Consider the following 72089-nt stretch of genomic DNA (forward strand, 5'->3'; position numbering starts at 1 on the left):
TATCCTGTCTCTCTGAGACTCGGGACTTGACTACTCTGTCTCCAAAAGCTTCCTTTACGAAGCTTTCTGTCCTTAGAATGTACTAAGAGTTTTCCTGCCAAATCACGAGTGGCTCCCTCGGAGTGAGTATATTCTGCTTTACCAGTATGACGGCTTACAAATCACTAATTCGTTATCAGTCCGAATGACTATTAAGTTCTGGGTCGAATTGATGGCCCCACCCTTCCTCAGTTCTGATTGGATATCAATTCTACCCCAAGTCGGTCCAGATTAACAGACGAGCCTCAGGCCATCTGTCAAAGCGGGGAGATTTACAATAGCGTTGAGGGTCCTTTGTTCTCAGAACAAAGCTTCTAACATCTATATGCTAGTGTTAACGCCTAACGGGGGGGGGGGTGTTCTTGTACAAACAAAATCGCCGTAACAGTGCAGGGTCGACATACTCATTGCGCTAACCCATTCCTTTGTTCCTGACTTACGTAATCGCGGACAGGCAAACGTCACACAATTATAGAGAAATATGTTTGTAATTAATTGTATGTCTTGTATCAAAATATAAATTGAAAAACTGTTATCATATATATATATATATATATATATATATATATATATATATATATATATATATATATATATATATATATATATATATATCTTAGTTATATATATAAAATAACTCACGAATATTTGGAATGCTTATTTTTTTTTTATCAAGAACATAATCAGGACTGCCGCTGCTCTCGCTTATGCTACCACATATTAATCCTTAAATCCGGATTGCTATCGTTAGGCCAAGTGTTGTTGCTACAATCACAACCAATCAAAAACAGTGGCAATCACTATAGCGTAGTCTTTGAACACTTGTTGTAACCTTGCACATCCTTTTAACTTTATGGTAATGTTTGACTCGATGTTGTTAATATTGTTACTAAAGTTATTTTCTATTCCTATTAAGTGAACAACTATTTGCGTTATTTTACTTATAACTTGAAATAAATCACTTAATATAAAGTTTTGTAGTTGGATATTTTTCTTTAGAAATATATTTTTCTTTCATTTTCGTCATTTTGAATTCAAGCGAGTGAAGCTCAGTTTTTAACAATATATTTATTTACTTGACAACACAACAAAAGTAAATACTAAACCGTCTTGCGTCAAACGAATGGTGTTATGTCCAGCATTCATCTGTTCATGCAGACAGACAAACATAGCGACTTTTCTTACACCGTTCAATGTGCATGTACGTGGTAAGACGCTTGTGGTTTTCAAAGCGCTTGCACGCACTTAAGTTAAATTTGTTTTGTTTTTAGACTTTTGTCCTCATGTCCTATTTACATTATATTTATTGCAAATAAAGATGCGCCGATCAATAGAACACACGAATGTAATGTCCACGTATCAAATTCAGCGTCACGTGCGCAATAATATTAATAATGTACCTGGAGGATCTGGACTTTAAATGCATACTGACTGGATATTCTATATCTAAAACGAAACTAAGAACAATGTGTCAAGAGAAACAAAATCATGCGTAAAATGGGACCTATTCTTTACTAAGAAGTGATGAAACATATAACTAATTTTTGCTATATGTTCTTTGTACTTTATTTCATATTACTTCATTATCGTTTTACAGTGGGTTTTTTTCTGTATCAGATTTATTGTTCCGTGTGTGTCACTCTTTGTTTGTGGTTGCCTATTTCTGGGGGTTACCTAAGAAACAGATTGCTTTAGGTAGAAATGTAGGGTAACCTTATTTTTGCCGCACCTTTGTCCAATATTCGTGTCATACTAGAAATTACATAAATAGGATAATAGAGAGCGGGAGATAGTAGAGTTTGAGAGTACTCGCACAAAACCATCTCGTCACTTGGGTAGATCACATCACGTGAAACCTATGAGAGAACTGGCTTTTCAAAGGCCCCATTCATTGAAAGCTGGCGAAAAAAGGGATCTTATCAAACCTTCAATGAATTTCCCTGCATATGCGTAAGATACGCTTATGAGTGAGTGTGTGAATGGGACAAAGTCGTTGATGCAAACTTTTAGGAAATAAGAGGGTGCGTATTTAGCGATGGTATGTAAGGGAGACGACAATGGATATGAGAGGTAAGAGGTTTCAGTCAGCACCAGCATTAGCAAATGCGGAGCCCGATTTGGATCATTTGGCTGGGGGGGGGGGGCCTGGATTTACGCTGGGCCACCTTGTGAGCATTTGGAAATAAGCTTTTAAACAATTTTTCAATGATATTGAATTTAAAATTGTCTTCCATCGCTTTCAAATTCCTTTCTCTCTATAGTTATTTTTTTTTTAATTACTAACCCTGTGAGCACGTGGTCCGATTGGCCAAATCGGTCCAATCGGCATAAGGCTGGCCCAGGTTTCAGTTTGGTATAGAGAGAAGGAACTGGAGAGAAGGCTGAATGTGTCTGAGATATACGCAGTGGGCTCTGCAGTGGAGAGAAAGAACCGAGCATCATACGCATATAAACACACACTCTACAACATAAGTTCTTTAAGACCAAAGGAAATAGAGTGAAGGCAGAATTTTCGCACATGATCTTGTTCATAACAAATATATACAGTTAAATGTACATGCCTGCATGTAAGTAATAATGTCCAAAGTTGTGTTTGATGCTGATCACTTTCGTTACCTTTATTCTGAAAGAAAATCACATTTAGCACCATGCCTTAAAATGTATTTACATTCCATAGCATACTTGTCTCGATAAAGCATGTAAAATAATCATGCTTAAAGTTGAACACTGAATCAAACACTATTTTAATGAAGCTTTGAGGCTACAATCGTCTCTGAAAGAAATGTCTTGCTGCAGCCCTCAAATGATAAGATGACAACAATCTGTCATGTACCACGTTATATAAAGAAAGTTTGGTAGTAATGTCCCAGAAGACTGTTAGTCTTCTAAAATACTGAAACGAAATTGTTCAGCAGACTAAAAGGAAACGAAAAAACTGAACGAAAAAGACCGAATAAAAAACCCAAAATCAGAGTAGTTACATCACTGTAGTAAAATTATATTATACCATTGTAAAACATTAAAGAAATCTTCTAAGGGAGTCCACAGTTCTAATATACTATAGTGTGATAACATACGAGAAACATGGGTTGACTGAAAAGAACTAGTATGTCTGCGTCGCTTAACGAAATCTTCTAAGGGAGTCCACAATTCTGATATACTATAGTGTGATAACATACGAGAAACATGGGTTGACTGAAAAGAACTAGTATGTCTGCGTCACTTAGCACTGTACCCTCATTCCGGGAAAAGCGTACTTCTTTACTGAAACATCCTGTAAGTCATGTGTTTGTGTCTATATACATTTGCGTTTTATAGATTAGTGAATAGTTTTGATTGAGGTCCCACATATTTCCTGTCTCTGCTGCGATTGATGGAGTTAGTACTTGCGTGGAAATAAAATTGACGTATAAGTGGCACGATTGAACAGTTCATGTCATTTAAGTACCCATGGTATGCCAATATAAAATTAATAAATGCAAAACCAAAGTTATTTTGCATTTTTGAGAAAAGCGTAGGAGAACATAATTTACCATACATCTGGAAATAGTTTGAAATGTTTGCAGTACAGCTGCAGTGATTTTCTGTAGTATATTTCCGTCAATAGGAAAGCTAAAGTCACGAGATTTATTTGTGTACATTGTTTCAAGTGTGGTATTCCATATGTATGGATCCAAATGGCCGACAAAAGGAATCCATATTTAAGATTTTTAAAATGTTGGAGGTCCCTATCACAAAGAGAACATGATAACAGCATTTACCACCACCATATTAATTGCGTTGTGGATACAATATTCTCAATAATCAATGCAGTACCGGCAGAACTTGATTGCAATTTCTTTTAAAATAATAAATGCAATAAATTTTCCGGCATCAGCAACAAGCTGAAATAAACCAGTTGACACATAATAGATGGTGTTGGTTTACAAGTTGCCCTTACTCATCGTTCTTTATTACTGTTTTTAATTCCTCTCGCGAAAATTTTTTGCATGAAATCTTTCTCCAACATTCTTTTAGAATGATTGAAAACAAACACTGGTGCAGTCAAAATAGTTATGATGGGCTGTTAGCGACACCTAGGAGTGCACTAATCGAAACACCCAAAGGCTTTTCTACTAAAATCCACCTCGGAAATATTTCGGAAGGGTGATACAGAGTGCACAGGAAGTCGAGAGAAAAGGCGGAAATAAAATGCTTGCATGTTCAAATAGACAAATAGCACGTTACTAAAATGATCACGATTAATGAGAAACTTAAGAATGTTTGATCCAAGAGATAAAAACTAAATATTTGAATGACTTTTAGATTAATCACATCATATCAAGTCGCTTTGCAAACAATTTGCACGTTAATACGAGAGACTCTTTCTTCATAGTTCGGGTGTTATTTTCCGAACATGGACGGAAATTTTTGAGGTTCTTGTATCCCATGAAATAGGCTTCTCTTTGCCGGTTAATTTTTCTATCACTTCTAATAACAAAATGATCATTTTTAAAGCTCTTTATTTTTATACTTTAATTATGCAAAATAAAACGTAACAGCTCAAAAAATGAACAATTTTACAACTTTTCTGTTCATATTCATTTTATCCTTTGTAGATGACACCAACAATTACTTTCCATTTGACATGCGCAGTACAGGCAACGTACTACTTCGATCCCAACGTTGTTAAATACTCCATAGTTGCTGTAACATTGGCTCTAAATAAAAAATCAGAAGGAAAGACAAATGAGGAAATGCCTAACGAAGGTCAGAATATTTTTGAAACTATATTCTGTATTAAAAACATACTTTTAATTTTGAGGTCGAGATTTGTTTTCAGCCAATCTGAAAATGAACTTATCATGTAAAGGCTATTGTCATTTGATGTGTTCAAAGTTCGTGCTCCTAACCTAGGCTCAAGAAAACAAAAATTATATTCAGATTTCTATTTAGGTATGTGAGATTGTGTTTACAGAATTAAAAATGTTAATGATTCAGGTGAGGTAAAAGGTGAACTTTATTTGGACAAGGTAAAGTCCGAAATAAAACCATACATATCATATAATGAAATAAATTTTAAAAAATATAAAAAAAACAATGAACAAACAATGCAAATTGTTTGTAGCCCCAGAGCATATAAGTTCCTGTCAGTGTTTTTCTGTGTTCTTCCTCCACCAGTTATACCCGCCGCCATGCATAGCCTAAAATTGTCGGTGATAGAGTTTGTAGAAGCACAAGAGTTTGTACAGAGTGGGCATACTACCCAAACATAGCACTTGAGAGAAAAATAGAATCGACGTGACAAATTAAATACGTATACATCTTCAAGGTTTGTTAGCTGGATATAACATGGGGTCGGGAGTGACCTTACCATAGCCGAAAATGTGCGAAATAATTAAGATACTCAACTTCCATATAGACTAATGTTGCACATAAGCGGTCTCACCACGTTTCGTTTCAAACAATAATTTGGCGAATCTGGCTTTGACAGTCCATATTTTCCCCATTTCCAAGGACTTCAATACAAGAGTCGTTCTCAAATGAACGGTTGTTAATGGCTCAAACATAGCAAATATTGTTTTCGTTGATCACCTGATGACCCCACATCACGAAGCTTTACTAATTTCACGCTTGCATGTTTGTTTTTGTTTCATATTTGTAATTTGTATGATACATCAGCATGCTTTAGGAGATGAATATTAGTACCTTAAGCGGTGTAATACAAACCACGACCTAAACACTCAATACAAGACATTATTCGTATATAACACAAAAAAAATACATATTACTAAAAATATACAGATGAATCCCTCTGTTGTCAAATTTGAGAAGTCTATTTTATAAAACTAACCCAAACTGTCATAAAGTCTCTTCGCATTTTTAATTATGCCATCGGCACCTAGAAATTGGCTAATAACTCGAGCTGAGAAATCTCTTTCTATCATAGACTCCCCATAATCAACAAATCTATATTTTAACTGTCTGTCTTTCTTGACGTATATTTATCTGCTTTATTTTGTCTTCTCTGATTATAAATACCTGCCATCTCTCGCTCTTGTAAACTTTATTACCTATATCTTTTAGTGTCTGTCTTTCTGTCTGTCATGTACTGTATAGTATATTGAAAAGCAAAATAAAAGACAAAACATATGTATCTATTATATATATCCGAGATGTCGAACCAGTTAGAAACTGCATCAACGCTTTTAATTTCAAATAATAGGAAATTGGGAAGTATTTCTCAAAGTGAATTATATGAATCAATTGTCGAAATAGTAAGTAGTAATTCTCAGTTGCCGGATGGAGAATCGAGTCCACGAATCCGTTAATCCATACTACGAGGGGAACGGGAACTATTCGCAACCAAGAACCATCAGTACAATAATTCATGCTACCAAATCACTTCAACGACTTCAGATCAGACGATATTGCTACATATTTTCCAGTGGGGACAGTTTCTGGATCGTGTCCTTATCTCTACACCGGTTTCCGCGGGTTATTCCTTATTTATTTATTTATTTTTAGATTCCTTCAACTGTCCAGTGATCTTTCACCTGCCTGTCTGTGTCTTATGCTCAATGACATTACATCTGTCTATCTGTCTGTCTGTCCTTCTGTTAATTGCTCTCCTTTACCTTGATATACAACGCAATATTATTTTTGTCTCTAGCGGGACTATCAACCGCGCGATTTGATGGTGTGTGCTAGTTCAACTCTTTATTGAATTTTTTGGAAAGAGATTACCAATTTAACTTTATGAAGGGTCTAAGCATTGCAAAATTTTCTGAATGATCAGTAGAGTGAATTTTTGGTTTGCTTGACGGTCTTAAATACATCTCACCTAATGTCAATATTATCGTCGCTGAATATTTATTCAAATAATTTTCAAAAGCGAAATTAAAAAACACAAGTTTGAAAATTAGATCCGATCTCACAGGTCAAAGGTTTTGTTAACTTTATTGTATTTCCTGACGAGTTCTAAGGCGCTCGACTTTACCGATCATTGCCATTTACCCTCTCTCAGCTTGAGATCGAGTCATAGGCTTGACCAAAGAGGTTATATGTGAAAGCTTGCCAGAAGCTTTACGGGTGATGGTGGTTATATGAGAAAGCTGCCCAGAAGCTTTACGGGTGATGGTGGTTATATGAGAAAGCTGCCCAGAAGCTTTACGTGTGATGGTGGTTATATGTGAAAGCTTGCCAGAAGCTTTACGTGTGATGGTGGTTATATGAGAAAGCTGCCCAGAAGCTTTACGTGTGATGGTGGTTATATGTGAAAGCTTGCCAGAAGCTTTACGTGTGATGGTGGTTATATGAGAAAGCTGCCCAGAAGCTTTACGGGTGAAGGTGGTTATACGAGAAAACTTGCCAGAAGCTTTACGGGAGATGGTGGTTCCTACCGATGTTTTCCTAGTTTCTTCCGCCACCAGTTCTATCGGAATGCGTATATAGTTAATCAAGTGCTGAAAATGGCGTTAATCCTATAACAGCAGCAGCAGTAACAACAACAATCATTTTTAGTTTCCATAGGTATGTGATGCGATATGGATTTTAATGTTCAGTCACGAGCTTCAAGGTTTAAAGTTGTTGTCGAAAAATAATTTCAAGTGTTTATGACAATACAAAATTTTGATATTATTTGCTGGACTTTCTCACACAATCGAGTTGTTTAGCAGGTTCTATGTCCACGGAGTAAAAAAGGCTGTAAATAGATCCAGTTTCGAACGTTATTCAGCACTCTCTTCTAACATTTATTTTAAGACCATCAATTGGTAATTATTCTTTATGTACGATTTTACAATATCTTTTCATTGTTCCACTGGCACATATTCCCTGTTTGACTGCTTTGTCTGTCTTGTGTTATTTTGTTCTCTCTCTCTCTCTCTCTCTCTCTCTCCACTTCATCTATTTTACAAGAAGATTTGGAAGCAAAGCAGAACATGAGTTCAAGTTATTATAAAGGTTATTTGTATGCCATTATGCCAAGGCTATCTGTCCAAAAGATGCAATTTTACAAATGTACTTTGAACAGAAAAAAATAATTTAAAATTTAACTCCTTAAATATAAGGGATGAATTTCTACATATCTTTATAAGGTAAAAAAATTAAAATTACATGTTAGTTTAAACAATAGCGAAGGGAACCTAAATCTTGCAAAAAGAATATTCAAAACTACATCTTCAAATGACGGAACAAGCATAAGGAATACCGAACAATGTGCTACAAAACAATAAATGGGGACAATAGCATATACATGAATACATGGGACAAAAGATGCTGAAATGATGGCAGTTTTAGATTAATTTTTAATACAATATGTCGAATTGTACATGCATTAAGAAAAACCATTTATTGAGCATATAAATCCGTAAACTGCATTAATGGAATGACGTTATCGATGTAACAGGCAATACTTGTCTATTGTGGTTACTGTTCGGAATGTATGTATGTATGTATGTATGTATGTATGTATGTATGTATGTATGTATAAGCAACGACAATAATACTGGCCAACAAGGGCAATCTTATTAAGCCAGCAGTTCCCATGGCGGGCAAGGGAAAACTCATTATCCAGCATTTCTCATGGAATCTTGGGCAATCCTCACTTGTATCCCAATAATGATTTTTTCAGCCTTCCATAGAACCACGTTGTTGAGAGTTTCTACATAAAAGCTGGCCATTCCGAGCAGTAACCACAATAGACAAGTATTGCCCGTTACATCGATATAATGCCCCACTGTTCTTCAGCGTTATTGGTGCCTTCGCAGGAGCTTTGAGAAACCTAGGATATTTGGCATTTTCACGGAAGACGATGTTCTAGATAAAGGCAATCTCGTGGACTCGAACCATCCGATCTGTGACAGCCTTCTCATGTCTGACACCAAAATTAAATCATAACTACCTATATATGTCGAAATTTAGGATCTCACTTTTGTCATTCTTTAATTTTGAATTTTAATACCTGTATCTACTTTTCCATTAAGTAATGTTTATTGTATGTATCAATGAGTAAAGAAAAGATGATACTCTACCTTTCGGTATTTTAATGAGTTATCTCCTTTACACAATACATACTATTTCGAGAACTTAAAATTCATATTGTAATGCTAGTTTATGACAAATAAATTAAACTTTATATTATTATGCCAAAATTGTCTTAATGATTTTTTAATTGTTTAATCGTTTGAAAATTTTCTAAAGGTTGTTTCTTCCTTTTCCCTTAAGAACTTGAAACAACTTTTAATGTCAGGTATACAACCTGTATACCTTACACGTATCGATATGATTTAAACTGTACACTCATGACCTTCATTGATAAATGCACACTACTCCACACTCCAATTTGTTTCTGTACTAGATGGAATCGTGCCTCTACATATTTCTCGAAAGTAAGGCGTGCAAGCGTTCTCGATTTAATTTTCCTGTGGGGTATTTGGGGGGAGGTTTTTTCTATGGTTTTCTGTATATCATTGTTTTGATTTGTTTTGCTTTTGTTTGGTTTGGTTTGGCTGCTTTGGGGGGGGGGGGGGCTTGGGGTGATTTTTCGCTATTATTACGTTTATAATAAGATATTCTTCCATTTGCGAAACAAACATCTTAAAAGCTGTTTTGTGAATGGTCATAGAGCGACTTTTTGAATTAACTGTATTGGATACGCAAAGAAAGAGACTTCGTTCTCTACCTTATAGAGGGAACGGGTAGACAGGTGTGCGCGCGAGTACTGACTTCATGTATCTGCGAACAATGAAAAGTGTTGAAAGAGTATACTTTGTACCATGTACATCAGTTCCTGCTGCTAAGTTCAGTGTCTACTAAATAAACTTCAATTCCTTTATTTTAGTTAAAAGTATATTTTTTTAAAAGCAATGTCGCCCATACTGATTAGTATGTTCGATCAGTGTTCGAAAAGTGATGAGAAGAACGAAACCAAACTCAAGTGAAGTAATTCATTTTATTCAAAGAAGATGATTTCACTACTAAAGCACAAGTTTGTAAAGCGGTTCAAATCACATTTCCAAATACACTGATGTTGCTTGAATTAACATACAATCTGCAGGAAGGACAAAGAAGAAAAACAAGAAAAAAGGCGTATGAATCACTAAAATTGCATGAACTGAATGATGTTGGAGATTCTGAGCAGACTTTTCTGACAGAAAGAACTACGTCCTAGCAATAGAAATGGCAGTGCCATTTGTAGCAGCTGTGACAGTATGTATGTATGTATGTATGTATGTATATATGTATGTATGTATGCACGTACGTACGTACCTACGTGTGTGTGTGTGTGTACACTTTACCCACATTAGAAGGAAAAACCCATGTTTTCACACTAACATTAGGAGGACCTTTGACATTAGGAGCATATATTCCTATTACTTCCTCCTAATGTATATAAATTAACATGTGACAATATTTAAATATTGGAATTTGTGTTAGTTTTTAAGCTAGATCGTAATACATTTTGATCGTATTGGTTGGGCCAAAATATGAGAATGATATGATAAAAGGTAAAGAAAGTGTGTGAAACAATAATTCCCTGTTATACGACATACCTTCACCTTGGGAGGACCTGATACAAATGTGTACCAGTTGTCATTGCAAAGACTTGTTAAATATATCCCTAAAGCAAAAAGTATGTAATTAATAATTTTCTAAGATTAATGCTAACTGCTTTATAAATGAGAGAATACGAACATGATTTGTGAAGTCCTCTCAACGTTGGTATGTAAACATGTCGCACAATAAGTCCTCCTAATGTTGGTGTGCAAACAAGTTAACTATTGAAAATAAAATATCGCGTGTTATAGCAATGTTTATAGCAATGATACGATCTCTCAACGTTGATGGTTAGTCTGTTCAGCACGTTATATTGACACATAAAACCAGTAGTGTGTTGACCTGCCGTTAAACCCTGCATACATACATACATACATACATACATACATACATACATACATACATACATATGTACGTAAGTACCTACCTACTTTCCTACCTACCTACCTACCTACCTACATACATACGTACGTACGTGCATGTGTGAGTGCGTACATACATGCATGCATACATACATACATACATACATACCACCTGTGGTATCAGTACTCTTGGTCCTTTGATTTCTCACGTCACTCCCATTTCTTGCAGTTTTTCTTAGAACTGTTGACCATGTATTCTCAGACCAACTGGTACATATGCTACACATAGCCCATGATATAAACCTTGTAAATGCAAGACACGAGTCATGGGATTTCTCACTAGCTTGCATTCTTGCATTTAGTATACTGAATAGTCACAACTGATGCTGAAACACCAAAGTAAGAAAGAGAAAAAAATGAAATGCATAATTAACTGCATTAAAAATGTAAGTGACACCCACTATACCAGGGGTGATGCATGACATCAAAGCAAACCTAAAAACTTGCTTACCGCCTACAGCAGAACAACTCGATAACTGCCTGCGTTCATTGCTCGACAAACATTCCCCAGCTACCAAGTACAGAGTATCAATTCAAAAGTGTTCTCCATGGTATAGCAGTGTTTGGGACCAGCTTTGCGCTGCTTAAAGAGACCGCCGTAAAGCTGAGAGGCTTTGGCTTTCCACCAGACTCACTATTCATAAGCAAATCTATGAAGCAGCTAAGAAGAATGTCACAAATATAGTCCATGCAGCAAAATCAGCCCACTACACTACTAAGATCATGGAGAATTCCAACTGCAAAGAGCTCTTCGAGATTACTAACAAGCTAATGTCAAGGAACAAATCTACACCTCCTCCAACTACCTTCATTCCAGTAGACCTTCCGGACATGTTTACAAATTTCTTCCGTGACAAAGTACAAACCATTAGAGATAAGCTTGACACCACAATTTCAATTGACTCGTCGTCACCATACAGTTGGGATACAGAATTTGAGCAGCAACCATTAGCAGCATTTGAACCTGTCTCTATGGATTTTGTACATACAATCCTGATGAAGAGTGCAGCAAAGTCATGTGAACTTGATCCAATTCCAACATCACTGCTGCTTGAGTGCTTACATCCAGTATTGCCTTCACTAACTGATGTTATTAATACCTCTCTCTCATCCGGAGAATTCCCATCATTTTTCAAAACTGCCATTTTAAAGCCTCTGCTGAAGAAACCAACACTAGACCATAACGATTTAAAGAACTACCGCCCAGTTTCTAATCTCCCATTCATATCAAAAATCTTTGAAAAGGTTGTTCTATCCCAGCTTGTATCTCATCTAAATTCAAGCAGTCTTTTTAGGAATGTACAATATGCATATCGCCCTTGCCGCAGTACTGAAACTACTCTTCTAAAAGTAATTAATGACATTCTCTCTGCGTTGGATAGCGGAAAGATTACAGTCCTCACCCTCCTTGATTTGTCTGCAGCATTTGACACAATATACCATGATATATTACTTCACCGTCTCCAGCATGTATTTGGCATTCATGATACAGCCTTATGTGGTTCAAGTCCTACTTGGTCAACAGGACACAAATTGCATCTGCAAATGGAATACACTCCAGCCCAGTTGATCTATGTTCTGGTGTTCCACAGGGGTCTGTTCTTGGACCTGTTCTCTTCATTCTGTACACTCAGTCGCTCTCAAGTGTCATAGATCATCATCCAGTGTCTCACCAATTGTACGCTGATGACACCCAAATATACAAATCTAGCCACCCAATCGAAGTTGATGCTACCATCCAAGGTGTAGAGAGGTGCATTTCTGATGTGAAATCATGGATGATATGTAACAAGCTGCAGATGAATGATGATAAAAGACTTTCTCATTCGCATCCTTTACCTCAAACAATAAATATCAGCAACACCAACATTAAATTCACACAATCAGTATGAAACCTAGGTGTTAATCTGGATAGTACTCTCACACTGCACCAACATGTCATGAACATATAAATGACCGCATATCTTGAGCTGAGACGCATCCGCTCCATTCACAAATATCTTTCAGTTAATGCCACTAAAACACTTGTGTTTTCATTAGTACTTTCAAGACTGGACTATTTTATCTCAATTTTGTCTGGTTCATCTCAATATCTGCTCCAGAAACTTCAAAAACTTCAAAACACAGCTGCTCTGTACCCTACACTGGCTATCCATTCGATCCAGAATCAAACACAAAATTTGTTCTCTGAGCTACGTTTCACTGTCGGACTCTAGTCCAACATACCTATCCGACCTCACTCATGTGTACACACCAGCAAGATACTTATGCTCCTCTTCTGACAATCATATATTCATTATTCCCACAATGAAAACAAAGTCATATGGACAGCGTTCTTTTGCATACCAGGGACCAGCAACGTGGAATGAATTGCCCACTGAACACAGACACAAAGACACAGTGATCCAATTCAAGAATGCTCTCAAAACTCACTTATTTCGACTGCAAGAACAAAGTTAAAGACCTAATAATGTTTCCTACCTTAAATATTCTCAGCATGTTTTTTAATGTTTTCTTATTTCATGGTGTTTGTTTTTGTAATCGTATCATTATATATGTTTTTTATCTTATAGGTGTTTAATGTTGAAAAGCACTTAAGAGCTTCTAAAGATTAGGCGCTATACAAAGTCCTCATTATTATTATTATTATTATTATAAGTAGTGTGCATGGACATGAACTACAACATATTCTAATACAATGTGGGTGTGTAGAGTCACACAGTCATATAATGCAAATCCTAAATCTGCATAGGTACAAAACAATTCACATAATTATGGTCACTATTCTTAACATAATGTATACCACATATAGAATAATCTTTAATACATCTGGAAATAACAAATTCCTCAAAGGATGGAAAGAAAATAGCTTAAATATCCATATGGTTTTGGAAAGTGAAGTGAATGATGTCTAGTCTTGTAGGCAGCAAGGGGAAGTAATTGAAAATAATTGATGCCCCTTGTCTATATCATAGACAGAAAAGACAAATTTTCATCTTTGGGAGGGCTGCATTTAGGATGTAGTAGGGCTTATATTCTTAATGTTAATGTGATCATGAAATGTATTTGAATCAGAAAATTATATTCTAAACAATATTTTTGAGTAAGAAAATGAAAGAAATGAGTTGGTGACCTTTCCAGAAGCTGCATTTTTAATGCAGAGTGTTAAAGGTCAACACCACGACAGTAATGTTATCCCATTCCAATATCGTTACTGTCAGTCACCAACTCAATCCACACACAATTAACAACTTTGGTTCAGAGTACACTTATAAAGTAATTAGCTAAAATGTTTACATACACCATATAAAATGTTTAGTTTTAGTGGCTTGGTGTGAGTGAAGGCTTTCAACTTCAGCATGGCTACATTACATGACTTGTGGTCATTTATAAATAAAAACCTGCAACATCCAAACCAAGCCAGTCTCCCAGCAAAATAACAAATGGTCATTCAATTTGTTCAGAACAAGAATAAATAAGAGCACAAATGGTATACAAATAAAATAAACTCCAAGAAATATCTCGATATTTAAACATTTATTACACAACTCTGAGAATATCAGTGACGTTTTTTGAAGATTTTTAAAAGTCTTGTTGTGCGAGATAGCAGTCTATTGGAAGAGCTGTTAAATTTTTTAAAGAGACATGACCAGTAATTGTTCTCAAGCTTAAAGCCCAGCGACTGAACAATACCATTGCTGAAGGACTTCTGATAAAAGGATAGATGTTGTGATCACGAAGATGATAGCTGATATTTGGCAGTCCTGGACAGACTAAATCAAGTTTTCCAAAAGAAGATGGTCAATTTGAGTATCATAAAGCCAATGGTTAGTTTGACAATCCTTGAACTTTGCCATCTTGCAGTTAATCTTGTCTATTGTAACATACTAGGGAGGCAGAATTATTAAGTACGTATATACCATTACCATGCATGAATCCATCAATGAGATAAGCCAACTAACTGTATGATGCTGTGTTGTTGCTGTCAATCACAGCTGAGATATGGGACTACAACTGTATGAAAACAGTAAGTTAGCTGAAGAATATCAACAGTCTCATTTTTTCAGGTATTATCGATAAAAGCAGGCATATACTGATATGAAGGAATCTATGCACAAAATTTGAAGTCTTGAGAAGAAATCCCCATGTCAATATCACCATTCATAGAGGGGGAGTACTGACAGGAAGATTTTCAAGACAGCTGTCATGGCAGCCATACTAGATTTGTGACTGGCACCATATTTATTTTGTACCAACTAGGTATCACAAACCCCATGATGATATAGCCATCCATTTATGAGAAGCAGACATAACAATTATTTTTATAATGGCCACCTAGGGGGGCCATATTGAGAATAAGCATTGTTGTCATTCTGAACCAACCAGACACTGTAAGAACTCTTCTGATGAAAACCCTGTTTCAAAATGACGTTTCCATTTAAGAGGAGTAGCAATTACAAGATTTTCATGATGGCCACCATGGTTGTCACATAAGACATCAGATCAGCACCATTTAATTTCCGACCCTCATGACATTATTGAAAGCTTTTGTTGAAATCCGCATGCTGCTCTTCATTTTGGAGAAGTAACATTAACAAGAATGTTTGGGATGGATGCTATGGTGGCCACATGGGGCATCAGATGCACACTATTTTCATTTAGGAGCAACTAGGAATCTTCTGGCAAAAGCATACTCAGGAGAAATAGCCGTAACAAAATTTTCAAGATGGCCACTGTGAGGACCAATTTGAAAGTCAACTTGGTGTGTATGTGTGATTTGGATTTTTAACGTAGCTAAAAAAAAAATCAGTCGTATTGTTATGGTGTCTGCAGTGTGGCAGTTTATAGTGATGTCTAGCACTAGGGTATCATGACACAGACATGTAGCATGATGTCCCACCCAGTCACATTATCCTGATACCAGGCTGACCCGTCCTAACACTAACCTCTAAATGCTGAGTGCCAAGCGCAGCTGCGATTTGTACCATGGATCAAACCCATGACCTCCCGCATCCGAGGTGGATGCTAAAACTAATAGGCCACCAGAGTGGTTGTGTCAGCTTGGTACCATTTTCATTTACAAGCATCCAGACATCATAAGAAGTGAAACATGCATGTTCGTAAGACTATTCATTCAGGAGAAGAAATGATAACAATTTCATTTAAGAGCACCTGGACAAAGAGATGAATGTGTGTGTTAAGTTTCATGGCAATTCTCATTGTAGTTTATGAGCAGCAATACTAACAAACTTGTGCAAATGGATAGCTGCATCATGGACATACAACAGACTGTCCAATAAGCTCTTCTAATCTATGACCAGTAGAGCTTAAAAATAATACAATTCAGAATTATTTTGCAAAGAGTAGTTCCATACAAAGTGACAATGCCATCAAAGCTCCATATTAAAGAGACACTCCCCTCAGAATCCCACAAAAGGATATATGCTGCACTGAATGCTGAAGTAAAATGATCTGTAAAGGTTAGTGATGACAACATATGTGTCACTATTTGGATTCACATGACAATAATGTGGAGAATGAGATAATGACTCCAAAGATACAGAGCCAATGCCATCTTCACCATCTTCGCCTTCTTCTTATAATAATAATAATAATAATAACAATAATAATAATAATAATATCCTTTATTTATCCAGGGTGACATAATAAGATAATAGCTAGTTTACAGTATGATCCTGTCATTAAGACGAATAGACAAAAGATAATATCTCTTTAATTAGTAAAAGTCTACAAGGTTAACATCTACTACATAAAAGAAAACAAATATAACTGAATACAAATTATACAAATCAATATACTGTTATCACAAAGACATATAATGCCTACCAATTAAAAATGTTATGCAGTCATAAAATCAACCCTGCTCATTAAATTATCTACTGAGTTAAAAGCTATAACATTAGGTGCTTGTTAAGTATCATGCTGCAAACTATTCAATGAAAATGTACCAGCGTAAGGATAAGGTTTCTTAATACACTCTCAGAACTTTTTGTATAGATAAATTATTGTCTGAGTTAGTTGTGTAGTCCTTAGAAGTTTAAAAAACATTAAGATACTCAGGTGTTAAACTACTTAAGCCCTTGAAAGTAAGTAGAAACAGCCTTTTAAAAATAATACTTAATTGACAACAATCTATGCGTGTTGATTAGTGCTGGTACTCCATGTAAACTGGTAGAATTCTTTGGGGTAAACTGAATATATATATATATATATATATATATATATATATATATATAACTGAAGGCAACTGATTCTAATTTTAAAATGTAGAAATCCAATAAAGGACAATTCATCATCATAAACAGTACATAAAGAATGTAAATTCTATGTCTATGCTGTCACAAATTCAAATTTACAGTTACATAAATTTTATTTTTCAAATTCAACTTATTTATTTCCTCTGGAACACAGATACTTGTCCCTGGTATTAATCACTTATCAATCTATCCATCTAAACATCTATCTAAAGACATAATTTTTATTTACTGGAGGTTATTTCCCTTTAAATTTATCCACTCTGTTTATTTGCATGATCAAGATAACTGCATAAAATTCCTTGGCCAATGCACATGATGCAAATAAGTGGAATTGACTGTATTTAGATGACTGTACTTACTGGATATCAGAAAAATGTTGGAAGCAGAGATCATTTAAAGTAGAACACAAAGGTATCAGCCTACATCTCATCTAAGAATTAGTTACACTTACAAAGGTATTCAATTTTAAACTGCTGCTTAACATAAGCCTTCAAACAATAAAGACAGATTGCACTGTACAATCATGCACTGTGACAAAATGTATAAAATCCAGGAGCTACTAATCAAGGTTACTTTATATCAAGATATTTAAATTACAGGTTTGGACCTTTCACCAGTATTATCATCCTTTTGACCGGTACAATATTATTTATTCTTTTACTACAGTAAGAATTAAGTCAATAATATTACATTCAACTTATGAGTTAAGTTTCACACACACACACACACACACACACACACCTTGGCAAAATCAATACTACTTACCTGCCCAGTGATATCAGTGACATCATTATAATAGCATTGGTGAATTCCCCTTCAGATTTGTCAATTACAATTCCATCCACAACCTTTCCTGTATAAAATGGTACAAAGATTTCACCTGAAATTGAAATGAAGCACACAGTGTAACCTCTGTATAGGAGCAACCTGCAGGATAGAGACATTTTCATTGTAAGGGAGGTGGCAGTAGATGTAAGGCTACAATGGATTTTTTTAAAAAACTGCAGAGAATGGAAAATGAGACCATGGCAGAATAAGAGAATATTGTTTACAGCAAGTGATTGCTACCGGAGGATGCAATGCATATTACAGTGTACATCATTCAACTATTTCCATGCGTGGTAATTGTCCTCCAATTAAAACAATTTTTTCAGATAAATAACAATATGTGCATGCAATTGACAAGGAATATCAAAATTTGAATATATGAATTCATTGTTGACTACACAAACCCATAATGCGTGGCGTACACCTGCCTTAAACAACTGTCTGAACAAAAGAAAAAATAAACATGATGAACTGATAATGATGTGCATGACCAGAGCTACTATCAGACTCAAAATATCCAAAATATAATGAAAAATTAAAGATATAACACATACAATTATCTGCTACAATGCTTTCTATGACCGGCCATTCCAACAACTGATGATGACAAAAGGATACGTCCTAAAGGTCAGTAAGACATTGTGCCTCCCTCAATGAGAAAAATCTGAAGTGCATCATTAAAATATTTCTTAATCTTACTGTATCCACTTACTCATAAGTTTAATAAAACTAAAATAACAAAGACTCTGAACTGCCATTGTATAATGTGCCAGCAGATCTGGGAATACATTGTGTCTTCTACTGATTAATAAACAGGAGACCAAGATCTGCTGGTGCATTATGTGATGGCAGATCTGGTTCTCACCAGTTTGAAGATGGATTTGACTTAGAAGAGTATATGCATTATTTGCCTTAAATGTAAATATCATAAATTTTAAATACCAGTCTATTGATACCTTCCTATAGCCGCTGCTGTCAGGAAGAAAAAGGCCACTAAAAGAAGAGCTATATCTGGTTTGGAGTAGGACACAAGGCGTAAAATTGTAGTTTTCTTTCCACGATGCATGCTGCTGTTGGGATTACATGCATCTCTTGCTGCGGAATTTTCATGACAATCCATTTTGCCCAAGAGAGGCTTACGTTCTTCATGATGATCATCGTTAATGCTTGCAAGTGACTGTCCTTGTGTATGTATTTCTATTTTCTGCATTAATTTATACTGCAGAATTATGAGAATAGCAGAGAAAAGTGTCCAGGAAAACAATAACCAAAACCAGAAACTGTACAGATTTTCTTCTATTTCTGACCACACTAAAAGTTTGATAAATGCATACATCCATATAAAACCAAGCAAAAGAGTCAGACAATTTTTTAAAGACTTTAATCGTGACAAAGTATCTTTCATATTTACCAACAATGCCAACAGTATGCCAATTTGAACACAAAAACGCAGCATTCCTTGCAACCACAAGTCAAACATTGACCTGTCAAAGGCAAACTCCCAAACAGCTATCATAAATATTGGTAAAAGTCCTTGCCACGAGTGAAGAGAATTGCTGTGACAGTAATATCAACAATACTAATTACAGCAACAATTATTGTAGAAGTTAATCTTTTCATTTCGGTGGTTGGACTGGAAAAAATGTGCAGATCTACAAATGTTAAATGCTCAGGCCCTAAGTTCATTCATTTTAATTAACAGATGTTGCCTCTTTGTTGATGCCACGATTAAAATCGTTTACATATCTCGTCAAGGATTTACTGGTGCCTCATCAAAATTTAATGATAACATGTACAATGAGCATGTTTGCCAAACCAGAAAACAAAATTGATCATTTATTTGCATCTACACATGATGTTTCCTTTTATGAAAAAGACATGCATGGAGCTGAGGTGTTTATTCAACTCTATTGATCTATATATAGCTAACAAAATTGGAATCTAAAACTATTTATTAGTCACGGTAAAGTGCCAACCCATTTTCATCTACAAATGTATCAGCCTGTTTACAAAACATGAGACTTTACAATACATGAGACAAAATTTTAACAATTTTACAAGCAAAGAATAAATATATAATATGTACCTAAAGCATAATACAAAATGTGTACAAACACAGCAACACATGCAGCTCAGAAAATATTGTCTGAGAAGACAGAGATAATCCAGATCCTAACTTGAACTGCCTACTTCACAAACACAAACGTCTTCAAGACTCCATTTAAATATTCTACTGAGACTAATACTTAAACGAATAATTTTCAACAGATCTTTAAACAATGAAACATCTTTACATATATTTCTTACATTTTATTAAATAAAATTCATCTGTAAAAAGTTATGCCCAAATTATTTGCCTACATTAATGTCACAATTGCCTATACTGAGGCATTTTTAGTGCACGCCAAAATCAGTTCATATTTGACATAACATATCTATAATGAACAGATTTTATTTCAACTCTCTCATCTTCACTCAGCCTAATTGTTTGTTTGTAATATTTTGTTACATAACCTGTTTTCAATAATAAAGAGTGCTATTATGTATAGTTCTAATGCTACAATAATTTTAAGTAACAATCCACAAACATACATACATGCAAAAAAATACACACATCACAAACCAATTAGCCTCCATAAATAAACACATCAGAATAATGCTGCTGTAAAAAAAATCAATATCACAAAGATTAATCTAAAGATAAACAATAAATTTACATACCTGCCTTTTTGTTATGTAAATATTATGTAATTTAAACAAAAACTACTAAATACAGTATGAACTGTACACAGTTGCATGCATATGCATGTATAAATGAACAAAATACTTACTGTTACTGACCGAGATTTTCTATGGAAAGACTTAATGAAGTTTGCAGTTTTTATATTTTAATGTGTACTGATTTCTGAAAACTTTGTATGTAATGTATGTTAAACTGACACCATAAAAAAACATATCTGCTAATTTTTATTATGATGCGAAACTATAGGGAATGCTCATTGCTCAAAGTCAAATTCAAAAATTTGTTCATCTAGAAATACCAAAAAATAATGGAGTCGATTTCTCATTTATTTTTATACATAATGTGAAGTTTCACATTCCCCCTTTATTTCAGTTTACTGAATAGAACTGAATAAAATCTACTGTGGCCGAATATGAGCAAAAATATGCAATCCTCCTTGACTCTCACTCACCAAAAGGTTACACTATACACTATACAAAATAAAAATATCTCTGGTGCTTTCATCTTCACTAAAAATAAGTTTTCAGTGACCAAAGCAAAGTAACTCAGTCAGTGTGACCAGCATCCTTAATTATGAATCTCCATGACAAAAACACCGCCACACAAATAGAAACCAAAGTAAGAACAAATGCAAATATGTAAAATGTTTTCTCATCAAAGATGTCAGTAAAGGCTGGAATTCGTGCTGCTAGTATGTCCACAATCTTCTTTTTGTGGCTATCATCTGGCAACATGGCGACTTGCCCTGGTCTGCAAAAGAGAAAAATGGCTATAACAACATGAATTTTATCAAGTCTAAAAGCTTGCTGGTAATGTAATCTAAATTGTACATTATTTTAATAAGAAAAATCACAACCTTGATGCATCAGAATCCTGACAAAAATCTGATGTTCCAAAATAGAAATGAAACGTGATATGTTATGCATGCTTGACCGCCCTTGGTTTGGTTTGGCATTTTACAGCATGGCAACATATGTAGTTCATTTTGTGCCATGGTTAAAAGCCAAAAAGTGATTTTCCCAAGAACACATGAGCTGCTATGATGATAAAATTTGAATAGGCATCCTTTCAGTCATAAGTCAAGCATGCTATCCACTAAGCTGATGTGACTCATGTTTCCACAAGTCACTTATGACATGAGGAAAACAGCAGGCCTGTCCTACATCCCCCAAGTACATAGGAGAAAGTCAGGGCTACAACTGCTTTTTCATGAAAAATTGTGAATGGCTGTCCTATATCCCCGAGTACACAAGAGATGGGCAGGGGTGCACTTGCTTTTTTCAGGAAAAATTGTCAATGGCTATCCTATATCCCTGAGTACACAAGAGATGGGCAGGGGTGCACTTGCTTTTTTCAGGAAAAATTGTCAATGGCTATCCTATATCCCTGAGTACTCAAGAAATGGGCAGGGCTGCACTTGCTTTTTTCAGGAAAAATTTTCAATGGCTATCCTATATCCCCGAGTACACAAGAGATGGGCAGGGCTGCACTTGCTTCTTTCATGAAAAATTATGGATGGCTGTCCTATATCCCTGGACCCTGAGTACACAAGAAATAGGCAGGGCTGCAGTTGCTTTTTTCATGAAAAATTGTCAATGGCTGTCCTATATCCCTGAGTACACAAGAGATGGGCAGGGCTGTGCTTGCTTTTTTCATGAAAAATTTGGATGGCTGTCCTATACCCTTGAATACACAAGAGATGGGCAGGGCCGCACTTGCTTTTTCATCATTCCCACGCTTTTCAAAAGATAAATTTTCAGGTCATTTACAGGGGTTTTCCAGGATGAAATTAATTTTTTCAAGGTTCACATATGACCATTACTGAATGGAATTAAAAAACTTTTAAGATTATAAAACATGCATTTTCTAAATCTAAAGATGGTTCTCTTTCAAGACTCTCCAAAACATCCAAGCCAGAAAAGATGATCATGTACAAAACCACAAAATGCATCACATGAAATAAGTCTGATTATATTCCTTTAAATCGGCATGTAAAGTCATTTCAATGTACAAAATAAAAATTCTAACTTTATTTTGCTGACCTGCATTATGCTGTTAAGTGGGAACAACATAATGAACATACATTAGTTTTGTTTCCTTTCAAACCTTTAATTCTAAAGAATTCTATAGCAATATAAATATATATATATATATATATATATATATATATGCATATAATAGAAATTAAACATTTCCTATTACAGTATAAAAAAAAACAATAAACACAAATAATTAGAACCTAGTCTTGTAACAAAGAGAGTTTTACCCTGAATTTATCTGTGCCAATAAAAGCCCAAGCAAGATTTTTCAAACAACCTAATCTCCTTAAGAAGATCTGGTTAAAAATCCATCATTCAAAAAACATTTTCAAAAGGGTTGATTAAAATTTTGACAAAAGACCTTCAAAATTATATACTGTTGTATAAACAAGGACTGAATTTTCTGTAAACTCAACTTGTCTTGTAATTCGTTAAACCAGTCCCCAAACCTGTATTGATACAGGGGCTCGAATAGCTTTTTAATAAATGATACAAGGGACGAGAATTTCTCATTTCAGCTCTGAGATTCAATAATTTGGAATACAAATTTGGATTAAAACAAATAGCAGTCCATTTTCTAATCTGAGTTTCCTCCGAATATTCCCACCCCATTTTTCCTATATGGACATTTTGGATGGGGTTTGAGGTCGTTGCAAGTGCATATAAAAAAAATTTAATTTGCCGCCACTGTGCGGTAGCGACATATGATAGTAGCTTACCAGAAGGCCTAGAAAATTTAAACTTAACGTTTTATCGACTTATACCTGCATAAAATTGATAGAAAAATGATTTATTTTCTCAATAATGGCAAGTATTATAATCTTTGTGTCTTTATTCCGCTGACAGACTAGAACGAATCTACTTCATTGATGAAACCTGATCCTGTACTCGCCATTTGCATTACTAGACACTTCACGAATCTCAGACAACGACATCGGAAGTTCATTAGTCACCAGCAATCTGGCCAGTCTCATTTATCAAGCAGAAAGCACATATCAACATGGTAGTCACGTAATACAACAAAACTCCTAAAGTTGTTCTTGGAATATATAAATACGAGAAACTTTGTTTTTTGTTTTTGTATTTTGATTACAACCAGTATACGACTTTCATTTAATATTTTTTTATTTGTTCTCTACAACATTTGAAAATGTGGGTTGCTATATTTGTGTACTCATGCAACTAGCAATGCAAATCTCGAGTACCAGGTCACATTTCATCAACTCCAATTTTAATACTCAGAATTTCTGAGAAAATAAGTAATTTTCTTAACCATTTCATACATGTATCACTTGATCTAAGAATGTTTAAAGTTTGCTAGGCTATCCTGTAAGTGGCTATGCTTTGCCAACACGATGTTTGCCTCTTGTGATGCTAGAGTAGCTTCCATAGCTTCCACATAAGGAAAGATATGGATATCAAGCTGACTTTGAAAATAAAAGTCTGCTAGCTGAATCCAATCCACTGAGCATTTGGATTGACTCAGCATATATGTTTATTACAAGCACCCAAATGATACATACTGCACCCTCTGAATATTCTGGTAAGAACTCGATAAAATGACCTCTGATATCATTGACATGTAGGTTGCAAGAGTTGTGTAGTCACGTTACTAGGAATGTAAATGGCCAGATCCAGGTCAAATTTAAGCAATCATGTACTTTCGTCTCGTCTGTCAGCGGATTAAAGACATAACGAATGCTATGATCGCAATTTCTGAGAAAATAAATCATATTACTATCAATTTCATGCAGGTATATTTTGATGAAAGGCCATTCAAGTTTGCTGGGCCAGCAAGTAAGCAGCTATCCCATGCCGACACCAAATGGTGTCGGCGACTTCCAACTTTCGATAGGGAATGCACTCTGACACTACACCCCAACATAAATATCCAAATATCAAAAATGGGGTGGTAAGGGTCAGAGGAAACTCAGACTAGGTGCAAGCCACACAAGCTTCTGGAGAAAAATATGGTTATTAACTTTGTCTAGACCAGGTCTGAATCGTCATTTCGTCACACTAGGATCACATGGGCTAGTTACAAATGAAATTAAGAGGTCCCGTCAATAGAAAGCAGGCTGGAGGTGGTCCAAACCTTTAGCAATATGGATGACCACCCGACCCCGATCCCAATACTCATTTGTAACGAGCCCTGCGACTCAGATTACCATTCAGTTCTGAAATTTTCCCACCTCTGAGCAGTGCTAAACAATTGTCTTCTACGGCATCTGCTTTGATGATCTCAGCAAATGTGCTAAATAGAATCTTGCTCCCTGCTGAACTGATACGCAACGCTGTTTTCTTACACCTGATATTTACAGACTACTTCTGCTGCTTAAAACAAAACCAAAACAGCAAGACTATTCATCTAAATTATTAAAAATCTGCCATTCTAAAAGCTAATTATGTTCATGCCTCGTAATATTGAATACCTTAAGAAAAAAAATATTAGTGTATTAATTCTCAAAAATCAGTTTCGAGTACGTAGAACTAATTACATTAACCATAAAAACAGAAGTATTCCAAAACGCTATCAGTGCCTGCAGTCGGAATACTTCCGCAATCTACCATGCCGAATGCTCAGTCACAGATATATTTTGCGCCGTACTAAAATTAGAAGCTACTTTGAGTTAGTGCTGCAAAACGGTTTGTTTGTTTGGTAACTATCTTTGACAGGTAGGCTAGCAAAGGAGATCATATTCGTAACTCGGGCTTCAAAGGAACAATCAGCTTTGTTTACGTATTTATATATGCCTGCAGCAAACATAAGTATCGAGATGGTTTAGGGCTAAAGAGAAGCATGCCAATTGATTATAATGACAGTGAACGTCATCATGCATAAGACCCATATTTTTTGTTCGAACCGCATTTTCAGAAGGGAAGGTCAAAATAGCAATTGACTTCTGGAAATGAACACCATAAAAATGGGGTTATGTATAGTGTTGGTTCATTGGTAAAGCTATGAGTTGTACAATGTGTTACGATCCTATGCTCTTAAACTATGCAACGAAAAGAAGAGAAACCAACAAGTTTAGTAAAATCAACAAATAATTTATTTCTCAAAGTTGTATAGTGAATATTTAAGAGGCACTTACAGCAGTGGGAATTAAATCCCCCAAACTTATAAAATGTTCCAAATGAATTACAATAGTCTCGGATCTCCTGATGCACCGTAACAATGCTATCCAGAATGTGTTTGAATAATCCCAAACTGTTGTTTCAATTCAGAAAGTCAACAAACGCACTCAATTACAGTGAATCATTTTAAAAAAGATACTTCTTTTAGATTTATATTTGAATACAAATGCAAACTCCGATTATATGTTCATACAGAATGATATGAAACAGGAATGAATATTTGTTTATGAAACCTCTATTGATACATATTTCACTTGACCTACGTCACAATTGAATATTCTGAAAAACTAATCATTTCCATGGAAAATTCCACTAACCCTTGCGCTCACATTCTGGTAAATATCTTGTTTACCACTAGTAACAATGACAAAAGTCAGGTATGCAAAAACTATATCCACAACCCTCAATCACAATCATGACGAAAGTTAAATATGCATGACAAAGTAATTAACCAGAATACTTTAATTAAAACCTGACAAGCATACTTTCTGCATAAAATCACTGTTTAGGTTTTATATTTGTATGTAGAATTATTCGCATTTTAATGTAATCTGGCATAATTCGATAAAATACACATGAAAACTGTCCAATCGCAAGCTAATCACTTTTCCTGTAAAAGCTTTTAAACAATTCACACAATAGCTACACTACATTCTATGACTATTATTTGAACAAATAAAACAGAAGCTATTCCAGTTAAGTAGATTTCAGCTTTTTATGCCATTTATTTAAGCGAATCAGATTTCTATTATTATGGAGTGTCTTTGAAAACTTGATATGTAAGGCTGCAAGAGGTACTGGGTTTTACTTCTCCAAGATGTTGTACAAATTCTTCCAAAACATCAACTAATTCTTCATTAATTCTTCGGTTATGTATTGTGATTAAAGGTATTAGGGATTCTTTAAATTGAACTTGTAAACATTTTGTCCAAGAACAATGCACAATAGATTTAGTAATTGTTTAAGTCTCTGTTATACTTTTATTGAATGAAATGTGAATGCCGTGGTAATTGTATAAATGTCTATGCGATTTTCATTCAATCTCGTAGACTAGTTTGCTCTTCTTAGGTAAATTTTTCAGCTAGTTGGAATCAGTGTCATATTTCCGGGGGGGTTTTTACTGTCTTTTTTATATCTTCCGTGATGACTTTTATTAACGTTTGATGCATTCATTTTAGTTACTTTATCACTTCTTTATGTGTCTCAATTTGCTGTTTAACTGTCATGTTTTTGAGAGTATTCTCTTGTAAAACTCCGGTTTTGTGATCAATTGGAATTCGCACGACACTCGTGTTTCAAATGTTTAATCATACTTGTAACATTTTAGATATTGGTTACTTTTGAAAAATGTAATGCTTTCGTGTTCTGCTAACTATGTATTGTGAGTCCATCATTTGCACTAACTGAATAATGTTTCCTGGCGGCTCACCAGTTTGTTGTTTATGTTCAATCCACTCGCTGAACACAGAATGCATAAAATTACGGACAGCAACTACCCTTGCAATAAATAATTTAAATGAATAGTTCCTTTCAAACTAAATCAAAATACAGCATTAAGCACATCTGGAAACTGACATTAAAACAATAAACAGGAATCAATAATTAGTAATGCATGAATTGTCCACTTCTTCAGCTTATTACAAAGTCTACAGCTCTACATTGTGACAGTTTCCTACTCGATCTATGTCGCAATACCTCCCACGTGATATATATGCACAAAACAGCCCCATGTCGCAACAGAACCCACCTGACTTTTATCATCCAATGATAAATTAAAGTAAATTTGTAAACAGGTTCATTATTAAGATTGAAATAAATACATGTAACCGCATTAATGTCTTAAGTTTATCATTTGATTTCGAATTCGTTAGGACGTGAGGTGGTCAAAGATGGCACAGGATAAAATGATATCCATTGTGATTCTTGCACTGTCATCATTGTCGGTGGCATGACAAACAAATTGAGTTCTGACTTGGAACATTTGCAAGAATCATAATCCACTTCCTTTCCTAAGTTAGTAATACAAATCGACCAGTCGAAACGAATTTATGGGGTATCTCGACGCCATAGAACGTCTTTTCTTGTTTGAATCAACAGAAGTTTCCTTTGGACTGTTGGTCGATGAGCATGTTTGGGAGAAATGTTTTCCTTGCATCAAAGCTGCATCTTTTTACAATTTGCAGTCCTTTGTTGGCGATGGTTTTCTATGGGATGTCCTCGTTGTCGAGCGACTCCTTGTTACACAAGATTCATCTTGTACAATTTACCGGAGAATCGTTTCGAAAATGCAGTTTTATAGTAATTTTTCCTTTGGATAATACAATATTATATCCAAGATGTCCATTTATCATAATAATAACACTCTCTGGAAGATTATGAGAATGTACAAATTTTCGGTGAACGTGATCTGTGTTTCATCCTTGGTCGTCAGGAAATACGGTAGAATCCACTTTAGAAGGAATGACTCTTAGCAACGTGGTAGCTGTGTTTCCTCCGACGCTGTACTAGACATGCGAATACACAAATATTAAGTGTAGACTTTCGTAAAGCTCAATAGTGAAGAGTAAATACAAGTAGAATGGATCGTTTCAGCATTCATTTATGACGCATTCTTTTACCACATACTATTATATATTTATTATATTATATATTTATTATGTTGGTTTCTTTGTAATACCTATTTGTTCCATATAATCTTATGATATTTTGGCTTATTGTTTAACTTGTGTAATTTAGAAAATAAAATCTCTTGTCCTGGATGTTTTGGACTGAGGATTTATTGTCTTATTAAATAATTTCCGATACATTTCTGTTACAAAATAATATTCTAACGTTGACCTGATCTATTATAAGTTAGGTTAATGACAACACAATGCTCTCTTTTCGAACAGTACACTTTATTCATCAAAGTTTCAAAAACTACACCTTCCTGAAAAAGTGGGATGTATTGTTCCCTTATATTGTCACTCAATACTTTGTATATTTTAAAAAAGGCGATGAATATTTTTATTTCACGGTGAGCTATTGGGACTGCTTCGGTATTATGTAATAATTACAAAGTTGAGCTCTTGTTTGCTTCTTCTTTAATGTGCGCAACATTGTTTTCTGGTCTTAAATAAGAAATAATATATAGGAATGGCAATAAATGGTGTGCAGTTAGCTAAAGAAATTGAATTAAGATGCTTTAAAGATTAATTAAATCGAATTTTGCAGTCCGTTCCTTTGATTATCCTTGTTTCTGTCTGTTCAGGTGAATGTATCCACCAATCAAATTCGGTTGCCAAAATATTTATTTAATGCTTCCCGAAGTGGCCATATCTAACCACAAACAAGGAACTTTACATATTTACTTCCCATTTCCGCATCCTCTAAGCTAGTTGTATCGACATGAAATAAATTATTAAGAGTTTATAGTCGATTTAAATTTATATTCTAAAAACGTACGCCTCTTTTTGCTAAGTTTGCATGGTTTCACCCTTTTCCTATATTTGTCTGTCAGTCAATTTATCTGTTGAAAGATCTATCTATCTATCCGCTCTTTGTCTGGATATGGGAAGCCACTGTTTGTATTCTAAATGTTAGCTTTTTATTATTAATAATTAAGTGAGAGACAAGAATTTAAAAATTTGAAAAGGAGAAAGGGAAAATGACTTCGAAATCACACTCACACATCTCTCACGTCTAGGTAAATCAACAGACAAAAACAATCTGTCAAAAATTTTGAGCAGATAATTGTGAAGAAAAACATGAGTAGTTTTCAGACCAAACGGAGATAGATGACCATAAAATAATTGTTACCACTTGCAATTGAAACATATTGACCAAACATTTTAACGACCCAGGATGTGTACTTTACTTTTCATACCTTTCTTACGATCTGTCTGTAACTTTGTCGTATAGAAATCGATCGTGCCCGTTTTTGGTATTCAGAAAAGGTCTAAAATTATGTTAATTATATCTTACTTTAAAGTTTTTGTATATTTTTATTTTTAACTTCAGAAAATATTTAAGTTTTAAGAAATAAATGTTTTGTTAACTGCTAAAAACTGTTACAAATCTTTCAACTGATCTAGTATCTCTCTTTTATATACATAATGCATGTTATATGAACTTCCTATTCTAATACATTTTGCAAATATTGTTCACTATGAGAAAACAGTGAATTTCAGTTAGTGACTTTCGAATAATTTCTCTTGTATATTGTTTTGTTAAAACACTTTTTTCTCTAGCATAGACATAGAACTATTTAAAACTCTACACTCAGATTAAAATGATGAATAAAAGTATAAGCATAAACATCCATGGACAAAATATTTTTTTATTTATTACTTCCCGAAAGAACTGTGATCTCGAGAAAAACATCCATGGACAAAATATTTTTTTTTATTTATTACTTCCCGAAAGAACTGATCTCGAAAAAAACATCCATGGACAAAATATTTTTTTTTATTGATTACTTCCCGAAAGAACTGTGATCTCGAGAAAAACATCCATGCACAAAATATTTTTTTAATTACTTCCCGAAAGAACTGTGATCTCGAGAATGTACGTAAAATTGTACATAAAGTGTTATACCTTCATATATATATATATATATATATATATATATATATATATATATATATATATATATATATATATATAACCTTTAGGCATTGAATATAGCTCAGAAGAATGGCATACATGAACTGAATTTTGACAAATCTAGAACACTGATTCATGCGTGTTTTCTGTGTATTTTTGGATTCTTAGCATAGCGTTAACATTTTGAGTCATATTGCTGCAATGTCTGCAGTTTGGCAGTTTATAGTGATATCTAGTATCATGTCCTACCCAGTCACATTATCCTGACACCAGGACGACCAGTCCTAACACAAACGTCTTCATGCTGAGTGCCGAAAGAGGCAGCTGATAGTACCATTTTTATAAGCCTTTGGTATGACTTGGCGGGAGTTCGAACCCGCGACCTCCCGCATCGGTCCCACATATTCATAAACTTCCTAATCACATAGCATCACTGTCTATCTGTCTATATATCTATCTATCTAGCTACCTACTTCTGTGTGTATTAATGTTAATATTATTCACTTTCTATATTAAACCTATACTGACCGACTATGAACTGCATTTTAAAAAATATTCTCACAGCTATCTATCTATCTATCTATCTATCTGTCTGTCTGTCTGTCTGTCTCTCTATATATCTATCTGTCTGTCTATGTATCTACCTACTTCTGTGTGTATTAATGTTAATATTATTCATTTTCTATATTAAACCTATACTGACAGACTATGAACTGCATTTTAAAAAAAATGCTCACAGCTATCTATCTAATTATCTATCTATCTATCTACCTACCTACTTCTGTGTGTATTAATGTTGATATTATTCATTTTCTATATTAAACTTATTCTGACCGACTATGAACTGCATTTTAAAAAAAATTCTCACAGCTATCTATCTATCTAATTATCTATCTATCTATCTATCTATCTATCTACCTACTTCTGTGTGCATTAATGTTAATATTATTCATTTTCTATATTAAACTTATACTAACCGACTATGAACTGCATTTAAAAAACAATTCTCACAGCTATCTATCTATCTACTTCTATGTGTATTAATGTTAATATTATTCATTTTCTATACTAAACTTATACTGACCGACTATGAACTGCATTTTTTAAAAAATGCTCACAGCTATCTATCTATCTATCTATCTATCTAATCTATCTAATCTATCTAATCTATCTATCTATCTATCTATCTATCTGCAACCTGGAACATCAGGACCATGTGTCCTGGATTGACCGCTGACCTACAGCAGATCAACGATGCACGAGAAACTGCCGTCATTGACAAAGAACTCTCCCGACTGAACATCGACATTGCCTGCCTCAGGAGATCCGACTGGCTGACAGCGGCACCATCAGGGAAGCCAATTACACGTTCTTTTGGCAGGGGAAGCCCTCGGATGAACCTAGGCAGCATGGTGTAGGCTTTGCCGTAAAGAACACGCTAATCGCCTTCATTCAACCTCCATCATCAGGTACTGAGAGAATCCTTGCCCTCCGGCTGTCAACATCCTTAGGCCCGGTCAACATCTTCAGCGTGTACGCCCCAACCATCTGCTACACGCACGAGGAGAAAGACAAGTTTTATGAGGCTCTGGATCAGGCAATATCCAGTATCCCCAACAATGAAAGCCTTTACTTACTAGGAGACTTCAATGCTAGAGTGGGAGCTGACCATGAGGCCTGGTCCACCTGTCTCGGCTTTTACGGAAGGGGCAAGATCAACGAGAATGGTCAACGACTGCTGGAGATGTGCTGCTCCCACAGCCTATGTGTGACCAACACTTTCTTCAAATGCAAGGAGATCCACCAGGTGTCGTGGAGACACCCACGTTCACGCCACTGGCACCAGCTAGACCTCGTCATCACCAGGCGTGCAGAACTGGCCAGTGTCCTCCTCACTCGGAGCTACCACAGTGCCGATTGTGACATGGACCATTCCCTCGTGGCCAGCAAAGTGCGAATATTGCCCAAGAAGCTGCACCACGCCAAGAAGAAGGGTCACTCACGCATCAACACTTGCTGTGCAAGCAACCCAGAGAAAATACAGCAATTCGTCAGCAAACTGAAGGAAGCCCTCACCAAAGTGACATGTGATGATACCACTGACTCCAAGTGGTCCCATATCCGTGACTCTGTGTGCAATTCAGCCATCACAGCTTATAGGAAGAGGGAGCGAAAGAATGTCGATTGGTATGAGGCAAACTGGGAGGAGATGGAGCCCGTGACTGAGGCAAAGAGGAAAGCCCTCCTGGCATACAAGGCTGCACCTAGCCCCAGAACACTACAAGCCCTCAGGATTGCAAGGAACAACGCCCAGAAGACCGCCAGCCGCTGTGCCAACACCTACTGGCTGAACCTTTTCAACAGTATACAGACAGCTGCCGACACCGGGGATGCAAGAGGAATGTAAGAGGGTATCAAAAAGGCAACAGGCCCACCCCCAGCTACAAGACCGCCCCCCTCAAGTCCAAGACGGGAGAAGTCATCACAGACCAGGGGAAACAACTGCAGCGATGGGTTGAACACTATCTCGAGCTATATGCAACCCAAAACAATGTCACCGGAACTACCCTGGACGCCATTCCAGACCTGCCTGTCATGGAGGAGCTAGACACACAGCCCACCCTGGAAGAGCTTGGAAAAGCCATTGATTGCCTTGCCTGTGGGAAGGCTCCTGGAAGCGATGGCATTCCGCCTGAAGTCCTCAACAGCGGAAAACCGGCACTGCTCCAGCCCCTACACATACTCCTCTGCCTTTGCTGGGAACAGGGATACATCACACAGGACATGCGTGACGCCAACATCGTCACTTTGTACATCGTCGGAAAGGCTTTCGCCAGTGTTGCCTTGGCGCGCTTGCAGATCCAAGCCTCCCACGTCTACCCAGAGTCCCAGAATGGATTTCGAGCCGGCAGGTCAACTGTAGACATGATCTTCTCACTACGTCAGCTGCAGGAGAAGTGTCGCGAGCAGCAGATACCCCACTACATTGCCTTCATAGACCTGACGAAGGCGTTTGACCTGGTTAGTCGGAGTGGACTCTTCAGACTCCTGCAGAAGACTGGCTGCACCCCACGTCTGCTTGCTGTCATCATGTCGTTCCACGAGAACATGCACAGCACAGTGTGCTTCAATGGTGCAACATCTGAAGCATTTCCAGTCATCAGCGGAGTCAAACAAGGCTGTGTCCTTGCGTCGACGTTTTTTGCCATCTTCTTCTCCATGCTTCTCCAGTACGCATTCAAGGACTGCAGCGAGGGAGTGTACATCCATACCAGGGCTGACGGCAAGCTGTTCAGCATCGCCCGTCTCTGTGCTAAGACTAAAGTCACAGAGGTACTCATCCGTGAATTGCTTTTCGCCGACGATGCAGCCTTGACATCACACACGGAAGATGGACTTCAGCAGCTGGTATGCCGCCTCTCCCATGCTTGTAAGGAATTTGGACTGACCATCAGTTTGAAGAAAACGAACGTCATGGCGCAGGACGCAGACTCCCCTTCCTCTGTCACCATCGATGGGTACAACTTGGAAGTTGTCGAGAATTTCACATACCTCGGGTCTAACATCTCCAGCTCACTCACCATTGATTCTGAGGTGAACGGCAGGGTTGCCAAGGCAGCAGCAGTGATAGCCAGACTTAAACAGAGTCTGGAACAACCCCAACCTCACCGAGAAGACCAAACTGCGTGTCTACCAAGCCTGCGTGCTCAGCTCACTTCTCTACAGCAGCGAAGCATGGACCACCTATGCAAGACACGAGAGGAAACTCAACAGCTTCCACCTGATATGTCTTCGGCGCATTCTGCACATCCGGTGGCAGGACAAAGTACCCAACACAGGTTCTAGAACGCGCCAACATGAACAGCATGTTCTCCATTCTCAGTGAGAGGCGCCTTCGCTGGCTTGGCCATGTCAAGAGAATGGACCCAGAGCGCATTCCCAAGGACCTGTTATATGGGGAGTTAGCAGAAGGTGCACGACCAACTGGACGACCACATCTGCGCTACAAAGATGTTTGCAAGAAGAATATGAAGACGGCAAACATCAATGTCAACGACTGGGAGAGCTGTGCAAACAACCGTTCCAGCTGGCGTCTAGCTGTCAGGCAAGGAGTTCAAAACGCAGAGGAAGAGAGAAAAATAAAACAAGCTGAAAAGAGAGCTAGAAAGAAGGATAAACAAAAGCTTACTTTGGAGCTACGCCATCGTCTCCCGTAGACGGACGGATGCCAAGAAGATAGATCTATCTATCTATCTATCTACCTACTTCTGTGTGTATTAATGTTAATATTATTCATTTTCTATATTAAACTTATACTGACCGACTATGAACTGCAGTTTAAAAAAAATTCTCAGCTTGCATTTTTACCTTTCTGCCAGTGTTATTATGTATAGCGATTTATGGACTATATAAGGAACTCTTGCAAATAGGGAGTTAATTTCATTCAACACGCAAAGTCATTAGAGACATAACTACATGTCATTTGATACTAATTTGATCCACTGCTATATGATTGAATGCATAATTGCATGTCATGTGATACTACTTTGATCCATTGCTATATGATTGAATCCATAATTGCATGTCCTGTGATACTACTTTGATCCATTGCTATATGATTGAATCCATAGTTGCATGTCCTGTTATACTAATTTGATCCATTGCTTTATGATTAAATCCATAATTGCATGTCATGTGATACTAATTTGATTAATTGGTATAGGATGGAATGCATAATGGCATGTCACATAAATGAATTGAATGAAAACAAATGTATATATTGAACGACATTAGCAATTTGCTATTGAACCTAACGCATCCAAATAATATTTCGGTAATTACACCAAAAAAATAAAATAATAAACGCTTTTGCAAACATGAAAACTTTTAATAGTGATCTTGTTAGTTGGTTAGAAATTGTAATATATTTGTGATCTGGGGGCAATGATGGATGCTAAGAAACAGTGCGAACATTTTCCTATACATATTTGGATATATTATAATACAATCTAATACAACTAGTATTATTAGTACTGTAATACATTTAAAATATGCGCATTTGGTTATAGTGCCCCGTTTTAAGGAATATCTTAGATTTTTTGTGATAACTTGTCTGATTATTGGAATTCGGTGCAATGGAAATATTCCTTTGCCCGATATAATTAGCAAATTACTAGGAGCAAACGTCACGGAGTAAAGTGTTGCCATGGTTCACTGGTAGTAAATTCAGGTCCAGACGGAATGAGTGTCCCTGAAATAACAAATTTCCTACTAAAATCTGGTGGTGTACATTGGTGGTGTGACTGCAGTGGCATCATTTACGGTAGGAAACCGATAAATTACACAATGACATCAACAAGCAGGGACTCGGCAGATACCGTTTATGTAGCCATGGTGGCAAATGTGATGCAAAATTTGCTTGGAAACTATAGTTCTATTGGCCTAAGGTGGCGTGATTAAAATAAGTTCCCTGTGTTAGGGGACAGTTGTATAGTTTCTGCGGCGTGAACTGCTGGAGGCACGGAAACCTATCGAAGAGAAACCATGCAGATGTGCGGGTGATAGATCATTGGCAGGTTGTGAGATCTGTGGTCTTGCATTGATTAGAGTAAAATTTATGTATAGAATGGACACGTCTGGCTTTCTAATTTACAACTGAAATTGTATGGAAGTCTTTGGAAATTTGGGGTAAACTTATGACTTCTAGTGGGAATCGCCCCAGGGTTTGACACCGCTCGGTCCAGTAAAGACCCATGGCTTCTAACAGTACGAATATCTTGTGCAGATGCAAAATTCTATCCCCCATCGACCAACAGAAACGCAGTCTTCCCATTGATTTAATCTCATCCCTAATGTATGTTTGTAACAAGATAACCGGGTGGGATATTTCGGATTGACAACAGAACACGTTTCGACGACACATATATATATAGTTTAATGTGGTGATTTATATGAGCAGTATATTATGAAGATGTGTGCGTATTTATAATCCAAATATTGGATTTATTTAACATAAAACGCACAGATTCAAAGATGAAAAAAATACGAATAAATTAGTTCAGTAACAAAAAAACAAAACACAGGATAAATGATTCACAAATGATTCAATAATGGAAAGATGAATATAGTTCACTCAAATAGTAAACGATGTAAGCTTTTTACTCACAGTAAAAATGTATTCGCTCAGGTAGCGAAATTATGTTGCTAAACACAAGAACGGATATACCATCTATCTTTCCAGTCCTGAATGATACACTGGGTCTTACTAACCCAAAATTAGCCTACAGCTAATAAAATACATGTATGGAGATAAACTCCGTTACCCGTGCACCATATCCGCTCCACAGCTCCTACGAATCAATTTCACAACTGCTACAGACTCCGGACCCTCGGAATACTATGATCACTCGGAACATTAGACCCTCCGGACACCCTGGTCCTTTGACGGCTCTACAGCTGGGTCACCTTAGTCACTCTTGACATTAAACACTCCGGACGCTAGACATTAGACACTCCGGCACCTTAAACGCTCCGCACAAATGGACGTTTCTACCCTCAGACAAAACCGGACACCCCGGATATTCCTACCCTCAGACAACACCGGACACCCCGGATATTACTACCTTCAGACAACACTGGACACCCCGGATATTCCTACCCTCAGACAACACCGGGCACCCCGGATATTCCTACCCTCAGACAGCTGAAAATATACCCGATACAGTGTACTAAACTTGATACAGACATAATAATGTAAGGACGTCATACATGGTAAGTTATAAAGATTATATTATTATGGCAATTACAAAATAACCGGTTCAATAGTAAACCTAACCCTGCTCGATAAGACTATAGTAAACAATTCTTTAAAATAAATGTAGCTTTACATTACCAATATAAATCCTGTACTACGTCGCAACAAGAATAAAAAGAATGCACGCATTATGCTGTATAAAGAAAACTATATAACAAACATGCAAAGGTAAATATGGTAATACACTAGTTATCACTTAAGACCAAAAAATTACCTACCCCTACAGCTGGAGTTGTGCGAATCCTTTAAGCAGGCCGCTTGCTGACAAAACCATTAGTATTGTAAAGACCCTTTACATACAGTAAAGTATTTGTACGTTTAGACTTTTCGTTTTGCCGTATCGAAGGCACCTTGCACGTGTGGCATAGGACGAATCGTACTCACGATTTCGAAATACAATAGACCATATATATAATCACCCTCGGGTATCGTTGTACAGAGAAAAAAACGAAACCCGAGTACATGTATTTAATGAATAACATTTACACCATTCCGTGACAATGTTTGTATACATCAAACATTGCTAAGTCGTAAAAATATATTTTTTTTAACACTGTTAGCCCAACAATTACAATTTTCTTCCCATCTTAGTTTTAAATTGTAACATTGTTCAGTATATCTGAAGTCTGGTACTTTTAGAATCTGAAACCAACATTTCAAATTACGCTTATACCGTACATTCTGGATACGAATTCTACCTAACTCGTTATACACGGACGCATTTGGAGTATACTTAGTTATACCAAGAGTAAATTTTCAAAAATTACAATTATTTTTTTCAGTATCATTAGCATCATAAAAAACCCAAAGCTCAGCCCCATAATTAAGAATGGGAGCTCTCTGCGACTCAAATAGACGAAGAATCCCGCTATAGGTATTTCACCGAATTTTGAAAGACTTTGTTTCAAAATATCCATAGATTTCAATGCTTGCAAGCATAAAGGTTTCTTGCCCATATAACAAAAGATATTTAAAGAAAAGAAAACATTCTAGCTACTTATAGAATGATTCTTTATTTACCTCTGCAGTTCCATAGTACCAGTACTCATAATTTCTGATATAAACAACTCTGCGAAATAAAATCACTCTTGTTTGCTTTTCGTATTCACTTTGCAATTTTCACTTGAAGCAGTCTATTTAGCATAGTTTGCAACTGTTTGGCAGCATAAGTAGAGATAATTAGATCGTCTGCATACAGCATTAACAATGTTTCTAAGTATTCTACCTAAACTCTACTGTTTCGGATAGCTAAGAAGGTCTTCAGATCATTTAAAAATAGAGAGAAGAATAAAGTCGGTACAACATTACCTTGGCGTACGCCCACATAATAAATAAATACATTGATAATACAATTGCTGGACTCAGCATGTGCTTTCATTTCTTATAAATTGCTTTAATAATTCTTAACATTTGTCCAGTAATATTTTCACTAACTAGTTTTTGGCACAGTAAACGTCTCCCTATCCTATAAAAGGCTTTTTCGTTGTCAAAATATACTACATAGAATCCATCCCTATGCTTTCTTAAATATTTAGAGACTAATGTATAAATATTTTATCTACTGTATAACAACATGCTCAAAAACGGGCATGTTTTTCGCCATGTAGTTCATTTTCGTCCATCCATTCTTTTATCATTTTACTTAAAATCGATGTAAATGCTTTGCTTGGTAAAGGTTGTAAACTAATGTCTCTGTAGTTGGATCGTTCATTTGAATCACCTTTGGTCACAGTTGGTATAATACTATGGATATTGATAGGTTACTGCATTTGTATGGGCAAATATGAACGAGTTTTGGGATGGAATACTGCACGACCTAGGGAGTGCAGTATATCCTTCCGACAAAACGAGTTCATATTTTCCAATACAAATGCAGTAACCTTTTTATTATATGCTCATTTTTTATTCTACCTAAGGTTTAATTATATAAACACAATACACTACAAGAAACAACGTAAATGAATGTATGCCGCATTCCAAACTAAATACACAAGCGCATATTCATCATTACACAAATCAACATTATTACTGCGCACATAACTCCGCCCAGATAAATTTGAACTTAGTCGCGCGCTCGACATAACTTTCGAAGAAAAAAAAATGGCGTGTCTAGTTAACATTTTAATTTGGAGTCATATTGTGAATGAATGTGCATTGCAACAACTTTTCCAATTGATCTGGAATGAATAGATTTTGGCATTTTTCTCTATTCTAGGAAATTTCGTGATTATTGACTGGATTTGTATGTGACGATTCCACATGAAATACATGAGATTTAATAAGCTAGGGAGAAGCGTGGTGACATCTGAAAATGTGGTTTTGTTTCTGTCATTGAATGTTTGAAATCATAATGTGGGAAAAATATGAAGTCTTTCAATTGCAATTATCAAAAAGACGCTTTGGAATTTAATGCTTATTTAATTTTGAGTGCAGTAAGGAGGATGCAATTGCACTTATCATCGAAATTACAGCACAATTTCGAAATGTGTAATCCAGATTGAAAACCTATGATATGGTTCATGTAATTCGGATTTGCAGAATTAAGAAAATACATTTTGAGGAAATTCGGGATGTAAAACTGTAAGCATATTTTATTTTGCCATTCTTATCACCAGCTAAAGAAGAGAGTAAATGACTTGTCACTTGTATGTTATTTGTAAGGACCTTATCTTGCGTATGTTATATAACGTAGCTAGCCTAAATCCGTAACATTGTATCAACGCGGAATGTGCCAAAGCATCTGGTATGTGGCAGTCCACGAAACATCTGTTTTAGTTCATTCAGAAACAAATTTAAACAACCACAACGTAAAGAGCCTCTTACGCGAGTGTACATGATTTGTGTACAAAATCAAAAGTGCTGGCGTCTGCGTCCATTGTTCGTTTACAATAGAAAGTAGTTCCTTTATGCACGTGAATGCTATATGTGTATTGTCTCGCGAGTTCAGTATCGGGAAATACTGATCGATTCTGACAATGTAAAGTTAACGGGAAAAAAAATGAGCATATAATAATATTCAATATTGAATAGTTTATTAAGTAATAGTGTTAATATTGGTACAGTTACGTTACCTGTACATAAAATAAATTTCTGGATAAAGAATATACTCCCCCAACTTGCAATGCTTCAGTTTATTCAGTGCTTGGCGAACCTTCTCTTCGGTGATTATTCTATAATGAGACATTTCCATGTAATCAATAATCTTCAAGTGATTTGTGTTATGAATTGTCTTTGATATCTTACAGCTTTGATTTTAGCATCTATACAATCCGTGTAGATCCAAGAAGCAACTTTAGAAAGTTTACCTGGAGATGTCACAGCCAGGTTTTGCTTTCAATTCCTCTCTATCGACTGTTTTCATAGGGTTTACTGCATCATGGTAAATATTAGTAATTGCTTCGACGCATTCACTGAGTTTGTTATAGTGTTTATTTTTTAAAATCACATCCACATTATGATCATTCTGATTTTGGATAAAAGACATAAATTCTCTATTGTTAAATATATATTTATAAACTATTTTATACCCAACGTGACTTACAGCTTTCTGTTCTAATTCGCCGATGTAGTTAAGGGAAACCATGATTATGTATATCTAGTCTATCAGCTATGTCAAAGGATGATACATGTTTTAAAACACGTCAGTTAAAACAGAATGTACTGCTTAGGCCAAGTTCCCATTTGTACATGTAAATTTTCCCATGCCTTTATCTGACCCACATCTACTATTAGCGAACAATAACCCAGACATCTGACAGAGATGCAGTAGAAGATAGCGAACAATAACCCAAACATCTGACAGAGATGCAGTAGAAGACAAAAGGAGATTTTGTCCATTCGATGTAAACCGACTTTCTATTATCATTTTGTTTTTATATATCACGGAATTCTACATCCCCATCCCCGGCAATAAGAGGTGAATTGCGTATGTGCAACACACGGATTATAATCAGTAAACGTTAATGTGATTCATATGAAACCAACCAAGATAACTGTCATGGTTGATGAATTTGGCGACAGATGTCAGTAACTAACCAAATCACCATTCCCATACTACATCGATTGTTTATTATGACAACGGTAAAGGTTTTCGTAGGAAAGTGAAGGCCACAGAGCCAAAAAATGAAGACGACAAAGAATTCTTATTTCCGCCAGCTGAATGGATTGTCACACACCAGCTGCTGTGCAATTTTGCCCATTAACTCTGTTGATACAGTGTTTCGGATTTAGGTTAGCGATAGATGCCATACATGATACAGGTCATAACATAAGTAGAGGAACATGCAAGTGACCAGGCATAAACATGTCTTCTTTAGCTGGTAATAAGAATGGCAGATATACTTACATTTTTTCATCTTGATTATCCTCAAAATGTACTTCTTTAGTTCTGCAAATCCAAACTACATGAGCTATGTCATGGGTTCTAAAGCTTGATTACACATTTCGAAATGGTACTGTAATTTCCATTACATTCCACGTGCAACAACATCCTCCTTACTGCATTCAAAGTGAAATGAACACTATACTCCATAGCGTCGTTTTGATAATTACAATTGAACGAGTTCATATTTTTCCCACATTTTGATTCCAAACATTCAACAACAGAAGAGTAACATACATGCAGATGAGTCATGACGCCTTCCTCGCTACTCAAATCATTTGTAATTCATGTGGAATTGACACATAAATCCAGTAAAAAATCTATTCATTACAGACCAAATGGAAAAGTTATTGAAATGCGCATTCATTCACAATATGACTATAAAGTTTCAATTTAAGTAGACCAAAACGACAATTCCTTTTAAAAGCGAAATTGAGCGCGCGACTAAGTTCAAATTTCGCTGGACGGAATTATGTGCGCATTAATATTGTTATTGTGTATAGATGGTTTTGCGATTGTTTATTTATTTTGGAATACAGCATAAATTCAATTACTTTATTCCTTGTAGTGTATTTTTTATACAATTAAGCCTTAGATTGAATAAGAAAATGAGTATGTAACCAGTGGTACTGCATTTGTTTGGCAAGATCGTGCAGAATCCATCCGAAAAACTCGTTCATATTGTCCTACACAAATGCAGTAACCTATAATTATTGATTGCCACTCCACAATTCTTCTACGGAGAATATGAATATTTTATACTGTTAGAGAATATTTTATAGCAGAGAATATTTTTGTATTGAAGAATTACTATGGTATATAATAGCGAAAATCCCCAGATCGATGAGTAAAGAATTATGAAATAATTTATGGAGGTCTCTGGGCGCTGTATTATTCTGACAGATGATTGGATTGTAAATTATGTTCCAAAAAAGATTAAATCGCTGTTCATTTGATTGCATCATACAGATTTATCAAAGAAGCCAACATCTTATATGCTTTTTCGAAAACATATTCGGAACATATTGACAGAGCAATTAATTTGGGAATTATTTTGGAAAAGCAAACCGTTAAGCTTGGTTAACATTTGGGAAAAAATCAGCCCGAAAATATATTACTTGGAGTGTATTTAATTATGATGCTTAATAGTGGCAAGGATGGATTTATATTGATAACACTGTAGATTCACAGAGATGTCCATTCAAGCTTGAACTGTAAATATACTAAGGCTATCAATAATGAAACAACAAAAACTTGGAAAGGTTATACAGACGTTGTAAACATATACCAATACAAGATCAGGATAGACTTTTGACAGATGCCCGTCAATGAAGTGTATATTTACCAGCCATATCGCGGATTGAATTATACCAACACCAAAGTATGTTCCGCCAATTATCGAGATCGAATTTCTCACCGATATTGAGGTGCATCTAAGTGTTGTCAATGCCAGATAGAATGTTGTTATCTTACCCTTGCACAATCGTGAATGTATATATATATATATATATATATATATATATATATATATATATATATATATATATATATATTGTCGCGACTCCATGGTGATAACTAAGTAACAGCAAGAAACAAAACCATCAATGTTTGTGCAACTTATTTTACAAACAATGTAATAAACCAATTTAAATTGAACTTACAGTAATGTGAATCGAATCCAAAATTATCATGAAAAAGTTATATTAAAATCCGAAAAATGAAAAAGTTCTGTTTAAATTTCAGATCCACGAATATACTGGTCTGCCAACAATCCTAACGTGTCCACATGGCGTTGTCCAGAACTCTTTTGAATAAATCACAATAGATCCAAAATAATATGATATACCTATGGGCACTATCTATTTCCAATAATTCAAACACTGTTTTTCCTCAAATTATTTAAACATAACATTAAATACATCTGAAGACTGGTTTTAACATGTGAAATAAGAACCCTAAAATGGAACGAATCCAAAATAGGAATGAATCTGATCGCTCAGTTCTCTCCAGGTTTTATTATTGGGAAATGAAACATCTGTTCATAGATCCTTGTAATCTACATTTATAATATCTTAAAATAGAATTTTAAACCCGAGTATATAAAAAATTAATTATCTGAAATCTTTATTACAGCTGATCATTAGAATTTATAGCATGAATAAAAACTATACTGATTATATATACAGTCATGAGAGAAAAAATAGATAGTCACATGTCATGATGTTCTGTCAGGTTTATGCCTACAATATAGTTGATTAAAACTGATTTAATTTAGTCTGACCATCATACAAGAAAAAATAAACATTTTGTGGGCAAACGCCAATAAATAAATCATAGTTAGGGCACGTTGCATAATCACGCTATGTTTGTACGACTGACTTGTAACAAAACGTTTCAAGATCACTTTCTCCAATACGTTTATACAAAGTTAAAACGCCATTCCAACTCAGTGGCCCAGACACCCGTACGATATTTGTGTAAGATGTGTTAACTGTTATGTTGAGGATTCTCTCTGTCTCGTCATTTAGTCTTAAAATAAAACATCTTCATTTCATATTTTCATTTAGCGATTTAGCAAATCGTTACAAAGATAATCTGTATTGTATGGAAGGCAGACTGTTTATTTTTGATACCCATATTATCAAAATTCTGCCTTCTCAAGTACTTTTACAAGAGCAATGTTGAAACTGAAATCCTGAAGGACCGTCTAGTATACAAACTTGCAAAAGTTATTGGGGTTTAAGTTTGATATGGGTATGTATGATATTATGATGCGCTCGACGGAAGTACTTAATTGCCTCTTATAATATTTGCATTTGCAATAGTTTGCATTTAATATTTTGCTTTCTACATATGACTCTTTTGTATCTATTACACTGTTTGACTTCTACTAAATTGCATGTGTTTATTAAACAGAATTGTTAGGTAAGTCATATGCCCTTTATTTTAATTCTTGTTTGCTTGATTTGAAAAGCATTTAAAAAGTATGGATGTTTGGCTTTACAACTTCAAAGAAAATTCATACGGAGTATTAAAATTCCTCCTAATAATACTTTACTAAACTCATTGAGACTCATGCCATCTATGAAGAATCATTGGTGTCGATATGTTAAACAACGCGAGCTTTACGAGATTGAGGATCATATTTCCCGCATCAGAACCGATCAATATCACCTATGGTACTATATAGGTTTTCGTAAAATAAATAAATAAATAATAACAAATAACATAATAAGATGAAAATAATTTAAAAATGTATTCGACCAGACTTTTTTATTCATTTAAAGAGACCGAGTACGAAGTCTTGTGTTCGTATGTTATCTATTGATAATGAGATAGGTAACGGTTGATAAAGAATATTCAAAATTACCTTATTTAGTCCTTTTGAACATTAACTATGATAATCAATATTTTGCTGGTACCTATTGCTCACTGGTGATTGCTGACCACGTAGGTACAAATGCATTTGACACCTTGTTCTTATGGCGATTTCATATATGAATATTTCTGCACAGAAGGAGGTAAATAACGATACACAAATGGAATTATTCTTGTGATAATACATTTAATTTCAAAGATGGAAACAGAAGCTTATCAGAGTTTATTAGCCACTGACTTAAAGCATTATGTCAGAAAGTCCCGATTAACATTGATGTTTGCCGTTTGATGAGGACACAGATTCATATGCATTTCCTCGTGCAATAAAATTATTGCTTCCTGTTCAGATATTTGCCTAGAAGGGATATTTCTTTCGAATTAGTTATGATAATTTAGGCCCAATTTACTGGGATGAGGACATATAAATCAATGATTTTCGCTAGATCAGACATATTTCGGTGGCAATTCTGGAAAGAATCAGAAGACGTAACTCATTTGTAGTATGCATTCTTTCTTCTGGAATCTCAAGGATAAAATCAACCGAACACAAATTATATATAATACACGATATCGCCTTTTCGATCAAATGCTGATTTATGACATTTGAAATAGCACAGACGTCAATTCAAAATTCAACAAATGAAACCGCGTGCATGCATTTCTCGAATCTATTTCAAAATAGCTTCAGAAAAATATTTAATTTATACAATCTTTTGTTAAGGCTTTAGTGTTAAAAAAGATAGTTAATTGCTTTCTTATCTTGAATGATCTAAGTTTAAGTCCAGATAATTGTAAACGATTCCAATTTGGACTCACTGCGTTAACATTTCTTTTTTCTCTGTATATCTTGTCTTCGGTATATATATATATATATATATATATATATATATATATATATATATATATATATATATATATATATACTAACTCTAATCCACGTGTTGTAGAATGAAGACATTGAATTTATTCGCAATCATCATCTTGTGCCTGATGATGTTATCGGCGACTGTGCCCGGAATATATTTTCCACCAAGTATTATTGTCGAACGTACATCGAATCGCAACTGGGGTAAGTTTACATATGTATACGGATGCTTACAGATAAGTACAATCAACATATATACAAATATTTGCATATCATAGAAAGATTATCTGACTGACTGTTAACAAGATTACTGAATATAAATGGCATGTGTAAAGAACAACGTGTTTCTACTGACATAAAATATCACTATTACTACAGTATCAGCTGTGAAAATTTCTAAGCTGTTATTTTTCAAAACGTTTGATAAATGAACCTGTGTAGTAATATTTCCCGTTAAAAGTAGTTATTTGAATTTCATGACATTCTGTGTATTTCAAAAACAAGGCTTCAAATGTTAACAGTTTACATTTTAAAATAATTTGCAGATGGACCAATAGTGGGATTTATTGCCAAAATCATTTCTAAAGCAACGATAACATTTTATATAATGATGTGATATTTTCTCCAACGCCATCTATCTAGTGTAAGTCTGGGAGTATCCAATTTGACCTCGAACAACGCTAGCAATGTATTCCAGTGCAGAGATCATAAATAAAACTCAGGTCAAGTTGGAGAAGGAATTAATTATAACCTTTGGATGAAGTGGCGACTCTGCATTTCATTCCAGGATCTACATGTCACATTACTGTTTCTTCCATATATAATTGAGATTCAAAACCATTTATACGAGATTTGACGTTGACTGGCTTCCATTCTAGTTCTCGATGCACCATATAAAATGTTGTACTTAGCATGAGTTGTATTATCTTTTTGAGGAAATCATTGCGTACGTTTTCAAACAGTATTTTCCAGTCCCAATATTTCATAACCACAAAACCAAATAGGTAACACTTGATGATCAGAAATATATAGATATGTGCAAATTGCATATTCTTTCAACTAGAAGGTGCGTCGCTTTTAACTTTCGTCCAACTTTGTAGTTCACTTCTTTGAAATAAATCTACAGCTTTTCACGAAAAAGACACAGTCATAGTTAATGTTGGCACAGCTAGAACGAGTATTATCACCAATTTAAATTTAAACTGATCAAAACCTGTTTGAGGTGACCAATTACTTACCACGAGGTTTAATTAATATCTTCAGTTTTATAAGCGCACTCAGGCTTAGCTTTTAGAAATCCTCTCTTTTTTATTTGAACTCAGGCAGCACAATAAGTATTCGCGTTTAAGGTGAACTCAAAAAGTGTGTGCGTGTGAATGTTCCTGAATGTTTGATTTATGTATGTAATAACTAATTATACACTCCACATTTAATAGAAGTTGTCAATATTGCGTGTTGATTACTATTTTAAAACCAGTGATATTTGCTAGTATGTACGAATTAGCACAACAAACGTGTGAGTTGTACATTATGTCCTCTATAGTCCAAATAACGGAAGAACAATATTAAGTGTGGTAAAGACGATGAAAGACAAATGGACGAAAGGTACAAATTAACATCTTTGTTTATCAACGATGACGCAGGACAATATTGTGCATGATGATATATGTAAATTATTTTCAGTTGCTGGCCTTCTGCCACTTTTCCTGCTGTTAGGAGCCATTTTATTCAATCCATTCCAAAATAAAGAGGACGGTATCAAACTAAACGTCCTAAACGAAGTAGATACCGCAAACGGAGCTGATGCCAATTCCAACAGCAACGGCAGTTCTCTTGCCTATGCTGACGCTGGATTTATTATTCCGTAAAGGTATGATTGCTATGGAATGTAATATACCTACTAATACTAAGACAAAAATAATTTTAATATTCTTCCATAAATAAGCGTGCCAAGGCTCTTTACATTCTTTTGTATTTCAAAGAAAAGCTACAGCGAATATTCGTATTAATAATGTATAACATGTACATTGATCGAATACTTCATAAATTACCGTGAGCATTTATTTTAGACTAAGTACAAATGTTCCATAATCGTTATATCGTTCACCTGCTCTGAGAAAGTAGAAGTATTTCGGCACATGCACTTTTAACACATTTCAATATTTAAAAAGATGTTAGACATTTCATTCAATTCATATTAAAATTATATTCTTACTAGAAATATTAAAAAACTGGAGTCAAATTAGAAATCACATTTCTGACATAGGATATTTACTTTTCGTCTTTGTGATTCGTGATTCACATATGCCCTGTTTTATATTGTCTGTTCCAATATTAACATACAAATATATTGAACTGGTTAAATGATATACAAGAAAGATATTTAAAAAGTAAAAATGCTTTACGTGTATGGTGTTTTTACCAATAATATTTTCTAATACCATATCACGGATAATAAACTATACAGCAAACTAATGTGAAATTCTCAACATTGTTAAAATAAATTTCTCTTTCAGGAATTGGACAAGTGTTAGCCGAGAGTGGTTTACTAGTTGCAAATAGTAAGGAAGAGAAAACAGAACGTGGCAATCAAACTAATTAAAAATATTCATTTTGTTGAATCTATTGGACGTTTGACTCTTTCTTTCTGCTTTTCTTTGCTTGTAAAAAGTAATGAGTCCCACTTCTACAGCATGCTTTAAGTCTAAACTGTACACGTGGATTCGCAGTAGCCTGGCGGTTAGCATTACAGATTCACGACCGAAATGGTGTGGATTTGAATCCTATCAAAGGATCAGACAGGGTAGACCATCGTGATTTGTCTTTGGTCACTGCATTTTACTCCTATTGCATCGGCACTAAAGTTCTTATGTTGTTGTACCGTAAAACACCAATACCAAACTAAACTGCATGATATGATTCAGTCATGACAAATTCTACCACTATAACCACCACCATGACTAATACTTCCTCTGACAAAACATTCCTACATTACTCACTACAATTACTGTTACCACTACTCGGATCTCCGTAAGCAAACGATTCCAAGGAAAAAAATCTTTTAAAACCGAGGTTGTATTTTATTTAGTACAAGCAGGGATTAGTTTGCAGGAATATAACACTTTTATGAAAATAGTGACTTGTAAACAGATTTGATGACATAAACGTTTGAAAAGAAAGATGAAAAACTTCCAAGTCAACAATTTACAGTTAGAAACAATTTGTTCTCTCTCTCTCTCTCTCTCTCTCTCTCTCTCTCTCTCTCTCCTACGATGATTTATAGCTATTTGTTTATCCTGAGATTATTGTTTATTGTACAGTGAAAATGTTAGACCTTGTCAGCGTACATTTCATTACGAATCTACTGAAAATGTCCAGAGTGCAATAATTTACGGGCATTGCGCATTTAATTTAAGAGAAAAGTCAATATATTTCTTGATTCTACAATGCTAATTCAAAACTTTTTGCCAAGCGTCAACGATCTCATATACATACACAAGTAACCAACTAACCGTTGCTTGTCGTGACGGCAGTAAATTTTAGACCGTGGTTAATCCATAACACTAGCTGGATACAATAATTCTGTCATGACAAATTTACAACAATAACCACCACCACTATTACTACTACCGTTAACAAAACATTACTACACAAAGTTGCATAATGATACTCCCAAATTTCAACTGTAATTAAATAATCATGGTCATGACAGCGTATAATGACAATAAATATTATTTATCCAGATTTATACTATCGGTTTTAATCAATGATAAAATTTCACATGGTCGAGCGAATAAACTATCATGTCTTAGTTTTATGTTATTCTCTTGCCAGGTAACTTGTTGCCTTTTTCTGATTTACTGCAATAGCGGATGTAGTAGTATTCTTGCGTGTTACACAAAAGCGATCACAACTGAAATATATTTTCCTACATTGCACAATTATTTTGGCAGCTGGATCAAGCCACATTTTAGGGAAATGAAGCTTTAGCGAGACATTTCTGCGCCATTCCACAGGCACAGTTGCAAATCATTGAATAAAGATAATTTAGGAAGAGAACACTTCAATTGAAACTGTTAGGTTTGTCTATATACAGGCTTGATTAGAGGCCTATTCTGCTGTGTTCTGAGTTAACCATAAACGTTATTATTATTATTATTATTATTATGTGAGGATTGGACTGATATTTCAAGAAATTTGAACTTATGGTTCAAATACGTCAACATACAACGATAAACTTACTCGTTCAGATCCGTCAAGTTATTTCTTGATATATTTGTTTTAGAAGTACAGACCACAGTTTATGTATATAGGTATAACGGAAAGTATCATTCATGTAAACTGTGAATAAGTACAACTGCGCGCTGCGGACGCAAAAAAAAATTAAAACTATATTGATCATACGAGCGAAAGAAATTTTAACTCTTGCTCTGTCTATTTTTTAAATATTCAACCAAACACAGTTGCTGAGGTAAAACTCTTTTGGAATTACATAATTACGTTATTTTTCGACATGCGGTCCAATGTTTGAGGAAGGATTAATACCCACAAGAGCATAACTATAGCTGTTGACGATTTAATCAAACTTAACCTACAGCTATAAAGTCGATTCAGTTTTAAAATGGTTCAACGTACAAAACATGACGTTTATCAGTATGTACAGTGTGTACATAATTTTTCCGACTGAAAACACTTATAGATCAAGATGGCTGTTACGAAACGAAATATATTTTGGTCCCATTGTACAGTTTTTAAAGACTGTTTATATGAATGATTACAAGCTAGACAATGCTCACCATTATAGTTTGGACATGGTCATCTAGCTTCTATAAAGAGATAAGAGGATGCATTATAACTGTTGTCAGAGAATGACACGATTCGGAGGATTGAGAGAGGAACAAGAAATATAAATAGAATGATGCCACATAGATTAAACGTGCTGGCGACTATAAAAGGTCCAGCTCGAAGTTATTCACCATATCTTTAAAAGCAAATCACATGACGCTTCATAATGAACCGATCCACATAACGATAAATAACTTCAGAAAGGCAAACAATTAACAAATTAATGAGGACAGGTAAATTGGATTCAAAGTTGATGTTACGTTTCTTGCAATTGAATTGGATTTGGAGATTTCATTACATCTACAATTACAAATACGAAATAAACTGTTTAGTTTTGAACATAACGACAATAATCAAGAGATTAGTTTACTTGGGCAATACAGTGTGCTGCTTTACGATGACACTGTCTATGTATGACGTAGAACGCTTTTTGTTTTACAACATAAATACACCACATTAAAGACAAGTAAGCACATTATATTAAAAAGAAGCTCTCATAAATCAGTGACCTTTTACTACTTAACTGTGCTTCAAAATACCTATTAGTTCTCCTTTCATTTCATGTGCAACAAAGACGTGGTTTTCTTCGAACACTGATTCAACTGTACCCAAGAAAGTCCAGAAATGATTCTTAGAGTTTTAGTTACTTGTCTTGTAATTGACAAGTAACATTTTAGTTACACTAAAGTCCTTAATTAAATAGGCGTACATTCGTATGATTGCTCATTCAATATTGCAAAATATGGGTCACTAAAATATAATCAAGTTACGTTATTTGCTTTCTTTGTTAATGTCGTCATGACTGACTTTTATTAATCAGTAACTCATAGAATCACTTAACTTCTACATCTATCATCATCACAGTTTCTACTGAAAATTGTGATACACAGACACGTTAGCAGGATGATAAAGATGTCTTTGAAAAAGCCATCGCATTTAGTCTGTATCCGATTTTGTGCACATAATTCTTTCTAACATGCAGTGATTCCACAAATTCTTAAGTCAAGGTGTTCGTTCAGGTTGACTTTTAAAATATAATTCATTGACTGATAAATTGAATTCAATCTGACAAACATACAAGAAAATAAATGTCCATTTGTCCGCAAACACGGATGAATAAGCAATCATTTCCACACGTTTTATAGTCATGTTATTTTTTTTCTACTAACATATGCATATGTAGAGCAAATCAGACATGGAATCCTAGTACTGAATTATGCTTGAGAGGCAAATAATTTCTCGTATCCTCAAGGCAAGTTGAGAATATTGTTAAAAGTCAATAGCAAAGTGGATTTGCCTGCTTTGCTGTAAATTATTTTTATTTTCCACACTAATATGTATAAGTAAAATGTGTCCATTTTAAGTCGACTTATTGAAAGAATAGAAATAATTACACATATCTGAATGAAATATCGCATTCTTTCCAAGACATGTAGCTTGAAACAAATTAATTGAATTGGTAAATAAACTGAGAATACTAGGAAGAAGTTAGTCTCCTTTCACTGTTTTCTGCACAGACCTTTTGTTGACCGACAAGCAAACACCAACTATTATAACAGAGGCAGTAGAAAGAAGCAAGTACAAAACTATATATAACTTCGAACAAAACAAAGTCTGATTCTATGCTGTAGATGAATGTAATGAAGATGTGGATACAGCATGAATCACTCTATGCTCTTTTATAATGTCTGTCACTATTGTAAGTTCAATTGTTGCAAAAATGATTTGTATGAGATTGTGCTCGCTTGAACGACAGCATAGAATATATGCATTTACTTTGTTATCTTGCGGTGAGTGTTACTGGACAACAATGCAATTTTGTTCCTTTTTTTCACGATTGTATAGTTGATCACCTACAAGTCGCCTTGATTGTTCAATAGTTTTTCATCTTATTATATGCTCATTTTTTTCTCCGTTAACTTTGCATTGTCAGGATCGTTCAGCATTTTACGATACTGAATTTGCGCGCAACTTCATATTGCACTCATAAAGGAATTTCTGAATGAACTAATGCAGATGTTTTGTGGACTGCCACATGCGAGCTGTTTTGCTACATTCCGCGTTAACTTTGTCGATACACTGTTTCGGATATAGGCGGGAGATGCCAGATTTTATAAAATTGATGGGTACCTACAAAAAACATGCAAGTAACAAGGCATAAACTGTCTTCTTTAGCTGGTAATGGCAAAATATATACTTACAGTTTTACATCCTCAATTTCCTTTCTTAGTTCTGAAAATCCGAAATACATGAGCCATATCTTGGGTTCTCAAACTTGATTGCATATTTCGAAATTGTACTGTAATTTCCACTACATTCCAAGTGTAATTACATCCTCCTTACTGCACTCAAAATTAAATAAACATTAGATTCCATAGCTTCTTTTCGAAAGACTTCATATGATTTCTAATATTCAGTGACATAACAGAAACACACGTGCAGATGTCAACACGCTTCTCCTTCGCCATTTCAATCCGATGTATTTCATGCAGAATTTGCAGAGATAAATCCAGTCCATGATCACGAAATTGCGTAGAATCGACAAAAATACCCAAATCTATTCATTCCAGATCAAAAATGCACATTCATTCACAATATGAATCTAAATTTCAATTGTAAATAGACCGAAACGCCATTTTCTTTCAGAAGTTATGTCTTGCGCGAGACTAAGTTCAGATTTATCTGGTCGGAGTTATGTGCGCATTAATAATGTTGTTGTGAAAAGATGAATTTACGCTTGTGTATGAATTTGCGCTTGTGTATTTAGTTTGGAATACGGCATACATTCAGTTACTTTATTTCGTGTAGTGTATTTTGTTAATATAATTAGGCCTTAGGTAGAATAAGAAAACTGAGCATATAATAAAAAGGTTACTACATTTGTATGGGAAAATATGAACTCGTTTTGTCTAATGGATACTCCCATGGTCGTGCAGCATTCCACCTGAAAAACTGTTCATATTTTCCCATACAAATGCAGTAACCTATAAATACTGGTCTAGTGTAGACTATTGTGATAAGAAAGCATGACCTATTCTCTTTTTTTCTTAGAATTTCATCAAACATTATTTTTGAAACCGTAGTCGTAAGGTGAAGATTGTATTGTGTCACTTATATATTCAGGTCGTCTTTTTTTTCCCAGCAAAGTGATGTTTCTTTATTGCTTTTTTAAGAGGTGTACAATCATTTATACTACGTCTGGAATGTTTTAACTTTTTTAGATAGATTTGATGGTGACTGTAGTAACAGTTGATGTCTATGCACACATTGTAGAAATTGGGAAAATAGACCGAATTTGTTTAGTCTCCATTTATGCCAGTCTAAATTCATTAATCTCCTTGTGTGTAGGTCTAAATTCTTATTGCCACTGAGAAATGCAGTGAGCCTCATAAATAACCACGCTTGCTTGTTGCTTTGTCCGTATTCAAAACATTTCGTATAAAGTATGTGTTATGAGTGTCGAATCGTATATGAAAGTGTACCCTTACATGCAGTATTGCGATCTTAAATATTGTTGATATGATCTAAGAAAGACAACTGTTACTCTCTATTCTGTAGTGGTCTTGAAGGAGTTACCTTCGTGTGTGTTGATTAAACACGTGACTTGTGTTTTCGTCTACGAGCTATTCTTTTGAAGATATCACCACTTATGATGATACAAGCATGCTATCAACATGGTGGCAGTGGTGAACGCATATCCTGATAACGTCTGCAACGTTGATTTTCGCTGGATAAACGCACAGAGTTGAAGAAACTCCGAAAATTTGACCAAGCCAGGTCGCGAAAATAGATCACATTCAATTGAACATTCGTCCCGATTTGATTCGTTCGACATGGCGGACTCGTTAAAGCCACCTGGGACTTTAGATATTACTGAAGGAAACATAAGTGAAAACTTCAAGAGATGGAAGCGACAGATAGAAATATATTTGACCGCTAGTGGTTCCCAAAACAAAGACAAGACAGTTCGAACCAGCATCATTTTACACTGTGCAGGACCGAAGGTAATTGACATTTATGACCAGTTTGTATGGGCAAATCAAGATGACAAAAACGATCCAGACAAAGTTCTGCAACAGATTGAAGCCTACTGTAATCCACGGAGGAATGAAGTTCTTGAAACCCACAGGTTCTGGTGTGTGAAATATGATGACTTTACATCGTTCGAACATTTCCTTACCGAAGTTAGGAGAAGAGCAGAGTCGTGCAATTTCAAAGAAAAAGACAGAATGATAAGAGATAAAATTGTACTCAGCACAAGTGGTAAGCTCCAAGAATTGTTGTTGAGAGAAGAAAAACTTGAACTTGACAAGTGTCTTCAAACTTGCCGAGCATTTGAACAGTCAAATAGACATGTGCAAGAAATCAGACAAGACAAAGTACATGATTCGGTGAACAAAGTTGATAACGCGAAACCACGATCACAAGCAGGTGTATCTGGTACTGGATTGGTAAGACCGAAACATAAGTGCGGTTTCTGTGGACTGTTTCATGAACGAAGCAAAGAAAAATGTCCAGCCTGGGGAAAGAGATGTAACAACTGTGGTGTAAAGAACCATTTCAAATCATGCTGCAAGAAAGTGCAAACAGTTGACCAAAATGACAAGCCCGAAGAAGCTACAGAAGAAGAATTCTGGCTTAACTACATTGACAGTTCGATCAATTCAAAGGCAAAAGCCAAAATGATTGTAAATGACTGTGATGTAACATTTCACATTGACACTGGGGCCCAGGTAAATACAATCCAACAGAGATTTGTCCGAAAATCTCAGAGAATACAGAAAGTGTCACATCTCAGAATGTGGAACAAGTCAACAGCGAAATCCTTAGGGGAGGCAACTCTGACAGTGACAAACCCAGTGAACAATGAAACTTATAACGTAACTTTTGTAATTGTGCCAAATGAGCTAGATTGCTTGCTAGGTTTGAAAGCGGTTCAAGAACTGAAACTGGTCACAATTAACACCGATAATTTTATCGGAAGCGTCAAACGCCACCTCTGAGATCTTGGTGAAGTGAACCTCAGACTCACAGATGATGCAAAATCCAGGGCATTGCCAGCTCGCAACATACCGCTGGCAGTGAGAACTGAGGTGAAAGAACAAATTGACCTACTGACAGAACGCGGCATTTTAATACCAGTTACAGAACCAACTGAATGGGTTAGCCAGATGGCAATTACAAAGAAGAGCAATGGATCGTGGAGGATATGTTTAGATCCTCAACCGCTGAACAAAGTGTTAGTGAGAGAACGATATAGACTTCCAACTTTTGATGACGTAGTTCCAGGATTACATAATGCCAAAGTATTCACGAAACTCGATGTGCAAGAAGCATATTGGCATATTAGACTTGATGAAAAATCCAGTCTACTTACTACTATGATAACACCGTTTGGAAGATACAGATGGGCTCGACTACCGTTCGGACTGAATGTATCCAGTGAAATATTTCAGCGGAAACTGAATGAAGCTCTTAGCGACCTTGAAGGCATATTTACAATTGCGGATGATATTATCATCGTTGGTTGTGGTGATAATGAAATAGCAGCTCAGAAAGACAATGATGAAAAGCTGGCAAAGCTTTACAAACGCTGTGAAGAGAGGCACATTGTTTTGAATGAAGGAAAGAAGGATATGGGCCCTGAAATCACTTTCCATGGACACAGAATCACGCCACAAGGTATCAAGCCAGATAACGATAAAATCAAAGCTGTTCTTGAAATGAATGCTCCGACGGACGTTACTGAAATCAAACGATTTTGTGGATTGGTACAGTATATGGCTAAATTTGTGCCAAATATGTCTGAGACTCTTGAACCATTGAGAAACCTGACTAGAAAGAACACACCGTGGAAATGGACAAAACAATGCACGGAAGCTTTTGAAAGAGTGAAACAACTGTTAAAGCAAACAGATGTGTTAGCAATCTACGATCCAAATAAGGACTTGGTACTACAAGTTGATAGTAGTAAAGATGGCCTAGGAGCTGCTCTGCTGCAAGATGGACACCCACTTGAGTTTGCATCAAGATCGTTGAAACCAGCTGAAAGGAACTGGGCACAAATAGAAAAAGAAGCGCTTGCAGTATTGTATGGGCTAGAGAGGTTCGATCAGTACACATATGGTCGCCCAGTGATTGTTGAAAACGACCATAAACCTCTGGAAACCATCCTGAAGAAACCACTCAGTCAAGCACCAAAGCGGCTACAAGACATTCTAATGAAGATGTTTAGATACAATGTTACGTTTCGGTACGTCAAAGGATATGAATTAATCATTGCGGACACACTAAGTCGTGCTTATAGTTTGTCAGATGACACTGAACTGACTAGGCTGAAAGTATGTGAGGTCGAAATGTTTGATAAAATTCCGGATGCGCGAATTACAGAAATCAGGAGAGAAACTGCCAAAGACACAACTTGTCAGTTGTTGATTGACCGTATTATAGAAGGATGGCCCAAAAACAAAAATGACCTAAAGCCTGAAGTGAGACCTTATTTCTCTATCAGAGACACACTGAGCTTTTATGACGGTATAATACTGAAAGGGGAAGCTGTTTTAATTCCAAAAGCTTGGAGAGGACAAATTAAAGAACGTTTACATAGTGCCCACCTTGGCTTTGACAGTATGGTTAGGAGAGCACGAGGAACCGTTTTCTGGCTGGGAATGAATCAAGAAATAAGACAATTAGCAGACAATTGTGAACACTGCATGGAGAGAAAGCCAAAACTCCAGAAAGAGCCCCTGCGGCAACATGATGACGGCAACTACCCATGGGAGAAAATTGGGTTAGACTTGTTTGAAATACAGGGTAGAAACTATTTGCTGGCGATTGATTATTACTCAAATTTTATAGACGTTGATTTACTCACCACAACATCATCAAGTCAAGTCATTATCAAACTCAAGAAGCAGTTTGCGCAATTTGGAATACCTAGAATAATCATCAGCGATGGTGGACCACAATTTACGTCTGACGAATTCAGTCAGTTCACGAAACAGTGGGGCATTCAACATCACGTGACTTCTCCTCATCACCCAAAGTCAAATGGCAAAGCCGAAGCCGGTGTGAAGATTATAAAAGGCATGATGGTTAAATGCCTGAACTCTAGGACTGATCAGTACGAAGCACTGCTAGAACTAAGGAATACTCCAAGACAGGACACTGGTCTAAGTCCGGCCCAAATGATGTTTGGGAGAGAAACAAGATCAATGCTACCTTTGGTTCAAAAGAAGTCGCCCAGAAACAAGAAGCGAGATGCTAGGAAGGACTGCATCAAGAAAAGTTATGACCGCAGTGCTAGAATTAAACTAAAACTTGAAAACAGTCAGCCTGTATATTTCCGACACAAACCAGATAAACCCTGGAGAAAAGGTGTTATTACAGAATCAAACGACCGAAACTGTATTGTAACTTCAACGGATGGTGTTCAATACAAGAGAAATAGTGAACACATAAGACCGACATCAATCCCAGTACAAATCCGCGATAAATCACCGGAAAGAACAACTGTACAGGAGCAAACGGCTGACACGCATGTAAAGGAACCTGATCAGAGGCGTCCCGTACCAGAGTCGACATGCCTGGAATCAGCGACTACACCAGTTATAAGACCCAGGCGCGAAGTGAAGACGCCAACCTATCTCAAAGACTATGTGAGGTTTTGAGTCAGTTTTATGCAGTTGTGAGGGACATAATAATCCCCTGTAGTGATCTAGAAATGTTTTCAAGTGTTACAGTTATTGTTAGCTAAATTAGTTGAATTTATTTGCATTGCATTTTGATGACTGCATAGTATAAAATCCTGTCTTCTTTAAATCATTTTCAGTTAAAGTCTAGTCAATAATTTTTATCTAAGTCAAAAAATCCAAAGCCAGTACTTTTTGTAACTGTAAATTTTATAACCTGTTAACTTGTTCATAAATTGATGTTTTGTTTAGATCTCAATTAGTTTCGTTAGAGAAAAAGGGATGTTGATATGATCTAAGAAAGACAACTGTTACTCTCTATTCTGTAGTGGTCTTGAAGGAGTTACCTTCGTGTGTGTTGATTAAACACGTGACTTGTGTTTTCGTCTACGAGCTATTCTTTTGAAGATATCACCACTTATGATGATACAAGCATGCTATCAACAAATATGTTCATTAACACGTATCACATGCCGATAAAGTGTGGATCAGATCTGATTAACAGTGGCATTGGGAGGATCCAACAATATATCTTTTTACAGAAAGTTGAAGAGAATTAGTTCAAAGTTCAGATTTTTTATAACCTGTGGGTAATACAACTAAATCTTTGGACTCTCTCAGCTTGTAGAATAAAGCATTTTTTGTATATGCTTGAGTCCAGTAATTGATGTTGAAGCACAAATCGTCTCATTATATCTCATGACAGCTAGATTGGGATCACACATCTTATCTAAGTACGCCATCTGCAAACACGATGGATTACACCAAAGCTATTATAATGTAACACTGACAGAAATAACAATTTTTAAAATGGTTGCTAATAAGGATACATATCATTACGGTCAATTTATTCAGTCGTTAAAGCAATCAGCAAATATCTTATAGTATAAGGCATTCATTATTCTGAAATATCATGTCATTAAATAATGTGGTTTGTGGCAGTCAGTAGGAACTACTTTAAATTCTTTCAAGCAACCTTGTTTTATGACATATTCCTCCGAAGGGGTATGTGCATGTGTGTGCTAGAAGATATATTATATAATCCTAGGTGAATGATAAGGGATATTGAAGACTTTAATAAGGGATTGGTATCATCCAGATCAGCTGAAAGGTGTTGGTGTTGGATGATTTGAGAAGATTAATTTTGCTACGTTACAACTTCATCAATACTGTTGAATTTAACAATACCTGGTGAAATTGTTTTATCATTTTCACTAAACAATTCAACGGATGTTATTCCTGATAAACACTATTCGGATGTTGAAATACTTACAGCAGGTGAAACAGTTTTTAAACCTGCTCATACTCGTTTCTACAGTCTGCATGCTGTTTTTGGAATTTTTTTCTTCTTAAAGGAGACCAGAAATCAAACTTTTCCTTTTACGTATGTAATTTTCTGCAGATTTTAATTTGACTGTATTGTTTATAAATTAAATATCGTATGCGGGTAGTGATTATATTGCACGAAAGATACCATGATTCCGTAAATTGCCGAGTTTTTCCTAGTTTTGATGCGACGACAGATCACGTGGTCCCGTGACGCAATACTAGCTAGTCTTCGAATACAAACATATATATGGCGACAGACAGGAGGAGACCAGAGTTTGGTTGCACATTCAAAAGTTGAATCTGCTGTCTGGTATAATAGTTTATCTACTGTACTGGTCAGTGCTCAAAGAATATTGTTTTAGGCACAGGCCCATGGCTAGTGACTTAAATAAACTGAAGGACTGACTGAAATTCCACTGACTGAAAGCCCGGACAGTCATAGGTCAACTCTCAATTTTCGGGGTATTTCCTCATCGAACTCCCGATCTCGTAATTATCTCCCAATTTTTGGCAAATAAGTCACGATTATTACATTATGTCTGTCAATTTTCATTTCTCAGAAGAAAAAAAACCCCAAACCATACATAAATAGATATAACGTATGCAATCCACATATGCCATATTCTATTGTATCACTTATGAATATTGCAGTGATGAAATCAGTGCCGGATTTAGATATAAACTAAACAAACTACAGCTTAGGGCCTCACAGTTGTACTAACATTCTGAAGGGGCTTCTCATTTTTTTTAAATACCAAATGGGGCCTTTACAGCTTCCCATAGCTTAGGGCCTCGCTATATCTAAACTGCCATACTGTAGACATCGTAGCGATATGACTGAAAAATTGTTAAAGCTACGCTAAAAATCCAAAATCACACACACATGTCTAAATCCGGCAGTGGACGAAATAATTAATATCACACGGCACTTTTTTTCTTCTTCAGTAAATATAACGTTAAGATTAAACCTGTTCACGTAAATTTCAGATGATTTTAAACAACAACAACATTACTAAAGTAAAAAACATTAAAATAATAAAATTGTTACAGTTATCTGAAATGAATGATCCCTGTGAATGCTATGAAATTTTCTCAGCAATAAAAAAATCGCATTTGCATTTCCGCGAAAGAAACTCGGCCAGTTAACACCTGACATACCGATACCGTATATGCAAAGTTTAATTACCATGATTAAATTAAAAGAAGGAATAAAACAAAATATACCATGCAGTATATGTGCCCCTAAAGAACTAATTCAGAAAATAGTGTTACATGCATTAAGACTTAAACCTAAGGAAACAAGGTGGGGAATAGAACGTGGGAAAAACAGTTGCCACATGTACAGTAACTTGTGACTGCAGATTTGAACTGTTAAAATGAAGTCCTAGGCATCGTAAGTTACAACAAAAAAGGCATTGTTTTTTTGCCAATCAATTGCTGGTGCTTACATGCACACACTGTAGAATATGGTTTCTTTGAAGTATGTCAGAAGGGCTGTCCTTTTCACAAGATAAATGCAAGGATAAGGATTAACTGTTAATTAGTCACACTGGCCTTATGCGTGTGTTCTTAAGTCGAACCTGTAGTTATTATGCAGTTTAACCAGAATATGAAAAGGGGTTTGTCCTGGGGGAATAATGAGGCGTATCACAGGGAGAAATGGCATGTCTCATAGGGGCTCGCACATTGGGGCAAAGGGGTGGGGGCAATACTCTCCTCCCCCCCCCCCCAATTTCTATTCTAAGCCAGTTAATGTGACACTTTGACCTCTTTTCGTTTAATCGCTGCTATTTAAACTGCCCAAGGGATAGTTTTACATCAGTTTCAATCATTGCAGATTGCCGTTTATACATACTACATGTAACAGTCATAGACTGAAAGGTTTTTTCTATAAAATATTTTAAAATGTTTTAAGATTACTGAAAATTGTGTTTTCTCGAAACACGACAGGTTTAGAATCTTATTTTTAGCAAAGCTTGCATTTGATTAAAATCAGGTCTCAATTTCACCTAGGACAGTGGTGATTTGATTTAGACTGTGCCGTGTTAAGGCATGTATGTCAACATCTTGAAAATACATTTACTCATTTCACCAACGCGATCAAAGTTTCCTCAGGCAAACAATTTTTTTTTTCGACAAGCCCGACGGGCACCTCACTTTGAATACAGGATGGGCCTGAACTAAAATTTTAGCACTGCTGGTGTAGATTAAAGATCTGTAATTGATTGTTGCATTTTGTGGTCATTTACTCGGCCTTCTGCCTATTTTCGTAACTCACACATTGAACACTTTTCCCAGGATTTAAAATATCCAACGGTATGTCGGGAACAGTGCCAATTCACAGCGTGAGGTAAAACATCTCTCTTAGAAAAAAATCAAAGATCGACAGTGAAAATGGGAAAGGGTTTCTCGAAAAGTAATTTTCTGCTTCTATGAAACAAGCAAAGACAAGTCTTTTTTCGAAAATAAAGTTGTTAATCACTCCCGCTAATTAAAACATGAAATTTAAAAAAGGAAGATTGGAGCATGACTCTTCCACTTTTTATTTAAAATACCAAAATATTACACATGACGGTGTTTACAAGGTCGACAATGTTGTTAAGTCAATTAGAATACCAATGCTGTTAAACAATGTCATTTTGCCATTGATACGCACTTCGTTTTTGTTCTAAAAGAAAATGGTTAGCAATAAAGTTCACAAAACCACCTTTTGCGATTTTATAGTATCACGATCAAAACAATTATATGTTCTAAAGGAAATCCAAGATTGCGTTCTATCCACCCGAATTTGATCACGAAAATGCAGAATATTGTCTACTCATCTGGTCCTTTTAATCTCACGTTATTGAATTGAGTAGACACAATTTGTTCCCATAACGTTTATGATATCATCTTCCAGGAGAAACAATACATAACAATCAACATATTCCACAGTGTGGTCCTTAGTAAAGTATACGAATACCCAACGGGTGCCTGGACGATGACAATCGTTTCAGATGGCATATGATTTGAATAATAAACAAGGCTTAATTATCTCATACAGAAACGAAATTGTAATTTTATTTAATTCATTTTAAATCTACAAAGGGTATCTGGATATTTGCACTATAGTAATCACATATCACAAAGGAAACAATTCAAATTTACCCTAGCAAGCAAAATAATAAGTTTAGAAGAAAGCCAAAATTTTTAAATTGCATACTATAATTCAAATTGAAACTTAGAACACAACAACATCAGAAAAAACTAAATATGTATACAAAAAATGTCTATGTTCGCAAATATCTTTCTTTCCTTAATTTTCTTTAATCATTATCTTTGAAACTTTTTCTAATGACTTTGCATGTTGATTGAATCTAATTACCTACTTTGCAAGAGTTTCTTGTATAGTTCCTAGATTGCTATATATAAAAACATTGATAAAAAGTTGAAATGCCTCTCACCGTCGGTCAATATAAATTAAATGCAGAAAAGGTATTAAGAAATTACATATATACATTCACACATACATTCATACATATTTACACACACACACACACACACACACACACACACATATATATATATATATATATATATATATATATATATATATATATATATATATATAGAGAGAGAGAGAGAGAGAGAGAGAGAGAGAGAGAGAGAGAGAGAGAGAGAGAGATAATGATATCAGATAATGAAGTGTATGAAACCATTTCCTAGATTTTTCAAAATTAAAGTCATTTGTACCTTTCTTCAGCCAATGAGGTATGTTATCTGAATTTGAATAATTCCTCTTGGTTGTATTATTGATAATACGGTTTAATAATGTAACTAAATATGTAGATAGGAAGGTATCAGTTTGTCTGTAAGTTTTACATATTTTCTTGGGGAACACTTCTTTTGGGAAGTAATAAACAAAATATCGTTTTATGCATGGATGTTTTCGCTTAAACATGTATTTATCTAGAAAATACATTTGAAATTGAGTGTCGAGATTTAAAATGGTTTAATGTATATAATTGTAAGAAGAGTTTTGTAAATAAAATAAGGAGGAAAAATAAGTGAAATGCTTTATATTTAGCATAGTTTATTGTTCAAGCAAGGACAGTTTTTTTGATCGCTTGTGGTACCATTTTTATGGTAGTCTATCTATGCCTGTATTGTTGTAAAAATAAAATTGTCTCTGAAAGACAATTTTCTTCTCAAGTCAAGTGTTTTTGACATAGATTTTGCGTCTGTGTATATATCTAGAAATATTGGTACATGGTAAAATCAGTGACAGGTGCGAGTGTGATTTTAAAGTCGTATTTTTTTCGTCCGTTTCAAATGATTTCAGTTCTTTTCTCTCACATAATGATGAATGACAAGATGCAGAAATATTGGTTCCGAAGAAGATAAATCAACAGAGAAACTGATTGATAGACAGAGATAGATTATCAGTGTGACTATCTTAAGTAGTCAAAAAGAGCATGTTCATTAAAGATATAGATAGTATTTCGATTTCGTATGTTTTAGAGCATACATTACTTCTTTCATATAGATACGACTGCTTTAGGGGAAATGAAGCAGGAAACACGTCTGACTTATTTCATCAAGGGACGACTATTTAGGGGAAATAGAGAAGGAAATCTATGAAGTTCCTTGTTTTTGGTGTGATGTGACCACTTCAGGAATCAATATAAAATTATTTTTCGGTAACCAAATTTTATTGGTGGATAGATTTTTCGGAACGGTCTGGAACTAACGTAGTCACCGGAACGGACTGTAAAAAAAATAATCGATTTCTTTCATCTTTTGAGTAGCTGGCTTGAAATCGGGGGGGGGGGGGGTCGTTCTTTTTTCAATGATCTCCAAACATGATTCGTTGTCGACTAAATAATTCGTCTCAAATATCGCAAATAATTTTCTCTAATCATATATTGTTTATTGTTTATTTTTCTCATATCACTATTATCACTATTTTGCTGTGTTTATTTTTCTAAATGACATTTCATCCTCTTTTAACAACCGTATTCTACCCCTAAATGAGATTCACACCATGTAAGCACAGGTTTCCATAACAGTAAAGTAATGTGATGCTCATTTACATAATGAACGACATATAATGTTCGATAAAACGTTTTTTCCATTGTGTTAATCCTATAACATGAAAAATTATTAATGTGCTTGTATTTAAGTACTATTGAGTGTTTAAACATATTGTGATATCTTTCATTTTGGCGTAGAATGCAATCGCAAGTTCGGAAATCGTTTTCCACATTCCCATTTGACCAATGTTTTACTATACTCAGTTATTCACCTCTGTTTATTGCCTAACTTGTAACCTGTTTTTTGCCTAACTTGTAACATCGTTTTTGATGATGTGATAAATGGCGACATAATTGTAGTATGATAAATACTGCGTCCGTTACAATTTGGCGATATCTACTATGTATTTCATCAATTTTAGAAAGGTTAACTCTGATATTTAATTGAAATAAACTTTTGTGAACTATCCAAACTAGAGTAAACTATCATGGCATGCTAAACATTTCAGAGTGACATTGTACTAAATATACGATATTTATTTGATCCATTCTTATATGAATGAATGCTAAACAGCATGTCTTGTGATATTAATTTCTTTCACTATTATATAACTGAATACATGATTACATGTCATGTGATATTAATTGAATTTATTGCTATATGATGTATAATTGAAAACATTAAAACTAATAGAGAGATTCTTTTATACAGTGGTCTAGTTAGAGCGTGCGTGTGTGTTTTTTTTAATTTTTTTTAACGAAGCTATAACGTTTCAGCCGTATCGCTCCTATATATGCAGTGTGGCAGTTTATAGTGATGTCTAGCATCAGGACATCATACCGCAGACATGTAGAATCATGTCTCACTCAGACACATTATCCTGACACCAGACCGAAACACTTAACCTCTTAATACTGAGCGCCTAGCGAGGTAGTTACGAGTTAAATTTTTACAGGAGTCTTTAGTATGCCTTGGCTAGGGTTCGATCCCACGACTTCCCGCATCCGAGGCATACCCTCTAATCACGTAGGCCACCGGAGCGGTCGACCTAGTGTTAAGATAGTTAAACATTCTGAGTTATGCAATTTTGCCCTAGGGATAATGACCAATAAGAGAGAGCACATCAGACATATTTATTGATACATATTTAGATTTGTGACAATACAGTCTAATTTAACAAGTTTCATAGCACACCTATCTTGCACATATGCACAATGCTAAGTCCGTTAATGTCATTATCTCCTTGCCGGTCCGTTCTATCCACCCGAATTTGGTTACATACTCCCATCTTGGGAACAGTGGCGTTGTAACATTGGATATTCTATAGATAACAGACGCAGACTGCTTGCAATTGCTTGGAAATCAATATTTTGTCACGAATTCATAAATTTAATCAAACGTGAAATATTCTTATCTAAATTTTAACCTGTCCGCCAAACTAAAACGGACTTTAGATAGACACATAGATGAATAGATAGGTAGAAAGGATACGTAGATATGATCTGCAGATTAACGAGACTCGTCAGGCTTTAAAATTGTCCTCATATGATATGTGCTTGTTCAAACAATTAACAATAGGTCAAATTAAATCTTTCCATTTATTTAAACTTTGAAATAATTTACACATTTTGTTGAACATATGAAGTATTTCATGTAATTTTTACCTTTTCGCACTGTAAAGTTTTGAAGCTATTTCATTACGACTTCCTGATATAAAACCTATTATAAAACCTATTTTCATTGGTTGCTTTTGGCCTCGTCATGTATATTTATTGCTTTAAATATGTTCTCTATGTATGCAAATAACTGCGTGTTCGCTGATTCTATAAGTGGCATGTTCATCTATGTGAAAATGGAAGACACTATCAAGCTGGAAGAGTGACACTTTGATTAAAATCAGACATATAGGTGTTTGGGCCGTCCGAAGTGCAAATGTCAATAAATTATGCGTATATTTAAATATGTACATGGTCATAAGGTGAAAATATTATTAGTTTCCAATATATGTCCCTTAGCAAAATACCCTGGGAGATAAGTTTGGACCTTAGTACCGTAGAACCATTGTTGGATGCGTGCAAAAATAATTTTTAATTTTCATTATGCGTATACACGATTGAATGATATAATCTAGTTTCCGAGTTATTACACAGGGATACGTCGCAAATTGACTTTGATTGACCTCGCGGCCAAATTAAATAATTTGCATATTGCGTCATGCTCATTAAGAGTATACATGTATATATATATATATATATATATATATATATATATATATATATATATATATATATATATATATATATATATATATAGGGTGGTGCTCTCTGTTGACCCAGGACGCAAACTTCTTGCGGGCAGGGATATCCCAAAAGCATACACAGGGGTTCCAGTCTAATATAGGTTGAGACTTCGATCAATGACTCATGTTAGATTCAGTGGTCGTCTTTGGGCGACCTGTTTCGGTAACAATACTGCGTCTAACAAGCAGATATTAATTTAAGAAAGCACAATTTGAATAGAATCGTAACAAAAGACTCTAAAGGTGCACCGATTTTACAGTGCATACATTTTAAATGACCTATTGTAATGTCAGAGGTCCTCGTAATGTTGGTGTGTAAACACGGGGTTGTCCTCCTAATGTAGGTAATGTGTATAATCTGTTATCTTCTTCCATTAAATGAGGAAAAACAATTTTGCGATCAGTTTCGATTTATTTAATCAATATTATTTTGAAGGCAACCATATTTTAGAAATAAATAATGTATTTTATGAGGATAAATATCTCGATAGTTGTGTATATGAAAACTGAAAAAAGGAGGTATTCTTGCGCAGATAATATTTCAAACACATTTGGTCTACTGTGATTTTGAACTCACCCATTCATACATTCTTCAGTTTAAACCTCTCTCACTTTACTCGAAAAAATCGTACTGCCGTAAATTATTTCAATGTCCAGAGTTTTGTTTAGGATAAACCATTTTAATGTGAAATGCAATTTTCATAATGTACGTTTATACGTTGACGCAATAAAATTTGTTTTATTTAATGAATCTGAATAAGGAATGAATTCGTGTCTCAGGTTTGTCCTTATTTTATTTTCAAAATCAATAAAACGACAATATTTCGCAATATACGCCACTTGATTGACCTTACTATTCCATTTAACATATTACAATGTTTACTCATGTAAACAACCACTTGAGTTTAACTATCCAAACATAAATAGCTCCTAAATTGTAAATATGTTGATTATTTGATTATTAGAAACCTGACAACAGCTATTTACAGATCCTATGCAATCTACGTGACATAAATTAAACCAAGAAGTAAATACATCCATGCACCAAAAGTAAAATGAACGTATATATACATAACACCCCACACCCCTACATAACGGAAAAGAAAGATGCCTCATGAATGACACAAAATATATAAAACAAAGCCTTATAGTATAAAGATAGGTGAAAGTGCATATGTAATCAGATTCCCATTGCCTTTGATGTGCCTAATTCAGAAGTTATATTACTGCAAGCTCAGTCCTTAACTTTAACAGGTAAATCTTGACCATGTTCTGCATTATTTCCCACAAATTTAACACAAGCTCGGCTAAAACTCACTTTTAGTCTAATTATTTGTCAAATGCGTCTTATGCAATATAAGAAAGAATTTCCGGATAGTTTGCAGGTTGTCTTTCAAGGCGCCACTGTGTATAATTATGTCTTCGATGTATGCATCATAGCCATCTAAATGATATGTACCATGTTCATTAAACACTTGAACGTTAAGAGAGACTTTTTCATACCGAAATGTATCACTTTATATTGGTAAAGTCTACCCGGAAATGCAAATACCGACATTTCATTTCCGCTTCCGTAAGTGGAATTCGCCCAAATTTTCTCTACACGTAGAAATTCGTGACATATTTTTCATTTCCAATTTTGTCAAAGCCGTCATTGTTTGTTGGTCCTGCAAATGAATCTGTTTTGGTGACACTGTTCAATGTTCTGCAGTCAGTACACATAGGTAAAGTATTACCTTGTTTTGGTACTAGTATACATGGCGAACTCCAATTACTTCGCCTGGTTCAATAAAATAATTCTGAAACATATATGCAATTTCCTTTTTCAAGCATTTCTGCTGGAGAAAATTCATCCTGTAAAGATGCCGTTTCACATACGTAGAATCTACAATTTCAAGATCTTGGTAGATTTTATTAGTTTGTGTTGGAACATCTGGAAATAAGCGCACATATTCACAATCAGCTTTTTTTTAACCCAAACTTTTCTTGTGTGTGTAGATGTGAAAGTGTCTGGCCCAGATTATTTCAAATATCGGAATTCTGAAGACTGGTTACGCCAAAGTCACAACAGTCTGATTGCAAGAACTAACGGTAATGCGAATTAAATCCCAAATAGTCCTAATAGCATTATCACAAGTTCAAATGTATGATGTTCCAACTGAATTCCAGTGTTATTCCAAATAATTTCGAATATTGACTATCTTGATGCGCGTGTAATCTAAAATATGCTAATAGGCCAGTGGTTTGTAGTGTGACGATGTGCTAACAATGTGTTGATGTATCACAATAATATAATCCAAAAGTCTTCTTGTCTGAATTCCCCAAAATTTCAAATTAATGTTCCAGTCCAAAAATGCTATTGATGAGCACTCTTTAATTCTGGTGAATAATAATTTGAATTAATAAATATGCCCAAATGAAATATTGAACATAACAATAGTACTTATTTCGCATCAGATGTTATATGCAAGAATGAGTAATTTTTTCAAGCAACCACGTTTATACTTTAAAACATTATACAAAATAGTACCCTGATGAGGGTGAAAAGTTCATTTCTAGAAGATTTTTAAGTTGTCAACATGATAAGGTCTGTTACTAAATTACAAAAAAGAACATTGGAAAAATCAGGTAGACCAGGTTTTTATGGGGAAATTTCAATGTCATAGACCCAGAAAGAAATAAAAATATGTTTACTTAATAATTATCTGACTAATTAATGCACAATCACAGGAAAAAGATTAGTTATATAGTATGTAGTTTACAAAATAAATGTGACTTAACGTCATAGCATATGCTGGCCTCAGTATTGTTTTCTTCCCTTTAGCATATTCCATCTCCATGATACTAAATCCTTTCAGAATGTTATACCTGGTATTTTATTTTTCTAATATGGTTTACAAATGTTATTTGTGGTAAGTTAGTTCAATAATGAAGATGTAAAATACACTATTGGATTAACTTGAGTGATATTCAGAACTGAACTACTTTATTATTATTATTATTATTATTATTATTATTATTATTATTATTGCTATAATTAGTGCCATGGGTTTGGATCTCTTAAAAAACTCCTCCTTGTTAGACTTGTTCCAAACATGCATGATTTGGTTTGGTTTGATAGTTTACATCACAGCAACACAAACAGACTATTTTGTACTGAGGCAACAGGAGTTACCTGAGGACACATTATGGCAGTCATCCCGTGCTGATGTAATGGCAGGATTCTAACCTGCACAGCTGTACTTATAAACTCACGTATAGTTTCATATGTTACCATTGTATATTTAGTGGTAGTAAAACTTATTTTAGAAATAAAATGAATATTAGATTCAAAATCTACGAGGTACAGAGAAATAACTCGATTTTAACATTCATCAGAGACAGCTTCTGTTGAGTTAATGAAAACCCATTGTACTGTTTTGTTAAAATTAAATTAAACCTTCAATTCTCTGATTATGTATTTAAGCTGTATTCACATTTGATTACAGATTTAGTGTCAGAAAGATCAGATGATGTACTTATTGATTGTATCCGATGTAAATGAAAATAAATGTATCTCATGCATATTATTTTTTAAATGTCCTTAAAATTGAAAGTTCACTTGTGCGGCATATACAAATCAGTAAAAGGCATTGCGCATGCATTTCGTTCCCTTCATTTAACCGAAGAATACATGAATGGGTAAGTTCAAAATCACAGGAGACCAAATGTGTTTAAAATATTATCTATGCAAGAATACCGTTCTTGTATCAGTTTCATATGCACAATGTTAGAGATGTTAATCCTCACGAAATTCGTTTTTATTTCTTAAATATGGTTGTCTTCAAAACAATATTGATTACATAATCGAAACTAATCATGAAATTGCTTTGACTCATTTAAAGGAAGAAGGAAAATGATTATACACATTACCTACATCAGGAGGACAACCCCATGTTTACACATCAACATTAGGAGGACCTCTGACATTAGGAGGATATCCGCATAGTACTATCCTCTTAATGTTTGTGGAGCAACATGTGAAAATATATAGATCTTAGAATTTATATAAGCTTTTCATCTTTCAAGTAAATCAATATGTTGACCAAACAGGATTCTATTTTGTCGCTTGCAAATGTAACAAAATAATTCAAAACCTTTGGCTCCATTATGTAGTTTGTTGTAATGACCTGCTGAAGTCAATCTACTGCATGTATAGATCGTAATTTGAACCAGTCAAATTCTTCGTCAAAATGTGTTAACATATATTTTTATACAGCGTAAAATTGTTCATGCTCACAGGACCACTTCCGTTGTTTAATAATCATTTTCGGAGACTGTGTGCACGTTGTCAAGCTCCGCAATCAAATAATGCCTAAGTAGATGTGATCGGCTTTGAAAACCACCGAAACTTAGGACATTCCCGTTAGAAGCTAGACGTGGCCATGATGGCACCATGTTAATATAAAAGTGCTATATGATGCCCAGGAAAATGGAGATAAGTGTCAATGGACACACAAAGGCAGTCAATCACGGCTGCCTAAGCGAGTATCGAACCCGTGACCTTTGGATTACGAGTCTGATTCACAACCAGCCATGCTAAAACAAATAATGACAATAATCGGAAAACCTGGTTCATCGGAGATAATCTCAGTTTTACACATTTTTAAAGCCAAGTTTTTTTCTTCTTCTTCATAAAAAACAGGATTTTCTTAAAAACTGCAAAACGTACATTAACGAGAAAATCCAGGATTTTGCATTTCCGTGCGTTATCTATTTGTCCCTAATAGTCAAATCATTTTGGTGTATCTTTTGAGTCAGTGATACTGTACGGATGTTTGAAGATTGGTTAGGAGACGTTTCATTTTACTTGGATATCCTTTTC

The 72089-nt window shown here is 35.2% G+C and overlaps 1 protein-coding gene and 1 long non-coding RNA gene across 4 annotated transcripts; one reads left to right on the top strand and one right to left on the bottom strand.

Moving 5' to 3' along the window:
* Nucleotides 1-4362: 4362 nt before the first annotated feature.
* Nucleotides 4363-25391, bottom strand: LOC149776230 (uncharacterized). 3 transcript variants are annotated; one of them, XR_016416260.1, is made up of 3 exons: nucleotides 25081-25380; nucleotides 18044-21599; nucleotides 4363-4739 (listed from the first exon to the last, which is right to left on the bottom strand). It is a non-coding gene; the product is annotated as an uncharacterized LOC149776230 (long non-coding RNA). The 3 variants fall into 3 exon arrangements; XR_016416261.1 differs by lacking the exon at nucleotides 4363-4739 and having other exon boundaries at nucleotides 16631-21599; nucleotides 25321-25391; XR_016416259.1 differs by lacking the exon at nucleotides 4363-4739 and having other exon boundaries at nucleotides 16631-21599.
* Nucleotides 25392-54726: 29335 nt separating this feature from the next.
* LOC149776231 (uncharacterized) lies at nucleotides 54727-55896 on the top strand. Its single transcript, XM_089942622.1, has one exon. The coding sequence runs from the start codon at nucleotides 54727-54729 to the stop codon at nucleotides 55894-55896; it is 1170 nt and encodes a 389-aa protein (XP_089798748.1).
* The last annotated feature ends 16193 nt before the right edge of the window (nucleotides 55897-72089 follow it).

The sequence above is a fragment of the Sinohyriopsis cumingii genome, chromosome 18 (genome assembly GCF_028554795.1).
Source record: "Sinohyriopsis cumingii isolate HCF-2022 chromosome 18, ASM2855479v2, whole genome shotgun sequence".
Lineage (NCBI taxonomy): Eukaryota > Metazoa > Mollusca > Bivalvia > Unionida > Unionidae > Sinohyriopsis > Sinohyriopsis cumingii.

Coding starts and splice junctions, on each gene's coding strand:
- LOC149776231 (XM_089942622.1), top strand. CDS start 54,727: ATGGCGGACTCGTTAAAGCCACCTGGGACTTTAGATATTACTGAAGGA.